Source organism: Antechinus flavipes, chromosome 3 (assembly GCF_016432865.1).
Source record: "Antechinus flavipes isolate AdamAnt ecotype Samford, QLD, Australia chromosome 3, AdamAnt_v2, whole genome shotgun sequence".
In the NCBI taxonomy this organism is placed as follows: Eukaryota; Metazoa; Chordata; class Mammalia; order Dasyuromorphia; family Dasyuridae; genus Antechinus; species Antechinus flavipes.
In genome coordinates this window covers 596,984,977-597,057,065 of record NC_067400.1, presented here as the reverse complement: position 1 = coordinate 597,057,065, position 72,089 = coordinate 596,984,977, and the positions used below count along the sequence as shown (strand labels likewise).

General features: G+C 43.1%; 1 long non-coding RNA gene across 1 annotated transcript; it reads right to left on the bottom strand.

Moving 5' to 3' along the window:
- Nucleotides 1-12,413: 12,413 nt before the first annotated feature.
- Nucleotides 12,414-54,056, bottom strand: LOC127555906 (uncharacterized). The gene is made up of 3 exons (XR_007952306.1): nt 53,856-54,056; nt 42,173-42,405; nt 12,414-12,991 (listed from the first exon to the last, which is right to left on the bottom strand). It is a non-coding gene; the product is annotated as an uncharacterized LOC127555906 (long non-coding RNA).
- Between the last annotated feature and the right edge of the window lie 18,033 nt (nt 54,057-72,089).

The following is a 72,089-nucleotide window of genomic DNA, read 5'->3' as shown; positions in this document are numbered from 1 at the left end:
ATTGAACTTGTGATTTTGTTGGTATATGGAACTCCAGGGTGACAAAAGCCCTTCCATTAATGCAGGTCAGCCCCTACTCTGCAAATTATAGTCTGTGTTGCCTAAAGTGCTGGGAAACTAAGTGTATTCAGAGGGTCACAGCCAGGAGGTGGCGGGAGCCCGTCCTAGTTTCAAGGTTATGTGTCTTTTGAGCATCTCAAGCTGCCTCTTAAAGCACGTCAGTGTTGAATTCACTATATTTGGACGGGCTGTTTTCCACCAGTTCTTAGTCCACATTTATAGCATCAGATAGGAAACGTTTTGTGCATGTGACGTAACAGCCACTAGATGTCACTGTCACCTAGATAACAACAGTATCTTTGGTCTGACAGCCTTAAGAGCACAGATGGAGAACTGAAGTGGGGAGGGGCTCCCGGATTATCCAGAGCAAGGGGCTCACTTAAGGGAGGAGAGAACAGAAAGTCAGAGTTGGGTGATTCCAAAGACTCGGGTCCACCAGACAGGCGGGCAACAAGCCTTTGTAATGCTCTAGGCTCAGACAGCCCCTCTCCTCAAGGCTCTTCCATCCTAAGGCGACAGCAATAGCAGCTGAAGTAGGAGGGGATTTAGTCTGGAAAGTCAGAGAACCAGGACTGAGAAGGAAAACTGGCCAGTCTGGGCCCCTCCCCCCCAAAAGGATGCCCCAGGAGGGGCTTACCTAAAGGAGAAAGGCCTCTCCCTCACATCACAGAGGACAAAGGAAATAAGTATTTATCTAGCACCTACTGTGTACCTAATACTTGCTAAGTCTTGTGATTTGGGGGTCCTCCTGATTCTGGGTCTATTACTCCATCCACTGATCTACCTAAATAGCCCATGTTTAGCCATGTGGGGAATAGCTAAACCAGCTGTGACACATGAATGCAATGGTAAACTGCATTCATTTTCTGTAAGAAATTATGAAAATCACTACTATGGAGAAACCTTGGAATATTTACATGAATCAAAGGGAAATGAACAGAACCAGGAAAACATAATGATTTAATATAAATGGAAAGAACCACTGGAGGCAGTGCCCAAATTGCAGAGAAGATATCTATTTTGACAGAAATTGTCAGAGGATTTGGTTGGTAGATATTGTACCAATCACACAATCAGTGACACAGAGATATGACAAAAACGTATTTATTATGCTCAGAGTTTGACAAGCATTACTGCATACACAAAGCAATGAACCCTGAGCAGCGATTTTAAGCTGCATCATATACATTTTGGTTACATATATAGGAGGGGTACAGTGTGAGCCCAAAGAGTAGCTAAAGAATAATGATTTCTGGACCAATGAACAGATATCAAAAGAGGAAGATTTCTATAAAAGTAAACTAAGAAACTAGCCAGCTATAACACCAAGCTATAGCTGATGTCTCAAGCTGTAAATTTGCAAAAAACTAACCAGTTAACACTAGGACTACAGTTAATCTCTCAGTTTGATTCTGCAGGCTATAGCTAGTTACATTATCTATTCATCTTAAGTAAATGATGATAATCAAGTTGAGCTAGAAACTCTCCTGTCACAATGAGAAGATCCATACCTCTTGAAAAGCTTTGGAGCTATTGGCATGGAACACTTAGTATACTGTCAAGACTTGGTTGATATATTGGTTAGTTTTGTTGAACACTGATCACCTCCCCCCCCCCCCCCTTTTTTTTTTTTTTTTGTTATAAGGGATAGCTCCCTGGGAAAGGGAAAATGTAGGTGATAAAAACAAAAGATAAAAATTTACTTTTTTCAGACTATACCAAGCAGAACACCTCCTGATCTTAGCATTAGTAGAAAAAGTAGAGTTCCTTCTATCAATGAAATTGCACCTGGTCCAAAATCCAAATACTTTATCAGTGTACAAGTTATAGCCCCTTCATATCTGCACCTCCCTCTCCATATAATGTAAACTCCTTGAGGGCTGGAACTAGTAGCTAACATAGGAGGCAAGGGTTGGATCCATTCTTCAGCAAACTAAGAGTTTTTTAGTATCTACCCCTCAGGAACCACACTTACGAGAAAGCAGGGCTTGGTTTATCATTTGGTTGCTTGTCTGGATTTAACTAGGAGTCAATAATAAATGAAAAATTTAAAAATTTGACTAGTAAGTAGCTAATAAGAAATCAATTAATGAAAATAATGGACAATGTTTATATGATGTCCTATCTCCCCCTTCTTGTTAAACATTTATCAATGCCCCCTTTTTGCTCTATAAACATCTTTTGAGTTTAACAGGATTGCTATAATAGAAAGCTCAGGGAATAAAGTTAGCACCAATATGGCATGATACTTGTAGACTAACCACAACAGACATTACGTAGTATTTTAAATTTTGTCAAGGGTTTTGCATCCATCATCTTGTTTCAATTTCATGGCACCCCTCTTTAAGCCCGTATCTCACAAGGTGTTCAGAAAAAGTGACACAAGGACCCTCTAAAGGTCTCTCTTAAGAACTTTAGAATGGATTGTATGATGTGGGAGACACTGGCACAGGATCTCCCACCATGGTATACCTTCGTCAGAGAAAGTGTGTTCTATGAGCAAAGCAGAATTGAAGTAGCTCTGAAAAAACATAAGATGGGCAAAGTTAGAGAAGCCCCCCCAAATGTTCATAGGGACTATTTGTGTCTGACTTGTGGCAGAGCATTCTGAGCTCCTATCGGTCTGATCAGCCATAGTTGGACACGCTAATTTGGCTCTAACATAGTGATGTTGTTTTGTTCTTCTGCGAGAATGAAGGGCAATCCCCAAGCCCATATCCTTTGGGTTGAAGGCCCTCGAAGACAGTTACCTGTTCCCTAAACAACAGACCTTCACTTCTTTATCTGGTGGTCATTTTTGAGCTACCATTCCTCAAATTATTTTTACCTCCTGGCCGTCCATAGGTGACCACCCCCTCCAAGGGAAACATGGGAGCTACTTTGCCCAACAACTGAAGGAAGCTCTATTTGTATACTTTCACAGGCAATCTGCAACCTGGTTAGACTGGAAAGGCTTTGAGGAGAGCTTTCTGAAAACCTGATATGGAAATATCTGGGGTGGGAGGTGGGTGGGGGAAGGGCACCACCCAAACCAGCAGGAGAGTCCAGCCCAGTTCTAGCAAAGGATAATATCAGGGCAGAGTTCCTCTTAGCATAAGCAGAAATCAGAGGAAAACTGCAGATGTGGAGGCCTAGATTTTGCATGAGCCAGAGTCTTGAGGGAGGTCTCTCAAGAAAGAATGATAGCTTTGGTTAAGTCTCCGGACTGGTATTCTTACCAGCTTGTTGGGTGATACCTGATACACTTGAGGGAGCACACTAAGGCCCTCCTTTCTCTTTTAAAAAATTTAAGAAATAAGATATTCTCTCTCTCTCTCTTTTAAATTTTAATAGCCTTTTATTTACAGTTTATATGCATGGGTAACTTTACAGCATTGACAATTGCCAAACCTCTTGTTCCAATTTTTCCCTTCTTTCCCCCATCCCCTCCCCCAGATGGCAGGATGACCAGTAGATGTTAAATATATTAAAATATAAATTAGATACACAATAAGTATACATGACCAAACTGTTATTTTGCTGTACAAAAAGAATCAGACTCTGAAATATTGTTCAATTAGCCTGTGAAGGAACTAAAAAATGCAGGCAGGCAAAAAATAGGGATTGGGAATTCAATGCAATGATTCTTAGTCATCTCCCAGAGTTCTTTCGCTGGGCATAGCTAGTTCAGTTCATTACTAGTCCATTGGAACTGATTTGGTTCATCTCATTGCTGAGGATGGCCACGTCCATCAGAATTGATCATCATATAGTATTGTTGTTGAAGTATATAATGATCTCCTGGCCCTGCTCGTTTCGCTCAGCATCAGTTCATGTAAGTCTCCTCCAGGCCTTTCCGAAATCCTCCTGTTGGTTATTTCTTACCAAACAATAATATTCCATAACATTCATATACCACAATCTTTTCAGCCATTCTCCAATTGATGGGTATCCATTCATTTTTCCAGCTTCTAGCCACTACAAACAGGGCTGCCACAAACATTTTGGCAAATACAGGTCCCTTTTCCTTCTTTAGTATTTCTTTGGGGTATAAGCCCAGTAGTAGCACTGCTGGATCAAAGGGTTGCACAGTTTGATAACTTTTTGAGCATAATTCCAAATCACTCTCCAGAATGGTTGGATGTATTCACAATTCCACCAACAATGTATCAGTGTCCCTGTTTTCCCACATCTCCTCCAACATTCGGCATTATCTTTCCCTGTCATTCTAGCCAATCTGACAGGTGTGTAATGGTATCTCAGAGTTTTCTTAATTTGCATTTCTCTGATTAATAATGACTTGGAGCATCTTTTCATATGGCTAGAGATATTTTCAATTTCTTCATCGGAGAATTGTCTGTTTATATCCTTTGACCATTTATCAATTGGAGAATGGCTTGATTTCTTATAAATTAAGAGTCAATTCTCTATATATTTTGGAAATGAGGCCTTTACCAGAACCTTTGACTGTAAAAATATTTTCCCAGTTTGAAATAAGATATTTTCTAGTCTCAAGTCATTCTCAGACATCAAAATTAGGAAAACTGTATTGGTTTTTACTCATACTTAGAGGAAGGAAATGCTTTATACCAAGCAAATGCTCTGTCCCCCTTTCTAATGAATTCTTTCAATTATTTTCAATAGCTTGTGCCTCAGTTTCTTTACTTGTCACAGGTAAGGGATTAGACTCTGAAGTCCCTTTTAGGTCCTATATGGGAAGCTGCAGGAACACTGCAGGAAAAATATGTACAAACAACTCTAAGGTCTGGGAAATTGGATTAGACTGCTGATCAAACTTACAGGGATAATGTCAACTAATTAAAATCATTGCCTGGTTCTTCCCTGGATTAGTCTGAATGGTTTAGGAAAATGATTCTCTAGGATGATGTTGTTCAGTCATTCTACTGCTTTTTGTGACCTTATTTGGGGTTTTCTTGGCAGATATTGAAGTGGTTTGCCATTTTCTTCTACAGTTCATTTTACAGGTGGGGAAATTAAGCTCACAGGGTGAATCAACTGGCCCAGAATCACACAGCTAGGAAGTGTCTTAAAGCCAGATTTGAATTCAAGTCTTCCTGACTCCAGATCTAGTACTCCATCTATTAGGTAAATTAGTTTCCCTCTCCAGAATAACTGATATTTTAAATGACTACTTCAGAGAAGAATAAAAACTGCTGACTGAACGTAATTTTACCTAAATTCTTTAACTGATTTATTGTATTTTAGATCGTTTGGGAGAATAAGGCACAGAAGAAACCCTGCCTTTTAGGGGGGAGGGGTGATTTCTCTCCCTAGAGGCAGAGATGCTTTGAATGATAATAATTAATTAAGAAAAATATCCTGTGGGTGCATACCCACAATGCAGAGTACATTCATGAGTCTCTTTCAGAGAATGTCAGCTCCTTGAGGGCAGAGGCTGTTGTCTATGAATCCTCAGCTCTCCATGTAGGATCTGAAAGGGACCTCAGAGTCCAATCCCTCACCTGTTACAGATAAAGAAACTGAGGTATAAGCTATTGAAAATAATTGAAAGAATTCATTATATTTGTACCTCAAGCACCTGGCAAAGTGGCTGGTGCGCTTATACATAGTAGGCGCTTGTCTAAATGTGGAACAGACACTATGCTGGGTCTAGGAATCAAGGGCAAAAATTAAATGTTCTCTACCCTCAGAAAGCTTACATTCTTACAGGGAAGACAATATATACATATGAAATATATAATAAATACAGGCAAAATAAAGACTAATTATAGTTTTTTGATGGGAGGCGGAATAAGGAAAAGGCTTGATGTGAAAAGATAAGGCTGGAGCTGAACTTTCAGGGATGGTAAGGTCTCTTAGAAGTAGCACACTAGAATGCTGGGCCAGAAATTAGTAAGACCTGATTTTAAATCCAATCTCAGATACTTCCTAGAAGTGTGACCCTGAGCAAGACACATAATCTGTTTGCCTCAGTTTCCTCACATGTAAAATGATAACACCTCCCTTGCATGGTTGTTGTGAAGATCAGATGAGATAATTATATAACTCAGTGCCTGGTACACTGTAGGCCCTACTTATATTTTGGCCATTATGATTATTTTCTACTTGGTGATCAGTTATAGTCTCGCACACGGGAGATGGAGTGCCAGGTGTGAGGAAATGCAAGAAGGCGGTATCTGGCCAGAGTACAGAGAGAATGAAATCCATCTAATTAGATGCTAAACATATGGATTCTGGCTTTATTGAGAAGTAGCTCAAGACTACCACATGGTGGCAGTCACTTATTTCTGTACTATTTCTATAGGATTGGACTCTATATGGTATGAAAATAGACTTCTCTCTGGCTTATTCTTTGTACTTCATTCAATTCAATTTTTAAAAGCATTAATTAATTGGGAACTGTGTTGGGAGGGGTCATGTACTGTTATTTTTCATTTGATATCAACTCTTTGTGACCCCATTCGGGGTTTTCTTGGCAAAAATACTAGAGTGGCTTGCCATTTCCTTCTCTAGATCATTTGACAGATAAGGAAACTGAGGCAATCAGCATTAAGTAACTTGGCTAGGGTCACACACCTAAAAAGCATCTGAAACCATTTTTAAACTCATGAAGATGAATTTTCCTGACTCTAGGGATGGCGCTCTATCTGCTATACCACCCAGCTGCCCCTCAGGAAAGTATACACCATGATAGCATGAGTTGGGAATCCCCAGTGTAGAAACTCCTTTCACAATACAGACCAGTAGCAGTTCTTCTGTAACTTTTTCTTTGCAGATTATCTTGGGAAACTGAGAGATTATATGGCTCTAAAGCTTTAAAGAAAGGATGAGAATAATTCCTGCCTTCAAAAGAGCTTGCACTCTAAACAGTGGGAAAATGCCCCACTAATGTGGATCCGCCACGGTCCTCATCTGCATTTGGGAGAGATGGGTCAAGGAAAGGGATAATCTAGGACTTGTTTCCTGCTAGTTATTGGACACCATCTGATAATATCAACTCGCATTTCTGCAGGGCTCAAATCTAGACAGGGCTCTCTTCACCTAGACCGTGTGAGAGAAGTAGGATGGAGTACAGTCCATTTTACAGGCAATCAACAAGCACTTATTATTTAACTATCAGAGGCCTAATAGTCCTAGGCACTGAGGATACAAGTGTAGGGAATGAGACAATCTTTGCCTAGATGGAGCTTCTGTTCTTATGGAAGGGTGAAGGAGGAGACCCAACTACATATAAAAATATACAGTATATGTAAAAAGTAAAAAAACAAAAAACAAATAATAGTATATAAAATATACTTTTTGTTTCCTTTTTTAATTCTGTTTTTTTCTGTTTTGATCTGATTTTTCTTGTGCAGCACAATGATATGGAAATATGTTTAGAAGAATTGTACATGTTTAACCTGTATCAGATTGCTTGCTGTCTTGGGGAAGGGGGAGGAAAGGAGAAAGGGAGAAAATTTTGGAACACAAGGTTTTGCAAAGGTCAGTGTTATATCTTTGCATGTATTTGGAAAAATAAAATACTATTAAAAATAATAAGAATATGTGCAACTGTATAAATATGTACACATATATTGTATTTAACATATACTTTAAGATATTTAACATGTATCGGACTACCTGCCATCTAGGGGAGGGGGAGAGGGGGAAGTAGGGAAAAGTTGGAACAGAAGGTTTTGCAAGGGTCAATGTTGAAAAATTATCCGTGCATATATCTTGTATATAAAAAGCTATAATAAAAATAAAAAATATTTAAAAAATAAGAATAGTTAGCATTTATACAACACCTACTACATACTAGGTACTATACTAAGTGCTTAATGATTACTATGTCATTTGATGCTCACAATAACCCAAGGGGGGGTACAATTGTGATCTCCATTTTACAGATGAGCAAGCTGAGGCAAACAGAGAGATTAAGTGATTGGACAAAGGTCACCAGGCTATTAATTATCTGAGGCTGGATTTGAATTTAGGTGTTTCTGCTTCCAGGCTTAGCACTCCATCCAATGTACCACCTGTTTCCTTATCTATAAAATGGGGACTGTAACAATAATAATAATTGTAATGATAACAACAACAATAATAATAATGACAATACCTACCTCATAATGCGATTGTGAGAAACAAACAAGATAAATGTACTTAGAGAGCTTTGTAAATCTTATGGCAGCAACATAACTATTAAAATAGGAAGCTACTCTTCCCCAGCTTGACCCCCTCCTGGTGGCCTTCATGACTGTGGCCTCATGGGTAGGGAGAGTAACTCATCATGCCAGGGTTTCTATTCCAGTCCAGAGGTTTGGAACCTTTTCTCAAGGTCTTTCCTTTCTCCCTTCCAGCTGAAAATTTTGTCTTTAAGGCACTCATCTACATATGTCCTATCCTTTCCAGCTCTGGGCAGAAACACGGTTTAATGAATTCTCCAAATATCTGCCTCCTGCTGACAAAAAGATGGGGAACTCCCAGGACAGAATGCTGCATACCTTATCAAAAAGAATCACTACACTGGTTGTTTTTGTTTTAACTTTTTTTTTGTTCTAAGGGAGTCGTCAATTTTGGGATATATTCAGAAATGACAGATGTAAAAATAAAAGGCATCCAATAAAAATTATTTAAAAATTAAAATATTTTTATTTAAGTAATACTAATAACTTCAGGAGCTAGAAGAGGCATTCATTACAAAACTTTTTTAAAATAGCTTTTTATTTACAAGTTATATGCATGGATAATTTTACAGCACTAATTACCAATCCTTTTGTTCCAATTTTTCCCCTCCTTCTCCCCATCCCCTTCCCTAGATAGCAGGTTGACCAATACACATTACAAAATTAATACCCAAAAAAGACTCATTATTACCAAACTATTCCATTTTTCATCTTTTTAAAAAATAATAGCAGCTTTTTCTTTTCTTTTATTCTTTTTTTCTAAATTTAATAATAACAAAAAGACAGATATAATAGCAGTAACAAATATGTATACAAAAGCAATCTGTAACATTGTTAAAAATAAAACTTGCTTATTTACTTTCTTTTTTTTTTTAAGCTTTTTTTTTTTTCACAACATATGTAGGGATGGTTTGACAACAGTGACCTTTGCATAAGCCTTGTGTTTCAGATTTTCCCCTCCTTCCCCCCAAGATGGCAAGCAATCCAATATATGTTATATCCAATATGTGTAAACATATTTATACAATTCTCTTGCTGCACAAGAAAAATCAGATCAAAAAAAGAAAGTAAATGAGTAAGAAAAAGAAAATGCAAGCGAACAACAACAAAAAGAGTGAGAATGCTACGTTGTGATCCACACTCAGTTCCCATGGTTCTCTCTCTGGGTGTAGAAGGTTTTCTTCATCACAAGCCCATTGGAATCGGCCTGAATCACCTCATTGTACCAAAGTATTCCCAAATCCTCATGACAAACATCACACTCATTTGACAAAGTCCAGTTTTAGTGACTTGCTCCAGGTCACACAGAAAGCAGGATGGAGAAGTCCCATCCCAGCTGACACTCATTCCTCTTCCCAGACAAAGCAGTACGGCCACAACCTCCGGGACACGCAGCCCAAATTCTCTGGGGTCCCCACCGGTGAGTCTACGTCTCTTCAGACTAAGTAAGCAACATTTTTTCAAAGACCTGAGTCAAAGCAGAGGAAGTCTCTTGGCTCGGTCTCCCTGTTACCCAGAAACCCTCCAGGCTCTTTTTGGAGTTTTTTTTGGTTGGCATTCTTGTTACCAAGCTAGGAAAGCAACAGCCTTCTTCTCAGATAGAGAAAAAAACAACATGAAAAGAGACCGGGATGGGGGGAGCAGAAATAGGTTATTTGCAAACCTTTTGACCTGAATTCCAATCAGCCGGGCCTGTTACTATAGAAAGCCTGTGGCCCCTTGCATGTGGCGGTGGCAGGCGGGCAGAAGGCAGGCGTGTGGTGGGGACTGACATTCCTTAGCCCTATTTAAAACTGGGAAAAATGCAGAGAGCTCCATCCGCAGCGATCCCGAGATGCTGCGGCGGCGGCGGCGGCGGCGGGGGCTGGAGTGGAGCCTGTCCCAGCAGCCCACATTCTGGGCATTCCATCCAGTCCGTGACAGCCCACGCCCACCTCCAGCCGACTGCAGGCTCCGGGACACGGGGCTGGGGGGCTCGCCGCTGTGGGGAAAGGCATGCGCTTTGCGGAGGGGAATTCCATCTCTGCGTCGCCCTGGGCTCCAGGCTCTCGGGGTAAACAGAACAGCTCCGGAAGGGCCCTGACTTGGCCAAACACGGTATCCACGCCCCCGCTCCATCCTCCTTCACACTCCGGTGATACAGAGGAAGTTACTGATTGACTTGGAGGGCTATGTCCCTCTTTGGGGACGGGAGGGGGGTGTAGTCTCCTGGAAAGAAGGCTCGAGTTCAAATTCTGAATTTAACACTTCTGATTCATGGGACTCTGAATAAGTCGTGTCAGCTCTCTCTTTTTCTGTAAAAAAGGAAAGAAGCAGACTAGGAAACTTCTTGAAGTCTTTTTCAAGTCAATGGCCTTGAATTTCATTCAACTAGGAAGAGAATCCAAGTGTGTGATCTCCTGATGTCTTCAGGTGGGAGAGCCCAGGAAGGTTTCTCCAGTATTGGCTCAGAGGATGGGGACTCAGCACCTGCACCAGAGTAGGGGTTCACCAGGGATTCTGGATGGAGAAAGGGACTGGGAGAGAGTGGAAAAAGCTGTGGCCTCAGAATCAGATCTGGATTCAAATCCTGCTTCTCAGACTCTGTTGAATGTGAAAAATGAGGGCGTTGAGTTCTGTTCCAGCTCTGTGATGCTGTGACCCCTCAGGTTTTCATTTAAAAACTGAAGGCATTGAAGGAGAAGGTTGCTGAGCCTGCTTTCTCCTCTGGATCTAGGATCCTCAGTTTGAATCCTGGCTCTCTCTGCTGCATGACTTTGGGTCAGTCATTGTTTATCTTTGAGTTTCAATCTCCTCTTCCAGAAAATGAGTGGATTGGACTGAATGGCCTCATTATAGAAATGTGTGTTCTCATTTTCCTCGTCATCATCCCAGGATGTGGCTGTGATGGGATGGAGGAAGAATACAAAAAGTTTGAACAGGAACCAATGGCAAAGAGCCCCGAGTCCGGATCACAGGCCGGATGGGTGTGGTCTGGGAGCTGGTTCTGCCAGGGACTTGGAGCTGAAGGAGATCCGGAACCAGCATCCCAGCCGTGCCTCCCCAGGGACCCTCGGAGGGGTTTTGGCTGCCAGAGTTCATGAGACACACAGCACGGGCGCTCGGCTTTTGCAACGATTCCCATGGGGTGCGATACAAAAGGAGCAGGAGGAGGAGGAGAAGGATGGGATGGCAACGTCCACGGGGGGGCTACATCCCCACCAGAGAGACCTCCCATCTCCGGGGTGGCTTGTGACCCCCGACTCTGAAGCAGCTCCCCAGATGCCCCCAGATGGCTCTGGGCTCTCAGGCTCCATCCTGGTCGTCACAGCCTTGGAACTCAACTGACCCCCGCAAACGGAGAAGGAAGCAGAGGCTGGAGTCCCAGGGCGGCGCGGGCTGACCCTGCTGAGGAAGGCCTGAGAGGGCCTATCCCACGGAGGGTCACTGGGGCAGAGAATAATGCTCGCTTCTCTTCAGTCACAGGCCCGGGGCCTGGCTTGGAGTTAATGAGAAAAAAACCTTATGATGCTTCTCCCAACACCCACGTAGGAATTACTATTTTCCTGCCTTACTAGCCTCGATTGGAATGTGTCCTGTGGGAAATAAAGCTGTGTGTGTGTGTGTGTGTGTGTGTGTGTGCCCCAGATTATGTCCACTCCAAACACATGCTTATATGTACCTTCACTACAGTCACCGTAACAACATCTATTATATGATCAAAATTACCCAGTATTTCTTTTACACGTATCTATGTACATATTTCCCTGGTCGAATGTAAGCTCCTTAAGGGACTGTTTCACTTTCATTAGCCCTTTGGTAGCCCTTATTAGCATAGTGCTGGGTATACAGTAGATACTTAATATGTGCCTGTTAATTGGTTGACTCATTGAGCTTTAGAGCTAAAAGGGACCTCAGAAGGCATCCAGTCCAACCCCCTCATTTTATAGATAAAGAAATTGAGGAACACAAAGGGAAAAGGATAATTCAGCATGAGAGAGGCAGGGTCTGAACCCAGGGCCTTTCACTGCAGAGCCAGCATTGTTTGCACTGTCCCACACATATAAGCAAACTGCATTAAAATCTCATTCAGCTGGTTCTATTTGTATACCCTGTGCATAACATGGTGATTTTCACAAAATAAGAACTTAATAAATGGTTTCTTCCCTCCTTCCTTCTTTCCCTTCCTCTCCCTCATTTCCTCTCTTCTTTTCCTTCTTTCTTCCTTTACTTTCTTTCCTCCTCCCTTTTTTTCCCTTTCTCCCTCCCTCCCTCTTTCCTTCCTTCCTTGTCCCTTTTATTTCTATGACTGACACTTTCAGCACCACAGGATTCAGAGCTAGAAGGAACATTGATACCATTTGGTCCCTGCTCATTTTACACACCAGAAAACAAAAGTCTGGGACAGAAACAACTTACTCAAACAAGTCATACAACTGGTAAGTCCCCAGGAGAGGATTCGAACTCATGTCCTCTGTGTCCTCAAGTCCAGCGTTCTTTCCACATTCTTCTAGCTGAATGAGACCTCTCCGGAGAGCGCCCACATCCGCCGCCTTCCTCACTCTTCACCAGGAAGCACTTACCTAAGGGACCTGAACGGTTCCTTCTTGAGCTCAGGCTGCGGGGTCCAGGTCTCCGACGATGGGGTCCCAGGCTGGCCCCGTCCATCCTCACAGGCCTAACAACGTGTAGCACTTCTAGGGCAGTATACTTGCTGATTGCTTCCTCATCTATTACTCACAACAACCAGCTAAGACACTGCCAAAGAAACACTCACAGCTGGCCGGCCAGCCTCCCCACGCCGCCTTCTTGTGCTCTGGGATCTAAACCGAGGAGAAAATCAAGGGAGAATGTAGGGGCTGAAGAGGAATGATGAGAAGGGCAGGTGGAGACGGGTAGATGTTGGGGAAGAGTCCAAAACACACAGGGGAGAAAGCAGAGTCATTCAATGAACAGATTCAGAAGACATCCGAGGGAGAGAGATGACCAAATTGGGCAGCACTCTGATTAGAAAGTGAGCTCTCTGAGGGCAGGGATTTCCAGTTTTGTCTTTTTACCCCAGCTCCTGGCACACTATATTCCAGGTTTTAGATTCCTTCCCAAACTGGTCCCTACTTATCTCTCCAGTCTTTCCTCTCCTTCTTCTCTGGATAGTCTCCAAACCAGTGACATCAGTCTCCTTGCTGTTTCCCCAACAAGACACTCCATCTCTCGACTCTGGGCATTTCCCCTGGCTATCCCTTGTACCTGCAATTCTCAACCTCCTCATCTCTTACCTCCTGCCTTCCTTCGGCTAACATCCCATCTTCTGCAGAAGGCTTTCTTCTTTTCATGCAAGTGCCTTCCTTCTGAGAGGACCCTTTATTTATCCCAGCTATATTTCCTTTGTACCCAGGTACTTGCCTGCTGATTTCCCCATTTGGAACATTAGCTCCTTGGGGGCAGGGATTATTTTATATTTTTGTCTTTTGCAGAGAGTGATGTATACATTAGGTGCTTAATACATGTTTACTGGTTTTGTGAATTCCCTTTGCACTAACAAACTCTCTGAGTGTCAGGGCTATAAGGAAACCCACAGCCCAACCACTCTTTTCCACATTAAATGAGAATCTTCTCCACCACATAACCATAGTCTTCATTCCCCTACACAGCTTTGAAAATATATATTTTTAAAATTCCAGTCTTTTATAGTAGTGATGAAGCAATCCTGCTGCTAAGGTACTGTTTAGACTCCAGCTTCTTAAATTGTGGTTCATGACCCTATATGGGGGTCTCAAACTAAAGTAGAAGTCACAAAATTATGATTTATTATCAGAAAATATTTGATTTGTATACCTGTCTTATATAACTATATATCTGGAGTTATATAAAAATTTCTCTGGCAGAAAAGGGTCACAAGTGGACAAAGGAAGCCCTAATCTAGCCATGATGGTAAATAAATAAGTAATAATAAGCAATGATGGTAAAAATAAATAATAATAAAAAACCAGTGGCTGTGACCCCAGACATGTTTAACTACAAGTCAACATTCTAAGTTAGAAAAGATGTACTGATCTCTTTTGAGAGGAAGTTTCCCTATTCAGAGTTCCTTCCACCAGTGAAATCACAGATTGGGTTAAAAAAATAAAACACTAAAATAACCCTCTCCAGGGCTTTACAATTTACCAAAAACTTATACTGAACAGTATAAATATGATGGGTACCATTTTACAAATGGGGAAGTCACAGCTGAGCCAGACTTGTTCATGCTACCAAATAGAATAGGGATGTGGAACAAGGTTCTCCTGGAGTGAGAGGTCTTGAGTTCCAGACCCCAAATCTTAGCCTACTATCTTCTCCTCCCTGGATCCCCAAATGATAACAACACTTGGCAATTATATAATACGTAAACTTAATTTGGCATTTATATAATATTTTGAGGGACATAAAGCTTTTTCCAATTATTGTCTCAGTTGACCTTCATGGCAGCCCTGTGAGGTGGGTATACTTATTCCCTTCCCCTCAAGAGATTTATCAGTCAGACACTTAGAGGCAGGATCCTCCGTTTGTGGGTGACAAGGGGGACCCAGCAGAGAAGTAGAAGGAGACATATTCAGTCTACCAAGAGGTCCCAGAAATCTCAATTTTAGGCTGGAATGCACAGTTCAAGGGAGGGCCAATCTGAGAGCAAGTAGGAGGAGGTCCATTTTCAGGGCCCTAGCATCTACCTAGAAAAGACCTGTGTTAATGTTTACCAACAATCTAGAAATCCTCTGGCCCTACTCCTATTATTGTTGGGGAAGAGGAAGGAATTCTGGCGTGTCTACAAAAATTCAGCAGCATCCTTTCCCCCTCTCATCTCATCTCTGCTCCCTCAACAGAGAAGCTGTGCCTGGGACCCAGATAAACTATAGAAGTTCTAAACATGACTGAAATAGCGAACTTTACTAAACTTGATTGAAGAAGGGAACTTGGATACTCTTGACTAAAACAAGGAATTGGGTTAAACTTGACTAAAGCAGGGAACTTTGTTGCACTTGACTAAAATGGCAAACTTTACTAAATTTAACTAAAATAGGGAAATTGGCTAAACTTGATTAAAATAGGGAATTTTGTTAAACTTGACTAAAGTGGCGAACTTAACTAAACTTGTCTAAAATAGCAAACTTTATTCAAGTTGACTTAAAGTAGTGAAATTTGCTAAACTTTATCAAAGTGATAAACTACTAAACTTGACTAAAGTGGCGAACTTAAGTAAATGACTAAAATAGCAAACTTTACTAAAGTTAACAAAGTTGTGAAATTTGCTAAATTTTATCAAAGTGGTAAACTTTACTAAACTTTTTAAAAGTTCAAAAGAGCCAACATTTCAATACTAAGTTTCTGGACAGAAAGGGAAAAAAAACAAACTAGCCAATCACTAGCAGAAAATTCTTCAGAAATGGTAAGCCTTGGACGGCATAAGATCACACATACACAAGCAGCTTCCCCTATTTTAACTGGGCATGAAAACAAGAAGGCAAGCCTCCCCAAAGCTTGTCCCTAACTTCCCAATAACACCCAATAGAACTGGGGAAGGTGGGGTTCCAAACTAATGGAGACCCAGGAAGTTAAATCCATTTGTGATTCGGAATGTAAGCTCTTTAAGGCCAAGGGCAGGTAATTTTTTTCTTTTTTCTATTTTCTCTTTGTATTTCTAGCATCTTACACAGATTTCATTGGTATAACTTCCCAAGTTGGGAACTTGTTATTACTAACGCGGATTGCTACTCCTGAAGCTTAGAGACTTATAGAGATACCTAGAATACCTGTATAGTATATATGCACATATATATAATAGTTACACAGAATTTTAAAATTTGCAAAATGCTTCACTCATGTGAACCAACAAAGCAAGGTAGATGCCGCAGGACTTATCTCCATTTACACAGGAATTGCAAATTTTAAGAGTTTCCAGTCTAACTCATCCCCAAAAGCAATTCATGTGTTTTGGGGATGACTTATTCAGGAAATCATCCAGTCCCTCCTTGAAGACAACCAGCATGACGTGGACCCATAGGCCAAGGCAGCCAATTCTATTCTTGAATAGCTCTAATTATTAAGAATTTTTACTGCTATCAAGCCTAAACAGGCAAAGCAAATCTCAAAGAGTTTAAGTAATGCATCTAGAGTCACACAGCTTGCTAGTACTAGGAGTTAGGATTTGAACCCAGGTCTGCAGAATTCATTTCTATCCACTGTGCCTTTGTTGCCTTTTAGTATAAATATCTTTCCAGCAGGAGGGGATATAGAAAGGTTGGGACACTATTGGTGGAATTGGTCCAAACATTCTGAAGGGCAATTTGATAGGGTCATAAAACTGTCCGTATCCTTTAACCAAGCAATATTACCATTGGTCTGTATCCCAAAAAGAACAAGGAAAAAGGAACAAATCGTAACAAAAATACTTATAGCAACTCTTTTTTGTGGTGGCAAAGAAATTGATGCTCATGAATTTGGAAATGGCTGAACCTATGAAGTTGCCAGATTGTGATGGAATACTTTAAGAAATGATAAGCAGGTGGATTTCAGAAAAACCTAAAAAGATTTACATGAACTGATGTAGAGTGAAATGAGCAGAATCAGATCATCGTATATATGACAACAGCAGCATTATAAGGTTGAGACACTGTGAATGACTTAGCTATTCTGATCAAGACAATGATCCAAACTATTCCCAAGGATTCATGATGAAAAACTCACTCATCGAGAGTGAGATCTGATGAACTCTGAGTACAGATCGAAACATACTCTTTTCAATTTATTTTTCTTGGGGATTTTTTGTGTGTTTTCTTTTGAAAAATGGCTAATAGGTAAATGTCTCTCATGACTTTCGCATGTATAATTGATATCATATTTCTTGTCTTCTCAAGGAGTGAAAGAGTTTAGAGCTCAAAATTAAAAAAAAAGAATGTTGATTTTTAAAAAATTAATCAAGAAATATTTAGTAAAATAAATAAAAACATATTAGGAAAAATAGATGAATATATTTCCAAGTCAAGCCCTTCTGCTCATCTATAAGATGATAAGAGGAGGAGAGCAGATCTTGTATTATGTGTCATTAACAATCACAATGCTGATATAGGGATTAATGCTAACTAACCTTTACATAACTTTTACATTCGACAGAGCTCTTCACATGCCTTATCTCCCTGGAGCCGCCACCACCCCTCACAAAGAATGTTACCTTGCAGGTGTGAGGACCATACATTCCATTCCCAGGGTCAAGGATCTCAGAGTTTGGTGGCAAATCTGTGCTAGATTTCCACTGGCTCTGCCTCTGGGCAAGCCCTGAGATAAGGGAATGGAAAGAAGATTCAAGGAAAGAAGAAATCTCCTAATCAGTCCAGATCAAGGAGAGAAAAGAGAAAAATGAGTGGAGGTTAAGGGTGGGAGAGAGTGAGAAGAGGAGAGAAAATTCAATCTAAACCAAATGATCTGCATCCTGGCAGGAAGATTCAGGGAAAGAAGAAGTCTGGCATCCAAAGGAAGATAAAAAAGAGGATCAGTCCAGATCAAGAAGAGAAAAGAGAAAAGTTATAGGAAAAGAGTGGAGGTTAGGGGTGGGGGAAGAGTGAGAAGAGGAGAGAAAATTCAGTCTAAACCAAATTAGCTACATCCTTCCCTATGAGGTTGCCAGAAATAGCAGTTACTAGTCGGAGCTTCTGTGTACAGTGGAAAGAACAATGGACTGGTAGACCATGGTTTTGGCACCCAGCTCCCTCACTAGCTATGCAACTCTAACTCCCTTTCTATGGGTCTCACCTCCCTCATTTATCAAAAGACAGGACTGCATTAAGCCCCCTCTAAAGTCTCATCCCACTCTAAATCTGACCCCACAACCCAGATATTTCCATCTGGACCTCCACATTTTGAAATTAATTCAGCAGTAAGTGAAAAACAGGACTAAGCAGTAAATATGATCACTTCCCACAAAGTATCAGACATAAAAACTTGGGAGGGTGTTAATGGTCTCAAGAGTCAGGAAGACACAAGTTAAAATCTCGGCTCCATCATTTACTCAGCTGAGTGAACTTAGATTGGTTCCTTAGCCTCTCTGAAGCTCAATTTCCTCATCTGTAAAAAGGGAATATCTAACTGCTTGCATTTATGTTTTTCCTCCCGGGTTATTTATACCTTCTGAATTCAATTCTCCCTGTGCAACAAGAAAACTGTTTGGTTCTGCACACATATATTGTATCTAGGATATACTGCAACCCATTCAACATGTAAAGGACTCTTGCCATCTGGGGGGAAGGGGTGGAGGGAGGGAGGGGAAAAATCGGAACAGAAATGAATGCAAGGGATAATGCTGTAAAAAATTACCCTGGCATGCGTTCTATCAATAAAAAATTATTTAAAAAAAAAAGGGAATATTTGCATTGCTACCTCACAAGATGATTATCAGAAGAGCATCTGAGAAAAACCCCAAAGAGATAAGAGATGGGTGCTGCTATTATTGCTGGCAAGGGCTAAAAACTTAGTCCCGGTAAAGTTTAGATGTTGTTCCAGCGCCGTGATAGTGGCTTTTTGCCATAATTATGAAACTTGTGCCTTAGTGCAAAGTAAATATCCATGAGTCTTCAAGCAGAAGATAATCTCTTTAAGTCTACCGTAAAGGAAGAGGTGAGGAGGAAGTTCATTCCAAGCATGGGAGATGGGTGTGAAGAACAGAGAGAAGACCAGTGTGACTAAATCAGAGACTGGGAGGGGGTATGATGTACAACGGAGATGGAAAGATAGGGTGAGGCTTGAAGAGTTAGTCAGACAAATTTACATTTTATTCTAAAAGCAACAGAAAGTCAGGGCATTTGATTGAGTAGAGAACTCATTCAGATTCATACTTGGAGAGCCAGTCTCCCTCACTATATTGATCAGGAAATGGCTCCCAGATGTGTTAAATGAGTTAAATGACCATAATGGAGATAGGATTTGAACCCAGTTCTCTGATTTCAAAGCAGAATTCTTTTCACTCTTACTACACCACAAAACTTCCCAAAATCTGGTTCTTTTGCCCCAGGGCCTTTCAGAAGTCTGCTGCCTGAGGGTCAGGTCCCAAGGTGATGACATCACAATCTCCAAAATCCTACTATACACTAACCATTCTTGGTGGGGGTTGGGACAGGGATACCTCTCATCACTATCTCTCAGATATTTGGTCCAGAGGTCCCGATGTCCAGGCTGCCCACCGGCCCGAGGAAGCCTCCTCTCAGGAGGCTGCTGACTCTCAACAACCCTCTGGAATAGTCTTTCTTCCCTTCTAACCAGCACTATGGTTTTCTCATATTTTCTTTTGGTTCTTTTAATGTTTTCTTTCCCATTCCAATGGGAGCTCTGTGAAGACAGGGGCTTTTCTTTCCATCCCTAGTACTTACCAGAGCCTGGTACAGGCATCTTGTCTTGACCAGCCAGCGCCAAACACACCCTCAAGTCAATTTTGTAATGTAAATGAGATTGAAAAATCAACAAAGAAATAATGAAGACAAATGCACTTGAGTGGAAGGGAAAACTAGTCATTACAGTGACTTACGGGAAATGAAGAGCTAAGCCAGATGAAATCATGACATTAATATGAATTAATTTGGGGGAGCTGTCCAGACCTATAATTTTACCAGTGTGGGGAACTCCTAGGATGAAAATTCCAATCCAAATTTGCAACTCATCTGTAAAAAGTAGTCTTAGAGATATTTGAAGCCCTTGACAGGCCACTGTGTTCAAGATGCAGAACTTGGACTCAAGGGAGCCTAATCTAAGACTACCTCTCTCCCCTAACCACCAGGCCTCTTTTCTCATGAATTATGTATGCAGATTAGGGGTAAAGGGGAAAAACAAGTCTTTCAATTACAGGATTCAAAATATTACTGTCAGAGAGTGAAGTGACAGACACTTCTATCACAAAGATCTTGGGGGAGTTAATCAGTAAAGGCCTTCCAAGGTCAGATGGTCCACACTCTACACCATGGACCTTCAGACCCAGGAAGAAAATCCTAAACCATTTTTTCACCAGTGTAGATTGAAGATAAAGGTGAACTTTACCTTAAAGAGTAGGTGGAAAAGAGAGCTGCTAAAGGAAACAGGAACATTCCCTATTTATTTGGGGACACTAAAATTTACAAGGGAATCTCTCAGAACACCTGCTAGCTGATCAACCCAACTTTCTCATTTCTGTCCAAGGCATCACCATCTGTCCTCCAACCTTAGTATCATCTTCGACTCCTCACTCTACACATGCCATCTGTTGTCAGATCTCATTCTCTCTCTCTCTCTCTGTCTGTTTCACTGTCTCAGTCTGTCTCTTTCTCTCTCTCTCTTTTTCTGTCTCTGTCTCTCTCTCTCTCTCTCTTTTTCTCTGTCTCTGTCTCTCTCTCTCTCTCACACACACACACCCTTCTCTCCATTCATATGTGTTGTTGTTCAGTCGTTTCAGGCACTCTGTTGCCCCATTTGGGGTTTTCTTCTCCAAGATACTGGAGCAGTTCACCATTTCCCTCTCTAGTTCGTTTTACAGAAGAGGAAATTGAGACAACAGGATGAAAAGACTTGCCCAGGATCACACACCTAGGAAGTATCTGAGGCTGGATTTGAACTCAAGAAGATTCCAAGCCCCACAGTCTATGCATTATGCACTACTGACCACCACTCATATAGCTACTCAGAGGGTCGGGAAGAACTGGGTTCAAATTCTGCCTCAAACACTTATTGGCTATGTGATTCTGGGCAAGTCATTTAACCTGTTAGTCTAAGTATCCCTATGGGTAAAAGGAGAATAATAATAATAGCACCTACTTCCCAGGATTGTTGTGAACTTAAAACTAGCACAGTATAAATGCTAGCTGCTAAAAACAAGTACGAACCAGTCCCCGTCCTCAAGGAGCCTAGAATCTCCTGCTTTTGTGTTCCACAAAGCATTCAGCACAGTCCTAAGTACATAATGTAGGAAATACTCAATAGTTTCAACAATAAAGGGAATGTGATCTCCAAATGTTGATAACTTAAATGAGATTGCAGAAAGTGCAATCTTATGTGGGAGAAAAGGCAAATTCACCCGGTGTGCTTGATATAAAAGCACACAGGATAACAACGAGGCTTGGTTAGGGTCACTTTGGCTTTGGAGCATCTCCATCTTTAAGGATCTGAGAGGATTTTTAACCCAAAAAATAAAGAAATAAGAGCCCAGCTCCATTCTGCTTGTCCCTAAAGAACAGAACCAGGCACTCTGGGTAGAAGGTAGAGGGAGGAACATTTAGGCTTCCTAGCAGGAAAAACCTGCTGAACGATTACAGGAATGCAGAGCAGAATAGGTTACTTTCGGAGTCTTTTGAGGTCTGCCCTCCTTTGCAGGCTTTGGGCAGAGGCCGGCTAACCACTGGTCAGGTTCTATAACTCTCAGGATTCTTTCTCAGGGATGGGTTGGACTAGAAGCCACTGCAGTCGCTTCCATTGAAGAGATTTCACGATTTATGATTTAATGATGACTAAGAGACAGGAAACCAGGGTGGCCGTGTGGTATGCGGTGGAGAAGGCGGAATTTAGAGCCACATAACCTGAGTTCTAATCCCAGCTCTGCCTCTTTCATTTAATCTCGGATGAGTTTTTGTGCCTTGGTTTTCTCATCTGTAAAATGGACTGGATGGACTAGAACTCCCCTAGCTCAAAATATATGATCTTAAGAAACTACTTTTTTTATTTTTATTTTTATATCTCTGGTACAGTTCCTGGCATAAAGGGAGAAGAACTGGGCCTGTGTTCTCGGTGAGGCTCTTTTTCTACCAGTCAAGGTTGGTGCCTTCTGCAATTTACAGCCTTAGGAATTTTCTGAAAAAACCAAGAGGGTAAGTGAAATGATTTGCAAAGAGTCATGACCCTCCCCAAGGCAGGTCCTTCCTGGCCCTGAGGTTCCATGCTGCCTCTCCTACTCCCCATTGTTATGTAGTTGTCTTCACCCCATTTAAGGTTTTCTTTTTTTATTATTAAAACTTTTTATTTTTCAAAACATATGCGTGGATAATTATTTGACATTAACCCTTGCAAAAACTTGTGTTCCAAATCCCCCCCTTTCTCCCACCCCCTTCCCTAGATGGCAAGGAATACTGGAGTGGTTTTCCATTTCCTTCTCCTTTTTTTTTAATAGATGAGGAAACTGAGGCAAACTGGATTAAATGACTTGCCCAGGATCACACATCTAAAAAGTGTTAAAGTGTCTGAGGGTAGATTTAAACTCAGATTCTCCTGACTCCCGCTCTATCCACTGTGCCACCTATCCCATGCACTTAGAGAAGTCAGCTTTGTTGCTCATTTCATTTTTTAAAAAGCCATTTTCCTGAAGGAAACGAAGGAAATTTAAAATTTTAAATGTTCAGTTTTTCAATTTTCATTTTAAAAGTCTCCAAACATCTAACTGGTCTCACTCTATTGGGAAGTTTAACAGTTCTCTCTGAGCATTTTGGTACCACAATGAACTGTTCTTTACACTAATGCTGGGGGGTGGATGGCGGGGGCAGAGTCTAGGGAACAGGGGGAATGAGTGTTTCTGTCTTTCACGCACTCAATCTCATCTCTCTGAAAGGAAACATCTGATGCCTTTAATCCCAGTTGACAGTGTTCCTTTTAAGTTTCAAAATGACATTTGAAAGAGTGAATAGCTTATTTTTTTTTCTTTGAGCCTGCATCCATTTCATCCAATGAACAGGTCTAGATGCAGGCAAGGAGGTAAGGGCTGCGATGATGAAAAGAACCACTCGAGATCTGAAGAGGAATTACTGTTTCGTTTAAAGGCTGCGGCAGTGGAGGATTATGCCAGAGAGGAAGAAAAGAGGTTTTCCTTCGGAGGGGCTGAGAAACCTGCGTTTTGGAGAACGGCTGGCAGTGGCGTGCCCAGAATGATAGGCTCTCTTGTCAACAAACCAGAAATAGTTGGAACTCGAGTCTAGTTTGAGTTTTTATATTTCAATTTGACTGTTTTTGCTGATAATTCAGTATTTTTTATTTTTTACCATTATATCAAAAGTAGTAAGAAAGTAGGATTTGAAACTGGTCCTGCATTTGGCTGCTACTTAACATAACCTGGGAGAGCTGGACATCAGTTTCCACATCTGTAATAGGAGAATCGGACTAGATAATATCTAAGGGACTATCAAAATTTAAGTATTTTACAGGACCATAGCCCTGTAAAATAATATATCATACAAATATACATCATAGATATATTCTGTCTCTGTTATTTTTACTTAACTGTTGGGGTTTTTTTTGTTATTGTTATAAAGTAAAATCTAATTCCTGAAAAGAGAAGGAAGGATTTCTTAAGCAAATACTATGTGCTAAGTGCTTTACAAATATTATCTCATTTGATCCTTGCAACCAATCTATTTTACAATTGAGAAAACTAAGGCAGGCAGAAAACTAAGTAATTTCTCCAATCACACAGCAAGTAAGTGTCTAAGGCCAGCTGTGAACTCATGATTTCTGATTTCCAGGCTCAGAGCTCTATCTATTATACCACTTATACTCTACAAGTTGGGGGTGGAAGTATAAAGTATAGAAATAGAAATAAATGACATAAAAACTAAAGTGATCAATAAAACTTATAGTAATAAGTTTAAAAAAAACTATAGTCTTGTGATTTGATCTTGTGTAGAGAACACCATTAAGTACTTATTGGCTCACACATTTATTTTATTGTGGTTTGCATTCAATATTTTTTAATGAGGGTTTTTTCCTAGAAAAAGAAGCATTTTAGTGATATTCTCAGTGTTTTTGCTTCAGAAAGTCTGGAAAATGGGGAGAGCCAGTAGTACTTGACTATACAGGATTTGCTTGGCTGGGGAGCTGTCAAGCTGGTCTGATACGAAGAATATCTGGGGGCTCAGAGCTTTTATGAATGTTACTAATAGTACATTTTTTTGGAAAGGACTCAAGAACCTGCTCTAGACTAAAACACTTCAACAGCTAATCTTGATCTGTACCTCCCCTAAGAGGGAGAGGACTAATGGCCCATAGGCCTGGGGTTCCTGGCAGGAGAATCTCTTTGACCTCAGAATTTCCCGTACCCTTTCGGTTCTCACAGGAGTGTTGAGCTGGTAAACCAAAGGGTGCTGTTTACTCCCTTTAGTAGCTTATCTCGATCTCCAGCAGACAGGTTTTTCCAAACAAGGGCCCTTTGGATTCTTTCCACCCCCAGATGTTAGCACAGAGGAAAGATAGAGGCAGAGTCCTCAAAGAAAGGTCACAATCTGAACCAGCCCAAGTGGGAGGACACCGGGCTGGCCAGGGAGAAGCAGTCCTACCTCCTTGCCCGTTCCTCAGCTACCCCTTCCTGCTGACTGCAATAGCAGAGGCTCTAAGCTCCAACTTTTATAAGCTCCCAGATATTTCCGCAGCCTTGCCTTTATCCCAAAGTCCCTAATGGATTAAGAGCACTCGAGGCCCTATCGATTCAGTTCAATTTAATTAATTACATTTATCAATTATGCAATTAATCCATGCATTTATCAAGTGACTATCCACAAGCAGCTTCTGATCTACTAGTTCAGAAGGAACAAAGTCATAGGTAAAAATTTAGCCAACCACTAATTATCTTCAGTGTCTCAGGGGTCCTCAAACTTTTTAAATAGGGGGCCAGTGAACTGTAAGTAAGACTATAGTAAAAACAAAAACTTTGTTTTGTGGGCCTTTAAATAAAGAAACTTCATAGCCCTGGGTGAGGGGATAATCATCCTCAGCTGCTGCATCTGGCCCGTGGGCCGTAGTTTGAGGACCCCTGGACTCTAAATCAACACAAAAAAACCATTTATCAAGCATCTATCGGGTCCATGGCGTGAGGCAGCATACCATTTGGTAGAGAGCTAGTTTCAAATAGGGAAGACCTGAATTCAAATGTCACCTCTTGAACTGGATGTGTCATCCTGGTCAAATCAGCTAAACTTTTAGCATTCCAGGCAACCAACTCTGTGCAATCTCCTAGCTTCCAAGACTCGCCTGTCTTGAGACTCTATGTTGTAAAGCAGGAAGCCACCAGCAGATGCTATAAGACATTTTCACTTTATATGCAGGAAAACACACAGATTGAAAGGCTTAGGCCCGAAATGGGTATAGGAGATGATACTTAGTTCTGATTCTATGCAGAGGTGGGGCTACTCCAAGAGGGAAGTTATCCAGAACGTCAACATTGTGTGTTAAGTTGGTAAGTTTTGTGAAATAATTTGTCTTTTTTTCTTTAAATTATTTGTTATAAGGAATGGCTCCCTGGGAGGGGAAGGAAAAACAAAAATAGGAAATGTAGTTGATATAAAAATGAAAAATGTCAATATACATTAATTTTTTTAAAGTAAAAAAAAAAGTCAGAAGGGAGAAACAATCATAGTCTACTCCAAAACAACGTGCCAGCTGCTGGAGATGCAAAGGCAAAAAGGAAATCAGTCCTTCCCTTCTTAGAGCTCACATTTTCCTGTTCCAGATTCCTTGCAGGAAGAGTGTAGATGGCACACTGATCTGGGGTCCCAGCTAGAGGATCCTTTTGATCTAAATACCTCTCTCCCTGTGGACAACTGCATAAAGTGCCAAGCCTGGAGCCAGGAAAACTCAATTTCCTAAATTCAAATCTGGCCCCAGCCTTTTCCTAACTGTGTGACCCTGGGCAAGTCACTTCACCCTGTTTGCCTCAGTTTCCTCATCTGTAAATTGAGCTAGAGAAGGAAATGGCCAACCACTCCAGGATCTTTGCCAAGAAAACCCCAAAATGGGACCACAAAGAGTCTGACGTGATTGAAAAGTGACTAAACAATTTCTTCCTGCCTTGAGACAGGTAAACCAAAGGCAAAGAGTGTTTATTCTGAAACTTTTCCTGTCCAAGTTCTCAGAGAAACCTAGCTTAACCAACTCCCTGATTCAGCCGGTTAATCAAGTTTTAAGGAGCTTAAAAAATCCAATTATCTAAGTCATCTGTGCACTAGAGATGGGAGCTCACTGTAAAGTGAAATAACTTTCAAGTAATTATGCTGATCATAAAAAATCATAAAAAATAGCTAGCTATTCATGGCCGACCTCAGAAAGAGGAAGGAAGATCTCCGTTTGAGTCCACATGCGTGCCGACTGTATGACCCTGAACAAGTCATTTAATTTAGTGCACCAAGAATAACAAAGTAGATGCTGACTTGCATTGGTAGGGACAGCTTCCTCACTGGGAATTTCCCTAGGTCAGCAAAATCGCAAGGCAGGTCAACAATATAGAAGTAAGTCGTCCCCAACACTTAGAACTTGCAATAAGCCTATGAATGGGCTTAAACATCAGGTCTCAAGGAGCAGCTCTGGGCGTGGACAAGTTCACTTATCCTATTTCCTCATCTGTAAAATGGGGATCATAATAGCACCTTCCTTGTGAAGACTTAGTGAGATTTTATCTGTAAAGTACTTTGTAGACCTTAAAGTGCTATGTAAGTGAGAACTGTTGTTAATAGAAGATCAAGGGTTCTTACCCTTTTTGGGGGGTCATAGACCCCAGTGGCAGCCCGGAGAAGCCACATACTCCTTCTCATGACAATGTGTAGGGTTTGTTTTTTTTTTAAATTCTTAATTGAAAGAGATGTTAACTTTCAGTTTGAGATTAGTGAAATCAATGGGCAAAATTTTTCCCATGCAAATTCACAGTCTGTGATCATCAAGAACCCCTAGTTTGAAGTTTCCTCCAAATCTGGAATCCCAGGACATCCTGCTGCCTGAGGGCAGTTTGTCCTGCTGGATCCCAGAGGGTGGAAGATGTAGCGATAAGGTTGACTCGATGCAAAAGAAAACTTTCCAACAATTACGAGTGTCCCAGGGTGAACTGGGAGGTCCTGGGTTCCCCAGTACTGGGAATGGCAGCTGTTCAGGATGCAGATGACGGGGGCCCTGCTTAAGTGTGGATGGTACTAGAAGGTCTTTGAGGGCTTCTCCAAGGCAGAAATACTAGAATCCCCAAATACTCTGTTCTCCTAAATGGAAAGGGCAGGTAAACCAAATGGAGAGAACAGGCTTCAGACAGGGGAGTCCAGGGTTCAAATCCCACCTTTTGTCACATCCTAGCCAAGCCACTTACACCTGCGCTTCCCAACTTAGACTATTTGGAGATTATAATACTCTTGAGATTGGCCTGAGGAAATCTCGCAAAATCAAGGAATATAGTACCCTACACTAAATATCCCCCAAATGCGGTCTTCAAGTTTACTGAGTCATAGCACAGCGAAAGTTTCATGAACACAGACAGATGTAAGGGAACAAATAATGTTGGAGATAAGAGAGCGAAGGCAAATGACTGTTTTACGCTTTTTTCTATGTCCTAGACCCAGTGGTTACGTCAAATCTAGAGCAGACAGTTTTTTCTTATCTTGTTGAAATCTATGGGACTTTCCTTACATGGGCGTGGGGGGGGGGGCAGAGAGAGAGAGAGAGAAAGAGAGGGGGGGGGGGGAGAGAGAGAGAGAGAGAGAGAGAGAGAGAGAGAGAAAAGAGACAGAGAGACAAATATGGAGAGGAGAAGAAAAAGAGGGGGGAGGAAAGGAAGGAGGAAGGAAGGGAGAGAGAGAGAGAAAGAAGAGAGAGACATAGACAAACAGAGAGAAAGAAGTGACAAAGAGATACAGAGACAGAGAGATAGAGAGAAAGACAGGGAGGGTGGAAAAGAGACAAAGAGAGAGACAGAGAGATCTGGGGACAGAGAAAATCAAAGAATTGTGACAGAGAGATACATAAAGACAGACATAGATATACAGAGCTAGAAAGAAGACAAACTCTGTGTGAGGGTGGTAAAGAAGGCAGAAGAACAGGTTTCCCCCAAATCTCACCCACCCCACAGGAGATGCCTTTTCACAGGGAGTGGGGCAGAGAGAGAAGCACTGAGAACAGTTTGCTGGAAAAGTAGAAAACTGGAAAGTCTGCCGGCCTTTCCAGAAGCCTGTTTCCCTCAGGAGAGCAGCCACCACACTCTCAAGATCCCCCACTGCCCAGATGCTAAACAATGCCCCCTTCTCTTCCCCTCACTCCCTTTTCTGCTCCTCCACCCCCACAGCCTTTTCTTTCAAAGGGAACAGAACCCAGCCAGACCCAGCCAGACAGCTCTTGAATTAGTTTTCTGATAGTTTTTATCTTCAAGGGGTTAAAAAAAAGATCTCCTGGTGACAGGATTTGGACCAAATGGCCACCACTAAGGAATCAGGTCCAGGAATAAACCCTCGCTCTTCTTAAAGCCTTGGAAGCACAGAAGCGCCTTTCTCATCCCAATTTTCTCGCCCCAGCAGTCAAATTCCCTGCAAAGTCTGCTCTTTCCTTCCTTTTCCCACCTTCTCCTTCTTTTTCTTCCTTCCTTCCCAGAAAATTGTTTCCCACCCCACCCCCCAATCTTGAAGAAAAGCTCTCTCAAGAGAGGGGGGGAGGCAAGAAAAGAGGGAGGGAAGGAGAGGGGGAAAGAGAGAAAGAAAGAGGGGGATTAAAAGAGAGAAACAGAGACAGAGAGAGAGAAGCAGAAACAGAGACAGAGACAGCCAAAGAGCAACAGACACAGCAAGGGAGACAAATAGACAGACAAAGAGACAGAGACAGAGAAACAGAGAGACAAAAAATAGAGACAGACATAGAGGCAGAGATAGAGGCAGCCAAAGAGAGAAAGAAACACAGTAACAGAGAAAAAGAGAGACAGAAAGAAGAGACAGACAGCCAAAGAGAAACAGAGATAAAGCAAAAGAAAGAAACAAAGACAGAAAGACAGAAACACAGACAGAAAGAAAAGACAGACAGAGATAGTGGCAGCCAAAGGGAGAGACAGAGAGAGGCTTTTACCTGCACTTCAGCTGAGGTCCTCAGCCGGGAGCCAGGAGCAGACAGTCCGCTCCCACCTCTCTGACCTGTTGGACTCATTCACCTGCCTCTGAGACTGGTGGAGCTGCCAAGCGCCAAGCCGAGTGCCAGCACCGGCCGCCGGCCTCCCTCCCAGCCGGGAGCCAGACAACAAAAGACACCTGCTTGCTCAGTGCTCAGGTGGACCCACCCTCCAGGCAGCCCCCACACCTGCGGGCCCTGACCAATGAGCCAGAGACATCTTTCCTATGAGTCACTTGGTTTCAAAAAAAACCGAAAGCTGATGAAGACAAAGGAGGAGAGAAAAAGCCAGGGGTGGAGAAGGATATCGGGTTAAGAGCTGCAAAGGACCGTGGAGATTAGCTAGTCCGACACCTTAATTTTACAGAAGGGGAAATTGAGTCCCAGAAAAAGGAAATGATTTGGCTAAAGTCCTACAGCCAGTAAGTGACAAAGCCAGACTTGAACCCACGATTTCTTTCTAGCAGCTTTCCTCCCCACTCCACCACCAGAGAACCAAGAATTTACTGCTATTTGGGAGAGATCAGACAAGAGCATGGGAACCGTAGGCCCAAGCAGATACAGATGGATGCAGAGGCCAGGATGCCTCAGCTTCGAGTCCTGCCTCAGCTCCCCCTTTCTGGGTACCAGTTGTCCTGAGGGGATCGGATTACATAACCTAAAGCCCTTTCCAGCTTTAAATCTAGAATTCTGTGATCTCTTTGGATATTAAAATTAAATTAAATTTCTCTGGAGTCCATGAAGATGAAGAAACACACATCCCTCTTTTCTATATTTGGGGGACTATATGCACAGAATGGTTTCTACAATATCAGAAGAGACAGAGACAGAGAAACAGAGACACAAAAAGAAGAGACAGAGACATAGAGACAGAGATAGAGACAGTCAAAGAGAGACAGAAACACAGTAACAGAAAGAGAGAGACAGAGAGAAAGAAAGAGACAGACAGTGTTCGTTGGATTTGCTTAACTTTAGCTCTCTGATGCTCCAAGGCATTTCATATCTCTAGGTCACAGTTTCTTCATCGGTAAAATGGGGAAGTAAGTCCTTTCCTACTCTCAGTCTTTGATTCTTATCAGGGATCTGTTTCAGTTATCCCTGGTACCCGGAACACCCTCCTTCCTCATCTCTGTCTCTTGGAATTCCCACTCCTTTTGAGGAGCCCCCTCTTACAAGAAGTCTTTCAAGCCCCCCTTTGCCCTCCCCCAAACTGCTCTGTGTCGACTCAGGCTCTAGTCCGTATGTTTGATGTTGTCTCTCCCAGAGGCATAAGCTCCTTGAAGTCCAGACCTCGTCGCCCTTGTCTTTGTACCTCTAGAACTCAGCAGTGTTGAGAGGCAGGAATAAATAAACGCTTTTCGATCGTATCTGCTTGATCGGTTCCAGGCTCCCTGTAGCCCCTCCAGATCTGCTCCTGGGAGTCTAGGAGCCAGGCTAAAGAGAGAGGCCGTAGCACTAGTGAGCCACAGAGCGAACAGGGTCAAATTCCAGAGCTGTCAGCTGGTGTCTCCCCGTGGGTGGCTATTTAGGGAAGGGAGCTTCATTCCCGAAGCAGACAGACTGGCTGTCACTGACAGATGAATCCAGGAAAGAGGCAGCCCAGGGCCAAAGCCAGCACAGGTAGCCAGGCTGGAGAAGAGGCCCAACGGAAGCACAAGGCCAGCCGAGGCTGCTCCCAGCTTCCCCCGTATCCTGTTCCTCACATACAGACCGAAGGGTCGCCAAGCAGGACCCTGCCTCTCTCTCGGGCATATCCCCACCTCCTCCACCTCCCATCACCAAGGATCACTGACTAAGCAGGGCACTGTTTGTTCTCAGCAGAGGACTCGGCCTGAATTATGGCCCTGGGTGCCGGCTGGTACAGCTGATGGGGCGGCCGGCGCTAAATCTTGCAGCATTACCCAGCTGTTGCCCTGCCATCCCAGGCTTTAGCTTTCTCCTTTTCCTTTTCATTCTCCAGCCTCAACTTTGCAGGGACCCTGCAGTCTCTGGGGGTGTTACTATCTGCTCCAAATACTGTGCTTTATGCAGAGAGAATCCCAAGTGGGACACTGAAAAGCTAAAATTCCCAGCCTTCAGTTGGCCAATACAGAAAATATGCACCTTTGGGGGTGGGGGGGTGTCAGCCTAAGGGAGGTTTATCACTGTTGTCATTTGTCCTTCATACTCCAACAGGACCATGGCGTGTGAGTGAGCTGGATCTGAGCGAGGGAGGGCTGGGCAAGGTCACCTGCCTCAGTTCCCCTGCCAGAGCCATCTGGGTCCAGTCGTCAAGACATAGATCAAGACAATTAGAGATGGCCCCCCAAAAATGGGAGACCTTACTTTGTTAAGCTGAGGTCTTCAACAGGTCTCAGTTTGACTGAGGCAACACCCATTCAGTGGTTAAGGCTAGGGAGCAAAGAATCTCTTCATTCACCTAGTCCAAAAAAAAAAAAATCTAAGTAAATAAAAAAATGAATAATGAATCTGAGAGGGAAAGATGCTCAGGGTCAAAGAAGAAATAATTGTCACTTACATTCAATCCTTAGAATCAATTTAGTCAATATGAACAGGATCTGAGAATTATTAAATTGCAGAAGTGGGGAGAAAACCCAAAAAATAGAAGAAGAAAAATAACTTACTTCTTTCTGTACAAGTGGGGGACTGCAGGTGTGGAATGCTGCATACACTGTTACATATATTCACTGGGTTGATTGGTATTGCTAGACTTTTTTTTTGTTGGAGAGGAGGGCTCGCTGAGGGTATGTATGGATAATTTCCTTCTTTATATAGAGGTGGGGGCCTACAGATAAGGAATGCCGCATACACTATTAGATATATTCACTGGATTGATTGATATCGTTGAACTGGTTTTCTTTGTTAGAGAGGAGACCTCATTGATGGTATGGGCATGTTTTAAAAAATCAATAAAACTTATTAATTAAAAATTTATAAAATGAATTTCCTGGCGGACCCTACAAAATCAAGACAATTAAGTCACAAACAGGATAAATGGCGGTGAGCTGCCCAGAAGATTGTGGCTTTAGGCTTTTGCATATTCAGCAAAGCATCTCCTCCTCCTAGAGCAGAACTCATTGTGCACATGGGGAAGGGAAGAGAGAGAAAAGGCAGTCTGCTTAGCCAGAGCTCCAAATGGAGCCCACTTTGGGTGGAAGGGTTGAATCTCAGAGTTCTGCCCATTGGGCATGGGTGGGCAGATCTGCCTCGGTTGCCAGGCGTTGTCTAGCAAGTTGTGAACAACATAATCCAGGTGCTCATCTTTGCTCTTAGTGCAACAGCATGCCCTCCTTCTAGAGATCTCCAGCCCTCGCCAAACTGCTACGGAACGCTCCATTGCCCGAGCAGCTCCCGAGGAGCTCATCTTCAACTCCCGGGAGAGAAGCCCCTGCCTGGATGCTCCTGATATACAAGGGAGCGACATGACTGGGACCTCAGTGTGCCCAATGTTCCAGTTAAGAGCCTATTCTTTCAGTCAATGCCCTTAATTAGAAAACCATCCAGTACTCTCCTCCCCATTAGTCACCGAAGGAAACTTTCCAAGCGTTACCTTGACCCAAATGTTTCTCCACACTACCTTCTATTCACAGAGGCCCAAACGACTCGCCCTCTAGGGGGAACGGCTCACTTTCAGAAGCCTGGCATCCATGATCATCAATGTGATCAATGGACAGAGGAGCGGGGGGCTAGGGTCACAAGCCTGGCTTCAAATCCTGCCCCGACACAGCAGATGGGTGACCTCTTGGAGCCACCGGCAGCTCAGAGACTTTTTAACTCTGTTACTGACGGCTTGCCAACTTGGAACACTTTGACATTTTAAGAAGCATAGACGGAACAAAAGTGTTCAATTTTTAAAGAACAAAAAAAAGTTGTTTTCTACTTTTAAGCGATTCTAAAATAGACTAAAATAAGAGTCTAGTTATTTCTTTCTCCAGTTTCTTTTAAAAATATTCTCTTCATAAATAAGGAAAAAAACCCCTATCCCCATACCAGTATTAGAGGTGGGGGATTAGGGATGTGGAACATTGCATATGCTGTCAGACTCAAGGTAATGGTTAGTTTGGCTACACTGCCTCCTTCCCCTCCCCAACACACATACACTTCTGTTCATTGGGCAGGGCATTGGGGGAGGAATATATTCAGGACTGAAGATGATATAAAAAGAAGAGTTGGGAATAAATATTTTAAATTTAGAAAGAAAAGAAATCCCTAGTTAATATATAATCATACGACAAACCACTGGAAACGGCCAGAGGTAGAGAGTGAACGACGGCATAAATCCTGTGAAAAGCCCAGAAGGTGAGCATCGGCAAGGCCCCAGCCGCTAGCCAGGCCAATCATATCCAAAAAGAAGCCCCGCTCTTAACATCTGGGACAAGGGGGACGTCAATTATTTCAGAACCAAAGTGGGAAAAAGATCGAAGCATTACAGATTTCGAGCTGTAAGGGACCTTAAAGACCATTCATTTAACAGAGAGGGAAACTGAGGCTCAAAGTGGCGAAGTGACCTCTGCATGAAGTCTTTCCCAGCCACATATAAAGAGAGATCAAATCAGAGATAGAGAGATGGAGACAGACGGATAAAGGGGAGACGCAAAGGCAGGCAGGCAGGCAGAGAACACCAAGCCCGACAGAGAGCACATGCTGAACTTTTCTACGCAAGGAGACACTGTTGCCAGCGGGCCAGGACAAAAGGGAGTTTTAAAGCAGAGACAATCTGGAACCAGAGAGGACGCAATTTATGAACATTCCAAGGTCAGATAAGAGAGATAGAGATTGTGTGTGTGTGTGTGAGAGAGAGAGAGAGAGAGAGAGAGAGAGAGAGAGAGAGAGAGAGTGTGTGTGTGTGTGTGTGTGTGTGTGTGTGTGTGTGTGTGTGTGTATGTGTCTATGTGACCCGATTGTCCCTTCAGTTTTACTAACAGCTCCCAAAAGCTGCTGGGACAGTTCCTTCTCCCTCTCATCTCAAACCCCTCCACTCCAGTGAGTGACTACCCACCCAGTCTCCCCAGGCGCTACCCATCTCAGGTCTGACTCAATCAGCAGCTGTCCTGTCAGGGGAGATGAGCTATTCTCTCTCCCCTCCGGGCAGCCACTGCAGATCAGATTACCAGAGCCCTGGGTTCTGCGGAGACTGGGGTGCTTGGAACAATCAAGACACCACGGAGCCTTGTCCCTCCCTTCCTCTGAATTCTGGGTTTGGGTCTTGAGGCTCTATAGTGGGCAGAAGCAGAGCACCCATCTGATGTAACGCTTTCCTTTTAGAGAGGAAGAAACAAGAAGGATTTACCCAAGATCCTACAGGTAGAGAGGGTGGCTGAGCAGGGCTGGAATTCCTAGATCTCAATGTTCCTTTCACCACAGCACCGGGTGCATGGCCCAAGAGAGCCCTTAGTCGCCAAAAATAATCCGAGACAAGTTGGGTCTGCACACGCTGTCCTCTGCCAGGCCTCCCTGTATCTCTGCACAACTCCACTCCCGTTTCCCTATGCTGGACATTTCCCTGACCTTCTTCTTGCTGTAATGCTCCCCTTCCTCATCCTCAAGTCCCAACTAAAATCCCACAGTCCAGAAGAAGCCTTTCCCAGTCTCCTGTTAACGCCACCGCCTTCCCTCTGTTAATTCCCTCCCATTTCTCCTGTGTCTTGTTTGAATACAACACTTTGCATATCGTCTCCATTAGACTGTAAGCTCCTCAAGGAGAGGGACTATTTTTTGCCTCTGTATCCCCGAACTTGGCCCAGTGTTTGGCACACAGTAGACACTTAATTGAACATTTGTTGGCTCACTGATTGCATGTGTCCACAGACAATGGACATGTCACATACCCTCTCTCCTAGAGCCTCCTTCTAAAGACTAGGCACCCAGGACAATGAGGAAAACAAGACTGGAAACAGACAAAGGAAAGGGAGAGGCTGGGTCTTCAAGGAGGACATAATGGGGTGGTTACAGCGCTGGGCCCGAAGTCAGGAAGGCTTGGCTTTGCATCCCGTCTTGGACGCTTCTAACTAGTGTCACCCTGGACAAGTCACTTAACCTGCCTGCCTCGGTTTCTCTCAGAGCTGTTGTGAAATCAAATGAGATACATGTAAAACACTTCACTAATCTTCTATAAATGGGTACTATCATCTCTATCCCTAAGTATTTGAGCATCTGTTGCCCGAAAGAGGGATTAGCTTTGTTCTGCTTGGCCCCATAACAGAGAACCGGGAGCATGGGAGAAAAATTGCAGAGGCAAAATTTTGGCTTGAGATGGAATCAGACTTCCTGACTGTGAGTGTTGCCCAAAGATGGAGTGGCTTCCTGGGGTTATGGCAGCCCCATGCCTTAGCTATTCCATCAGAGACTGGATCCCACTGGGGGAGGGTTAAAGGAGATTCTTGGCCTCTGAGCCATGGGCCAAATCTGGGGTCGTGGCCAGATTCAGGGGCTGCATTTCCTCTGTGCGCAGCACGGCACTGTACCCCACCCTGGTACAGTGGGGAGAGGTCTAGAAGTATCTAACAAGGACAGGGAGAGGGAAAGAAGGGGAAAGGGAAGGTGGGAAAGAGGGAGAGAGAAAGAGAGAAAGAAGGAGGGAAGGAAAAATGGAGGGGGGAAGAAAGTAGGAAAAAGGGAAGATAGATGAAATGAAAGGAGGGAGAGAGAGAAAAGGGAGAAGAAGAGGGAAAGAAGGGAAAAGGGAAAATGGGAAAGAGGGAAAGAGAATGAAAAAGGAGAAGGGAAGGAAAAATGGAGGGGGGAAGAAAGTAGGAAAAGGGGAAGATAGAGGAAAACAAAGAGAGAGAGAGAGGAAAAGGAGAGAGGAAGGGGAGGGAGAGAAAGAGGGAAGGAAGGAGAGGAAGAGAAGGAGAGAGGGAGATTGGGAGGGAAAGAAAGGCAAGAAAAAGCAAGAGGATGGAAAACAGGAAGGAAGGGTAAGAAAGAGGAAGGGAGAAGAAAGGTAGAAAAGAAGGAGGGAAGAGGCAGAGGAGAGGAGGGAGGTGGAAGAGAAGGGGAAGGAGGGAGAGAGAAGACAAAGAGACAGAGACAGAGAGCCCCCACACAGGACAGGAAGCAGCGAGAAGCTGCACAGCTTCACTACCCACAGCCTTGCATGGCTCCCACCCACTCCCCATGCTGAGTCACCCTGCCTTTGTGGCTGAGGTCCCTCAGTAGACAATAGCACAGGATATCAGCCTTGAGGCCCAGCCCCGAAAGCCCCCAAACTGGACTATCCAGGATGGGCACAACCCGTCAGTGTGGGCCACGCTAGCAGCCTGCTCCGGAGGGGGAGGGGACGAGCCCAGACAGAAAGCCCAGCCGTGTCGGGATCGCAGACTGCCTTCAGGCCTTGGCGCCTCCGCCAGTGGATCCCAACAGAACCCACGTGAAGCCTAAAATAGGCGCCCGGGGAGCGGGGAGGTGGAAGCGGCCAGACACGGCTGCAGTTATTCTCACCGAATCTGCCAATGCAGCCCATCCCTGCCTTAGGAAACGGGGCCGGCCCAGCCCGGAGGCTTAGAGGACCGGGATAAATCCCAGACTCAGCCCCCAAGAACAGGATCTGAGATCACCGGATGACTGTGCCCTGAAAACAGAGATCCAGCACTCACACATACGGATCCTTATTGGATGTAAAGTAACTGGGTATCCCAGAGGCTTCTCAAACTCAGCATTCTGAAAGGCGGCTCATTATTTGGGGGGCTCAGTGGGTAGAGCACTCTGTCTGTGAATTCAAAGCCATCCGTAGACACTTAATAGTTGTGTGATGCTAGGCAAGTGCCCTATCTCTGCTGTCTCAGTTTCCTCAACTATAAAATGAAGGTAATAACAGGATCTTCCTCTCAGGGTCAATGTGAAAATCAAATGAGATTTTTCTTTTTTTCTTTCTTTCTTTCTTTCTTTTTTTTTTTTTGCTGAGGCAGTTGAGATTAAGTGACTTGCCCAGGGTCACATAGCCAGGAAGTGTTAAGTGTCTGAGACCTGATTTGAACTCAGGTCCTTGAATTCAGGGCTGGAGCTCTATCCCCTGCACCAGCTGCCCCTAAAATGAGATATTTGTAAAGCCTGTGATACATAGCAGGCACCATAGAGTACAGCCAGGTGGCGCCATCGTGCAGAGGACCACATCTTTCTGATTTCAAAAATAGCCTTTAACTCATCCTAGGTGTGTGATCCTGGGCAAGTCACTTCACTTTATTTGCCTCAGTTTCCTCATCTGTAAAATGAGCTGGAGAAGCAAATGGCAAACCATTCCAGTGCCTCTGCCAAGAAAGCTCCAAATGGGGTAAAGAGTTGGACATAACTTAAAGGATGAAATACCACAACAAAGAAACTACAGAAATACCTGTTCTTGTCTCTTCTTAAATTCTATATTGATGTCCAGGACACACTTCACACTCCAAAACATTCTCCACATGGCTGTCAAGTGACATTCCTGCAGATGTCACCCCCTGCTCACTAAACTCCATGGCTCCCTATTACTTCTATCATCAAGACAAATTTCCCCATTTGGCGTTGAGTTCTTCAGAGCCTTCCCAGCCTTCCTTCCAGCCTCATTATACATTTGAGGCTCTATGGTTCTGCCAAACAGCATTTCTTGCTGTTCTCCAGGCAGGACACTCCACCTGCCACCTCACCTTTTGGAAAACCCCCACTTTCCAGTAAAGCTCATCTCTTCCATGAGAACCTTTCAGATTCCCCTGCGGTGACTTCCTCCCAAATTACCTTGCATGTGCACGAGTGCGTATGTCTGCTTGTACCCCATCATGTTCTGTGTATCTGTGTGTCTATCTCTCTGTCTCTGTATCTCTCTCTCAATCTCTGTCTCTTCTCTTTCTCTGTGTGTCTCTGTTTCTTTGTCTCTCTGTGTGTATCTGTCTCTCCCTCTTTCTCTCTGTATGTCTCTATTTCTTTGTCTCTCTGTGTGTGTCTGTATCTGTCTGTCTGTTCCTGTCTGTCTGTCTGTCTGTCTCTGTCTCTCTCTCTCTCTCTCTCTCACACACACACACACACACACACACACACACACTCACACAAAACCTCATTAGAATACAGACTCCTGGAGGGGAGGGACCATTTCCTTAATTGTACCCTTAGCATCCTGCCTGGCATATAAAAGCCACTTAATAAATGCTTGTTAGTTGACTAACATCATGCTTTAAAATGTTTAAATTGTTTTCCATACAACTCTGTCTTTTGAGCATCATAGTAGTTCCAGAAGTAGACCTTATAGTTAGTATTATCCTCCTTCCATAGATGAAGAAATTGAGGTTGAGAAAAGGTAGGTCACTTGTCTGTGGTCATCAACCCCTTTTAAGTATTAGAATTGAGATCTGAAGCCAGTTCTTCCCATCTCTCAAATCACTGCTCCACCCTCGTCTCACTAATGTCTTTTAGTTGCTTCTAAACTCTTTTTTTTTTCCCCATGACCAAACTCTGAGACCAAGCTATCTTCCCTTCCCAGTCATCTACACCCTTCTTAGCTCCATCAATCTGGTCTTCACCCTCATCACTCTGTTGAAATTGCATTTACTAAGTTCTCAAAGACCGGCTTGTTAAGATCCTCCACACCTAATTTGTGACCAAATAATTGGAGCTCATTATTGAACACAAAATGGATAATTTTGATTATATTAAGTTAAAAGGTTTTCGTACAAACAAAACTAATGCAGACAATATTAGAAGGGAAGCAATAAATTGGGAAACCATTTTTACAGTCAAGCATTCTGATAAAGGTTTCATTTCTAAAATATAAAGAGAATTGACTCAAATTTATAAGAATTTGAGTCATTCTCCAGTTGATAAATGGTCAAAGGATATGAACAATTTTCAGATGAAGAAATTGAAACCATTTCTAATCCTATGAAAAGATGCTCTAAATCGCTATTGATCGGATAAATGCAAATTAAGATAACTCTGAGGTACCACTATACACCTCTCAGATTGGCTATGACAGGAAAAGATAATGATGAATATTGGAGGGGATGTGGGAAAACTGAGACATTGATACATTGTTGGTGGAATTGCGAAGTGATCCAACCATTCTGGAGAGAAATTTGGAACTATGCTCAAAGAATTATCAAATTGTCCATTCCCTTTGACCCAACAGTGTTTCTTAAAGGAGATCTCTTAAAGGGGACCTCATGTGCAAAAAAATTTGTGGCAGGTCTTTTAATAGTGGCAAGAAACTAGAGACTGAGTGGATGTCCATCAGTTGGGGAATGGCTAAATAAGTTATGGTATATGAATATCATGGAATATTATTGTTCTGTAAGAAATGATAAGCAGGATAATTTCAGAGAGAGGCTTGGAGGGACTGACATGAATTGATGCTAATGAAATGAACAGAACCAGGAGATCATTGGACATAGTAATAGCAAAATTATACAATGATCATTTCTGACAGACATGGCTCTCTCATCGACAATGAGATGATTCAGGCCAGTTCCAATGATCTTATGATGAAGACAGAGAGAGGACTGTGGGAACTGAGTGTGGACCACTACATGGTGTTTTCACCAATTTTGTTGTTGTTTGCTTGAATTTCATTTTCTTTCTCATTTTTTTCCTTTTTGATCTGATTTTTCTTGCGCAGCAAAATAATGCATGCGCATGCTGGTTTTAACATATATTTTTGCCATGTTTAACATATATTGGATTACCTGTCATCTAGGGGAGGGAGTGGGGGGAAGAGGAGGAAAAATTGGAATCCAAGATTTTGCAAGGGTCAGTGTTGAAAAATTATCCTTGCATATGTTTGGAAAATAAAAACTTCAATTAAAAAAAGACACACCTCCCTGATTCAAACATACACACACACACATACACACACACACACACACACTCCACAACCTATCTCTTTCCAGTTCAAACTCTAGGTCCCTTTTTTTGATTACTCTTCTTCCTCCTCATTAGTGGGGAGGAGGCCAGGGAAAGGATTAACTCTACAACTGTCCTTTTGGGTCTTTCACTTTTCTCCATTCTCTCATCTAGGTCACCCAGTGGATAATCTCATCTCAGACACTCACTGAGTGACTCTGAGAAAATCACTGTACTTCTGTCTGCCTCAGTTTCCCTAACTAGAAAATGGGGATAACAACAGCCCCATCTTTCAGGGATCTTGGGAGGAGGTCAATGTCTGGATTTTGTCTTACAAATTTATTACAAGTTGGGCAACATGGTCTGAGCTGAGTGTCGGTAAGATTATTTGGGGACTTTTGAGGGAAGGGATGGATTGGAGAAAGGAAGAGCTAGAACACTGGGATACCATGTGGAAGACTACGTTGGCCATTCAGGTAAACAGAGATAATAAAAATCGATGCTCCTTTTCCTAGTAATCCTGCCAGAGATGGGGCTCGTAATCCCAATAAAATTGTGTAAGGGCACAGAGAGACCCACATCAAAGCCTTTCCGAGTCAGTCATTAAGCTCTTGCCCGAGTTATCAATTAAACGCAAAGCCAAGCCTTCCAGAGCAAAGACCTGGAACTGGCTGAAGTCATACTGGCTTATTCCCCAGTGCAGGAGGAAAAAGCCTTCGTCTGTATTGGCTAAAAATCAATGCAGATCAATGCTGAAAAATTACCCGTGCATATATCTTGTAAATAAAAAGCTATAATTTAAAAAAATAATAAAAATTGACTCAGAAAGAGATTAAGTGACTTGTCCAGAGTGACGCAGCTAGTAGGTGACTGGAGTTGGATTGGAACTCAGATAGAGCCAGCCATCTAATAATAATTTGCTAATAAAACATTACCCAAGAGAAGCCCTTAGGGTTGAACAGTTAAGTTTATTTCTAATGAACATGTCATATGAGCTTTAAAAGGAGTCAGGAAGCAGTATGACTTTGAGGAAAGAACACCGGATCATGAATCAGAGGACCTGAGTTCACGTTTCTGCCACCTGCCACCATTATGATCTTGTGCCTCAGTTTCCTCATCTATGAAATTCGGGGGAAGGACTAATTGGCTTCCGAGTCTAAAACTATGATCCTACCAAACATTAAGTTCTCTTAAATCCTACTTCTAAAAGTTGGGCTCTGTGTGACCCTGGGCAGGATACTTAACCCCAATGAGCCTGTTTTCCCATTTCTAAAATGGGGATGATAAGAGCTATAGTACTTCCCTTACTCTCTCATAGGCTCAAAAGAAATCAATATTAAACACTTGATAACCTCCACATGCTATGGAAATGCCAGCCATTGTGGTCATGTTTCATTTTTTCATTCTTACTCACATTGGAAGCATCTAGATGGGAAAGTAGATAGGGTTCTGTGCTTGGAATTCCAACATTCCCTCAGACCTGAGTTCAAATTTCCCCTCAGAAATGTACTAGCTATGTGAACCTGGACAAGTCACTTAATCTCTCTGCCTCAGTTTCCTCACCTATAAAATGGGCATTAATAACAGCCACCTATTTTGTAGGTGCACTTACTTTGTAAAGATCAAATAAGATGTTTGTAAAGCATTTCATAAATCTGAAAGCACTCTATAAATGCTGGTGGTTGTCGTTAGTAGTATCTGTTACTCTATTTTCATGGAAAGAGCAATGATAGATCAGAAGTCAGAGGATCTGGACTCAAATTCTAATTCTTATACCTTCTTCCATAGCCACTTCTCCTGTGGGGCTCAGTTTCTTTTTCTAGTATCTAAGGTCTCTCCCAGCTCTAAAACAATGATTTCATGATCCTGTGATTTCCCTGGGCCTAGTTTCCTTATCTATAAAGTTACTAGACTAGATGGTCCCAGAAGTCTCTTTGAAGTACTGATCTATGATCCCATGACCTCTCTTTTTCCTACTCTGTGAAACAAGTAGGGATCAACTAATTGGTTTAAAAGTCCTTTCCAGCTCTGATTCTATGACTTCAGGATGTTAATTGAATGAATGATAGACTTAAGCATTTTAAACATTACTTGAATCATTTGTTTTCTAAATATATATACATATATGTATATGTGTGTATGTATATGGATTTCTTCCCCTCTTTAGCCCAGCCCTTGAAAATGAATTCAAAGTCCTCGAGTTAAGAATTTGAGTCCTTTTTAAGTCCTTCTGAAAACCAGACCTGAAAGTATCATTTCCCAGCTAGATGAGAAGGTCTGGGTTAATAAGGAATTCAGCCAATTTTCTATCCTCCTGGCTTAGTCACTTATACACTCACCTTCTGTAAGAGCCTAGCGATTAGCAGAAGGTGGAAACCGAGTCCATGAAGGGTAGCCGGTCAGATGTCTTTCCTTCGAATGCCCACAATGAGTCGAGCCCCTCTGGGTCAGCAGCTGGCCTCTTCTCTCTGGTGCCCGTTAGATCTGGGCCCCTTCCCATCTCTCCTCTCCAACTGGAAGGCATCCTCCTTTCCTTTGCCAGGGGCTGGAAGGCGATGTTCTCTCTGGAGACCTAGCAGGGAAAATTAATAGTTAAAAACCCAGAAGATGGGAACGAAGAAGGAAGAAAGAAGAGGAGGAGGTCTTTGTGGTGGAAAGAGAATCAGGGCACCCCACTGGCCCCACAATCTTGAAGAAATTATATGTCAATTGAAATATCTGCAAACTCCAAGAGTCAGTGGATTTCCTTGGCTTCCGCCCCATTCCCTTTGTTTAGCCTCCCTTATCCCCAAGCCTACAGGAAAGCCAAGTACCAGGGTAGGAAGGGCTGGATGCCATAGCTGTCCAGAATCCCCTCCCTGAGACTTGAATTTGATGCAGAGTAAAGTCAGCAGAACCCCCAAAACAATAGGCACAAGGCTTTCCACAGAGTAAATGAAAAAGATTGGGAAAAGAAAGTTATGGAAAATAATGGAAAACCAAATAAGGTTCCCAGACAATAGATCTGGGAAGCCATTTCCCTCTTCTTGGCAGAGATATGTATGCGTGTGTGTGTGTGTGTGTGTGTGTGTGTGTGACTACTGAGGCAGAATACTGAACTGTCTGATATTGTTACTTTAGTGGGTATTAATGTTGATAGCTTCTCTCCATTACAACAACGTCCAATTTCCCCATATTTCCAGATATGACTGACCAGTTCTTAGCTAGCACAGTACCTGGTACATAAGAAATGCTTATTCCTTTCCCCCATTCTGAAAGCTAAATGTGCCAGGAAGAGGTGAAGGGCATGGGGCAGAAAGGTGGAAACTCCTATGGAAGTCCAAATTCTTCCAAACTCTATTTTTGAAGCCTCTTTATTTTTTTGTATGTGTACACACACACACATACACACACACACACACACACACACACACACACACAAAACACACACACACATACTATTTATTTTGTAAAGCAAATTTTTACATTTGTTTTTAAAACTTCGAGTTCCAGATTCTCTCCCTTCTCTCCCCTTTCCAATTAAGAAGGCACATGTGAAGTCATACAAAACTTTTTTTCCCCTCTGGGGAGAGCAACTGGGGGTAAGTGACTTTTTTTCCCCTCTGGGGAGAGCAACTGGGGGTAAGTGACTTGCCCAGGGTCACACAGCTAGAAAGTGCTAAATGTCTGAGGCCATATTTGAACTCAGGTCCTCCTGACAACAGGGGTGCCATCTGGCTGCCCCTAAAACATTTCCATAAAAGCCATATTGCCAAAGATAATATAGATCTCCTCCTTTCCCCACAAATGAGACTTCTTTAGCAGACTTTGGCTAAGATTTCTTTAAGCTGGAAGATGTTTCTGCAGACACTTGTCCCTTCTCATCCTTAAACATCCCTGATCCAATTGAATGTAAACCCCTTGAGGACTGGAGCTCTTTTTCATTGTGCTTCCTCAGCCGGGTACTTAGTGGGAGTTTAACAAATACTTATTCAGTTTGATAGGATTGAAATCACAGTCATCTAGGAGGTAAGATTTGCAAATTTTTCATTTATTCCTCAAACAATCTGGGGATCTGTTATTTGCATTTCTCAGAAGAGGAAATTGGGGTTCAAAAAGATTAATTCAATTAATAATCATTAAGCACCTATTAGGCCTGGCATTTGGCTAAGGCTGGAGATACAAATAGAGGCAACAGACAACCTCTGCTCTTTCTCAACAAGAAGGAGTTGACAATCTAACAGGGGAGACAATATGTAAAGAAATACACACAAAGCAAAGGCAAGGTTAAATGGGAGATAACTAAACAAGGGAAGGAATTAAGGGATCTTGAGTAATTTGCTTGGGAATCACAGTGCTGGGAACTTTGAGAGTCAGGAATTAAAAACAGGTCTCAAGGGTGGATGCAGTGGATAGAGTACTGGGGTTGGTAAGACCCGAGTTCAAATCTCCACACTTAACCCTTATTAACTGTGTGACCCTGGGCAAATCACTTAACCCTAATTGCCTTACTAAAAAAACAAAACAGATCTCTGAGAAGCCCTGGACTTTGTCCACTTGCTCACATCTACATGGGTGTGGATAGAACCTGGTTATCGGTTATCTCATTCTTATCTAGCCCTTGAGCATTGAATGGGCAAAGATAAACTGAGATCTGGGAAAGATCTTAATCCCAAAAAGCCAAAGACACCACATCCTGGGCCATCCTCAATCACTCTGCCTTTTTGTCTTGCTGCTGGACTTCTCTGAAGGAAAGGACGAGGCTGACAACTTTGCACAGCTCTGTCTCATTTCAATCTAATTCATACTCAAGTCAAGACCTGATTCTTGTGTGTCATTGGTCCTCAAGAACAAAGAATGAACAATGACAACAACAATGATAATAGAGTCTCAGACACTTACTAGCTGTGTGACCCTGGGCAAATCACTTAAGCCTGTTTTGCCTCAGTTTCTTTACCTGTCAAATGAGCTGGAGGAGGAGATGACGAACCACTTCAGTATGTTTGCCAAGAAAAACACAAATGGGATCAACAAAAGTCAGATATTTCTAAAATGACTCAGCAGTGATAATATTCCTTCCAAGGTTGTTAATCAATCAATATTTATTAAGTACCCACTATATAACAGTTGTTATTCAGACATTTTGGCCATACTGGAATGGTTTGCCATCTCCTTTTCCAGTTCATTTTACAGATGAGGAAACTGAGGTAACACAGCTAGGACATTTGACACCAGATTGGAATCTTCCTAACTCTATCCACTGAGTCACCTAGTTGCCACTATGTAGAAGTAAAAGCCCCTGCTTTCAATGAGCGTACAATCCAATGGGGGGAAAACTGTCTAAAAACACACACACACACACACACACACGCACGCACAATAAGACAATATATGAAAAGCACTCTACAATTACTAGTTGTATTATTTGATCAAATGAGAAGTTTAAGAATAGGCCAAAACATTATTTTTAAGACCAGCAGCTCATCTAAAACATTCGTTCCGAGATCAACTCTGTAGTAAGGAATTCTTTCACTTGGGGCAAAATAGTTGTTGAGGGGAAGGCACCTCATTCCCCAAAGACTCCTGGAGTTCATAATCTTGTGGGGATCACAGGAAGCCTGACTATGATGAGGGATCCCTGGGAGAGGAGTTAGGCAAGGGAGGAGGGGAGACAGGCAGGAATCATGGAGGATGTGAACTCTGATATAGCAGAAATTTTCTCCTGAGAAAGAAGTGCACTCCTAATTGTTGGCAACTTGGGACAAAGTCCCAGTGCCCTACCCTCATAATGGCTTATCTATCCTAAATACAAAGTATAACAGATTCCACCGATCACTGAAGTGAAACAAAGCAAAAAGACCCTTAGCTGGATCTAGGATAAGGAGACAAAAAGTCTATTCCTAGCCTTGCCTAATCATCTTCTAAAAGGAGACGTCACATGCCCAGTCTTGAGCCTTACTTTCCCCAAATGAAAAATGAAGAGAAGAATCCCCTTTCTTTTCTCTTACTTCATAGGAATGTTATGAGACTAAATCAGGCCTTCTGTCTGCGGTGTTAGAAATTCCAGGCATCCTTATTATTATTCTCTTGGCCCCGGGCCTGTATGCCTCAAATTTGGGGTGAAGTCATCTGCTAAGAGCCCAACAGAGAAAAAAAAAATCAAGACGGCTTAGTCCATTCTGGGATATCTCCCTTATCTACCCTCCTCCCTATCTCAAAATAGTCTCTCTGGCCTTTCCTCTGATCTAAGAGTAAGAAAAAATCTCCTCTTTCTTCCAAGGGCTCCATCTGGGCCCTGAAATGTGAGTATCATGTTCCCAAGTTTTGGTCCCTCTGCACTCTGCTTTTCTCAGAAAGTAGCGGCCAGACGACAGACCAGGAGTCATAGGATGGTAGATACTTGGAGGCCTTCTGAGTCTTACGCCATCTTTTCAGGTGAGGAAACTGAGGCTAAAGAAGATGAATCAAAGGTCACCTAAGAAATAAGTGGCAAGCCTCAATTTGAACCTAAGGCTTCTAACTCCAAATCCAACATGCTTTCCAACCTCCTTTCATTTGGTAGATGAGAGAACAAAAGCCTGGAAAGTTGACAGAGATTAGAAAAAAAGGCAGACACTAGATTAAAAACCCCAGGCCCCTGATGCTAAATTATTGTTTGCATATATAATCCACTTCCTTAGGGAGCAATGAGGAAATATATATATATATATATATATAAAACCAAATACATCTAATAGTAAAAACAAAAATATGCAAAAAAAAAAAAAAGTATTTTAAGAAAACATATAATGAAGGAAGATTGGACCAGGAGATGGTAAAGAACCAGCAAAGAAACGAGATCAGTTATTAAAAATGAGTTCAGCTTTGATTCTCTAATGCCTTAGAGGGCAGGAGCTGTTTTTTATGTATTTATTTGAGCCCAAGAATCAATTAGTTAACAAGCTTTGATTAAACCCCCACTGGGTGCCAAGCTGGAGGCAGTATGTCACTGGGGATAGAGATCCAACTTTGGTGTCTAGAGAGACCCCAGTTCAAGGGCTGGTTCTGATACACTGTATGACCCAGTGTCAGTTCCCAGTGGGAAAAGACCTAGCTCAGCATGTGAAGTTCCAGGTCCAAATCCTATTGCTACTCCTGTGCATCTGTGTGAGTCTGGGCCTCCTCTAGTAGCCTAGAAACTTGACCTTTCAATGGCCCCGGCAGAGATAGAAGTATCTCCAGGGGAAGAAATGGAAATGATCTGCATTGGAGTTTCCCTGTACCTATGAAATCACAGCTCTACCTTCCCATCCCAATGGTGTCAAGAACTGTACTAGGATTTGAAAATGCAGAGGCAAAAAAGAAAAGCTCCGCCTTTCTTATAATAGCTTGCGTTCTATCAGAAAAGCATATGGGTAAATTCAAATAAAATAAAATAATAATAATAGCTGACATTTATAGCACACTTCCAACATTTGCAAAATCTGTACGTGTCGTCTCATTTGCAATTACAAAGAGATTTCCAGGGACACTAACAGTTGGGGGAATCAGAGATCACGGAGAAGGTGTTAGAAAGCTCGTCTCTGTGAGGGGGGACTGACCCCTTTGCATTCGCCACATGCAGCCTAGTTCTTCGAGATCATAGATGCCAATCTGAAAGAGACCTCGAGGTCAGTGAATGCTCACCTTTTAGAGATGAAGAAACTAAGAGAAGAGTCTCGGATCGTCCTGATTATCATATATTGCGCCACCTAGTTGTGACTCAGTGTCACAGATCTAGATGCAGTAAATTCAGCTCCAGGTCTTAGAATTAAGGATTCAATCAAATTTAACAAGCATTTCCACATGACAGACTCTGTGCTAAGTATCAGGAAGACTTGAGGTTTGAATTCTGCCTCAAACGCTTACTAGTCATGTGACCCTGAACAAATGGCACAACCTCTCTGTCAGACTTGGTTTCCTCAACTGTGAAAATAATAACACTCCCTACCTCCAAGAATTGATGCAAAGATAAAATGTATAAAGGAATTTGCAAAGCTTAACATACCATACCACAGCACGCGATACTATATACATGCTATATCATATAAAATGTGCACTGTATATACTATAAGATAGCATATGGTACTATGTAAATATATATAATGATATCAGCTATATCCACTATGTTATAGATACAATATTACATATATCACATATAGCCTCTGACGACAGAGTAACTAAGAGGAGACATTAGAGACTCTTCATTGGCAGAGGGAGTTACTAAAAGAAACAATCGGCAAACATCAGTTACAGTGTGTCAGGCACTGTGCTAAATATCTTGTGCTACAAAGAAAAGCAAACCACATAGTCCCTGTAATCAAAGAGCTCATAGTCCAATGTGGTAGATGATATGCAAACAAAAAGAAACAAATCAGATCTGCAGATACTCCGTTGTTGTTATACAGTTCCCTTCATGATCGATTCTTCATGACCCCCTTTGAGGTCTTCTTGGCAGAGGCACTGGAGTGGTTTGCCATCTCCTTATTCAGGTCATTTTACAGATGAAGAAGCTGAGGCAAACAGAGTGAAGTGACTTGCCCAGATCACACAGCTAGTGACTGAGACTGGATTAGAATTCAGACAGATAACACCAAGCTCAGGGCTCTATTCCCTGTGCCACGTGAGCATTCTACACAAATGTTATCACATTTTCCAAATCCTGATCATTGTAAGGCACACAGTCCCTACCCTCAGACAACTAATGTTTTAATGTAAACAAGTATTCCTGAGCCTCAAAAACATACACACAAGGACAACAAATATACAGAGCACACATTTGTAAGGAAATATGGAAAAGCTTATACAAAGAAATGCCAAGTGACATCACTTAGTACACGTAGAGCAAATTTTGTACTCCCTGTGGAGTTTGGAACATTGAGACACAGAGCTCGTGTCCTAACTCCAAATGTGACCTCAGAATCAGTACTACTGAACCTTGGGCAAGACACTTAACCACCAGCTTCCTCAGTTTCCTCATCTGTAAAATAAGGATAATAATAGTACCTACCTCTCAAGTTGTTATGAGGCTTATAAAATGTCTTTCAAACTTAAAGTACTGTGTATATGCTAGCTATCACGATCAGTGTCACGGATTTAAAAGTTAGATGGATGGGACCAAGGGACAGATGCTCAGAGATCCTTGATTTTATTGGAAATCAAAAAAGACAGGTGAAGACTTGCTCAGGATCACAAAGCATATAAGTGATAGAGCTGGAATGAGGAGACAATTAGCTCCTACCTTATTTCATCTTTCTCTGTCTCCCCAGTACTTACAGCTAACTTCTTCCCTGAGTCTTCCTAATTCTAATGCCTACTCTCTATTGATTATCCTGTCTATATCTTATTTGTACATAGTTATTTGTATATTGTCCCTGGCCCCTTTAAGCAGAGAGCCCTTTGAAAGTAGGGACTATCTTTTGCCTTTCTCTGTATCCCTAGTACTTATTACAGTGCCCGACACACAGCAGGTGCTTAATAAATGTTCTTAACTTTTTTGACTGAGCTTAGTGCTTGGTACCCAATAGGTGTTTAATAAATATTTATTGACTTTTTTGATCCAGTTCAATGTCTGGCAAATAGTAGGTGCTTAAAGAATGTTTATTAACTTTTTGACTGAGTTTAGTGCTTGATATCTAATAGGTGCCTAATAACTGTTTTATTGAGTGATAAGAAATCCATTAGTCTTATATTGCACCACTTGTGTATCTGCTTTTGTTTTTATAGTTCAGTTTAAGAGAGGCTTGGAGAGACTTACATGAACTGATGCTAAGTGAAATGAGCAGAACCAGGAGATCATTATACACTGCAGCAACGATACTGTATTCTGATGGAAGTGGATCTCTTCGACAAAGAGAACTTCTGATTCAGTTCCAATTGATCAAAGATGGGCAGAAGCAGCCATACCCAAAGAAAGAACACTGGGAAATGAATGTAAACTGTTTGCATTTTGGTTTTTCTTCTCAGGTTATTTTTACCTTCTGAATCCAATTCTCCCTGTGCAACAAGAGAACTGTTCGGTTCTGCACACATATATTGTATCTAGGATATACCGTAACCTATTTAACATGTATAGGACTGCTTGCCATCTGGGGAAGGGGGTGGAGGGAGGGAGGGGAAAAGTTGGAACAGAAGTGAGTGCAAGGGATAATGTTGTTAAAAATTACCCAGGCATGGGTTCTGTCAATAAAAAGTTATAATTATTAAAATAATAATAATAATAAATAAAAATTCAAAAAAAAGTTCAGTTTATAACTTAAACAACATTTTAAAAGAGAGATAATTGGACTATCATTAATGCTGGATGAAGTGTCAGTGTCACTCTTTTAAAAATACAATTAAAAATGAATTCTCCCTATTTTGTCCTGGCCACTCACGGGCCAGATCCTACTTTATGCAGCAAACAGAGAGCTTACATTTCTTTCATTTCTAACCAGGATCAGCTTCCCCGCCTCCTCAGATAATCCAGTGGTCCCCTGATTCTTCTTTAAAGTTATTTTTAATTGTTTTCTATTCTGTTTGAGAAAAGCAAATTACTCCTTCCCCATTCCTTCTTTGGCACACTGCAGGCCACTTCTTAGGGCGGCAGCAGAGAGTCACCAACTGTGGCTGCCATTCTAATCTAGTAAAAAGATCAGACAGGGCACAATTCTCCCATCGATTGCCTCCTGGCTTCCCAGCAAGGGTCCAGAGTGTCCTCTGCCAGGGCGCCCAGGGCCGGCCCAGTTCCACTCAAAGCCACAGCCTCCCTCCCTTCAGATCCTCCTGCCAAGGCCTGGATGAAAACGGCAGAGTTTCTAAACCTCCCTGTTCAGTATTCATCCTGAAGGCAGGAGGCACATTTCTCAGCTACCTACTGTTCCCTTACAACCCCCTCTCCTTTTATTTGCCACAAAACACCAAGTAGACAGAACATTGTGCCATAGGATGGAATTTAGAAAAAAAATAACAAACTGGGCAAAACTAAAAATAAAACCCAGGAAGATCCCATGTCCTGAGAGATTGTTCGATAAAAGAACATTAGGGCTAGGAATTATTCCTATAGCTCTCAGGCTATGTAACCTTCGGCAGATATTTAGGGTACGCCACCATATTGGTGTATGGAAATCCCAGAAAAGAAACTCTCTTCACCTTGATCTGCAACTTCAGATCACAGATTTAGAAGGAGAAGAGACCTGTAGGATCATACACCCCATCTCCCCATATTACAGATGGGGAAACTGAGGCTCAGAGAGATGAAATGACCTCTTCTCCAAGGTCACAGAGGCAGGGCTACTAAGTCTAACTCTTCTATTGTCCTCAAGCCAGGGCTTTTTCCATTGTGATACACTGCCTCTGCAGTCTTAGAAATTTGGTTTCAGTAGAAACGGAAGGTCAAGTGATTTACCTGTAATCACAAAGTTACTCTCATGTTCCTCATCTGTAAAATGGGGAATAATAACACCTACTTCCCAGGGTTGTTCTGAGGATCAAATGAATGAATATACAAAAAGTCCTTTGCAAGCCTTTGCTGCAGGAAAATGGTAGTTATTTCTCCATGTTAAAAAGAGGCTAAATAATCTGCCTCTGATGCTCAGAGAAGTAGGAGGCAGAATTTGAATTGAGCAGGAAGGAAAATGAGAATTCTCTTCTCATCCAATCTCTTCATTTTATAGATGAGGACAAGGAAACCCAGAGAGTCAGAACACTTGCCCAAGGTTACAGAGGTAGAAAGGAATAGAGTCTGAACTTGGGGTTTCTAGAAGAAGACTTTTGGAGTTAAATGACTTACCTGGGTCACACCACTACAGAGTGTCTGTGGTCAAATTTGAACTCTGGTCTTCCCTGTCTGCAGGGCCAATGTTCCATCCACCTAGGTGCTCCTGAGAACTGGAATCTGAATTTCTTTCTTCAAATCCAACACCTTTCCTAGTGTATCATTCTTTCTGCTTCAATTCCTGACTTCAAGGCTGGTATCCCCTCCCTTCTCTCAGAAGAGCCTTCTAAAATTTGCCTCATTCTCACAAAAACCCCACTCCGGGTAACTGCTAAAGATTTCATCCCCATTCTACAGATGAAGGTAAGTGACTTATCCAGCATCACACAACCAGCACAAGTCAGAGCCATTATTCTGAATCCCAAACTCCCTAATTCTGAGTCCCTGAAGTCCCGAGGCTTCAGCTAATTTTTGTAGCCTGATTAAACCTGCTGGTTTACCAAAGAGAGACAAACACACAAAAAGTCTTTATCTCGGTTTCCTTGCATTGGATACTTTGTAAATTGACTGGTAGCCTCTGGCTTTCTCTCTCCCCCGCCCACCCCCGTCCCAGCCAGACACCCCGGGCCTCGGGGCCTAGGCAACAAAGCCTTTCGGTTCCCTCCCCTGAAGATCCACCCAGGTCTGCCCAGTCCCTGGGAGAGGCCTCGACAAGCCCAGGCAAGCCCAGACACGGCCTCCGAAATCAGATTTCCTTTCCCATTTCCCAGGCCCGGGTGCTGAGGCGGGGAAGGGGGGAGGAGGGGAGAGACCTCCCGCCTGTTGTCTGGAGGCCAGGGAAATTCAGACCGTGGTTTGCCCCGGCCCCTCGATGGAAGGAGTGGCGGCTGGCTGCAGCTTCCTTGAACCCACTAAGGAAAGCAGCAGCGGGGGTGGGGGTGGGGGGGATGGATTGGAGGAGGGGACTGGGGCTGGTGCTGAAAGTGGAAGAAGGAGGCAGGGATTCCTGAGCCCGGGTCACTGGCGCAGCCAGGCAACCCGCAACTCGGGAGTGATTGGAAAAAGCAAAGCTGGCGAGCGCGAGGAATACTGCAGCAATTACATCACGAAACCACCAGCCCCGAGAACCCGAGCTTCAGGCACAAGCCATTGATCTGGCCGGGCCCGGCTGAGCCCACTCACGGCTGCTGGCCCGGGCCCAGCCCCCTCCAGCCTCCACAGCTTCCTTGCCTCGGTCCCGGCGGTTTGGCGGCCCGCAGAGGGCAAGCTGGAGGCGGCCGGTGGGCGCCCGGCTCCTCGAGCTGCCTGCTCCTGCTCTCCTCGCACCTGGACTCCCGGGCCAGCCCGCGCGCCCGTCCCCCCCACCTCCCCTCCTTCACGCTCCCGCAGCTCCCCGGCCCGGACCCAATTCGGCCAATCGATCCCTTGGCCCGCGGCCCCAGACACCCCGGCTGCCAGCTTCCCCTAATCCCCCATCACACCGGGAGCTTTGCGCAGCCACGGCCGCAAGAGGGGAAACAAGATTCTCATAGAGAAAAAACCCTGAAGTTTTCCAAAAGTGCTCCACCGCTTTCCTTTTTTTTACCCACTAAGAAAAGGGGGGAGAGAAAAGAATCCTCAAGTTTTCCCTTTAAAAACCAGCTTTCCCTATTTATTTTCCCAATAGTCTGGAAGGGAAAGGGCTAAAGAATTAGGTTCCGTAAAGAGCTTTGCAAACCTTAATGTGCAACATTATTCGCATCTAGTAGTAGTAATAGTAGTAGTGACCGGAGGAGGATAGCTCAGATCTGTCGTGCACACGTTTAATGGACGCACCGGAAAGGAAGAAAATTGATTCCAAGGCCAGCTTTGGAATCCCCAGCACAGTTTCGGGCATACAAAAGGTGCTTAATAAATGCTTGTTTCTCTCTCCGACTTGAGTCAAAGAAAAGAAAAAGTAAGAACGTAAGGCACTGAACAGAAAGGGGCCGCAAAGGTTAAGTCCCCAGCCCCGTGCTTTTAAGGGAGGGGGGAGGTCTCGAGAGATTAATGAGTGGCCCGAGTTCACCCGCCTCGGGTTTGAACCCGGCGTCCCGGAGAGTTGTCCACCTCCGGCCAGCCCGGCTTCACCGCCCCGGTTCCGAACGAAGCCTAGCCCAGGGAAGTTCGGAGCCAGGGAAGGAGGAGGGGGTTCGGGGAGAGGCCCGGGCCCCGGCTGCGGCAGGATGCCTCGCTCCCTCCTCCCCCAGGTGAGAGCTCCCGAGGGAGCGGGGGGCCGGAGGGGGCTTGGCCATGCCGGCCAGCCGGCCGCTGCCCACCACCCCGCCGCGGTTGGGGACCCGGCAGCTTACCCGAGCGGGCGCGCTGAGCTTCGGGGCGCGCGGGGCTTCCTCCGGGGCCGGGGTCTCTCGGCCGCGGGCGGGAGGTGGAGGGGGCGAGCGGCAAAGTTGAGCGGCTGGTGCAGTGGCCGCCCGCCGCCCGCACACAATGACACGCTCGGGCAGCTCGGGCTGCGCGAACTGCCCAGCTCAGCAGAGTTCCCGAGTGCCGCAGCCCAGCCTGCAGGAGCGCCGCATCTTAGCATGTGCTGGGACTTTTAAAGGGGAACGCCACCTCTGGGGTGGGGGAAGGGGGAGGACGGAGCTGGCGAGCGAGGGGGGAGGGACGGGGGGGGGGGGAGGGGAAGGGGTAGCTGCGGCCCAAACGGCATTACTGAATCTCAAGGGCAGGAGGAGAAGAACCTCAAGGTTAGGGCCCCTGCTCCCTCCAGGCGCCGTGGCGAGGATCTGGGTTCAAATGTGACTCGATGGCTAACTGCCAGCGGGACCTTAGGCGGTGACTCAACCTCTCGGAGCCGCTTTTCGCAAAAGGGTGGGGGAGGGGAGAGATTGGAGGACTAGCTCTAAATTCTCTTTAAAATTAAAATTTTTAATTTAAAATTTCTTAGGCGCTCCCAATCTTTCAGGCTCCTAGTCACCCCACCCCTTTTCACCAGTCCCCAGAGGGGAGCTGAGAAGAGGAACTAGACCCGAGTGAAATTCACCAATTCCGTTCCGGGAAACTTAAAAGGGAGCCGAGCCTTTTGCCCAAGGCTAGGAGAGAAAACTCAGGTCCCTTGCCTCCAGGGCATCGACAGTCTAGTAGGGGGCCACGAACACGGATTTCCTTGCCAACTGCTGGCGCATTTAGCCTTCTCTGAGCTCGCTGACTTGCTCTTCATTTATTCTGTAAAAATATTCTGATTCTCTCTAATCTGTTCTTCATTTATTCTGTAAAAATATTCTGATTCTCTCTGATTTGTTCTTCATTTATTCTGTAAAAATATTCTGGCAAATGAAACTCCTAGAGAAGCTGAAGCTCTCTACCTGCATTCCCAGTGTCCAGTGCAGTGCCTGGTACACAGTAGGTGCTCAATCAATGCGTGTTGATTGGGCGGGTTGAACCATATGTAATGTAGTCCTATTCTGGAGGCCACCCGCAGCAGGGGAAGAAAGAATGCTGAGTACTGGAGTCGGGGAGGGCTGGTCTTTCCAACCGTGGTGACCTTGACCAAATTACTTCAATTCTTTTCTTAAAAGGGGGGGGGTTAATTAAATGTTCCCTAAGAGCCTTTAAGCTCTAGACACGACAATCTATATCGAGACCCCAGCCCTGGAGAAAACAGGTCTTGACCCTTCCTAATTGTGTGACTTTGGACAAGTCAGGTGAAAAGAGGGTTAATAATGCTTATGTTGCCTGCCCTACAGGATTGTTGTGAGGGTTTGGTAGAAAGGACTGCAGAAATGGGAAATCTTATTAATAATTCAGTTCAGAGTGAGCATCTGCTAAGTCATGCCCTTATGAAAGGTGTCAGGGATACAAACAGAACAGGTCCTGCCCTCCGTGCACTTCAATTCTACTGAGGGAAAAGTCCAATATGTATAAAAAGAATTAAATAGAAAGTATATAGAAACAAACGCAGTCATGTCAAGAGAAAGTGTTTGTAACTGGATGAATTAAGAACAGCTTTCTGTTGGAAATGGTTCCTAGAGGAAGGGAATTGGGGGAGAGGGAGACATGGGGGGGGGGGCTTCAAGGCATTTCCTGGAGGGAGAGGAATTCAACAGCAATTCCATCTCCTATATAAGGAGCCCTCTCCTCATCAACCAGAAGCTAATGCCGGCCCAATACTCGATGCTTATTTCATACTTACTTACGTTTGTTTGTACTGTCTCTGCCAACCGAATGTATGCTTGTTGAGGTCAGAGATTGTTTCATTTTTGCCTTTGGAGCCCCAGGGAGGTGCAAGTAAATACGTAACAACTAATTAGTTTAATATACATTTTCCTCATCACTTTTCTTGAGGCAGCTAGGGGACCTGCATAGAGTGTTGGGCCTGGAGTCAGGAAGACTCCATTTCTTGCATTCAAATCTAGTCTCAGACATTTACTAGTTTTGCCTCAGTTTCCTCATCTGTAAAATGAGTTGAAATGACAAACTACTCCAGTATCTTTGCTAGGAAAACTCCTAAATGGCATCCCAATGAGTTGGACCTGCCTGAACAACAATTGCCATCCCCTTCTTTAGTCTAGATCAGGGGTCCTCAAACTACGGCCCATGGACCAGATGCAGCAGCTGAGGACGTTTATCCCCCTCACCCAGGGCTATGAAGTTTCTTTATTTAAAGGCCCACAAAACAAAGTTTTTGTTTTTATTATAGTCCGGCCCTCCAACAATCTGAGGGACAGTGAACTGGTCCCCTATTTAAAACCCCTGGTAGATAATCAACGATCAATCAAGCCCTGATTTTGTATCCTATGCTAATATCCAAAGATTTGCTCACACCCAAAATTTAAGTTTGCCCAGCTGGAACTATTTTTAGCACATCCCTCATTTAACGAGTCCATCCAAACCTCATCTATACATGTGTGCTACCTCAAGCACCTTGCAACCTGGTATCTGGTACATGGCAAGTATTTTAGAAATGTTTCTCGGATAATTAAGCGAGCCAAATCAGAAAGGGAAGCGAATGAAACTCTTGTTTTATTTTATTTGGAAATATCTAAGTGTGATGTTGAGTATTTGTCCCTGACCCTAAATATGGGCAGACTGGCTGGGCACACTCATAGGACAGAAATAACAGACTCCCTGGGGTCAGCTGATAGGGGAGGAAAGATGGCTCTCACCTCATTTAACCAGCCCATCCAAACTTCAACCGTGTATGTGGACTACTCAGGCACGCTACTCTACCATGTGGGTACCCAGAACCCCCTCAGAATCAAGGCCCTCTGTGGGTATATTTACACTGAAAGCAAGAGTTCATGAGCCCCCACCCACTGCGTTCTAATCAGCTGGAGAACACCATTCATTCAAAGGAAAGGCATTTAATGAAATAGCACAGTTAAGATTTTCAATAAAATATTTCTTCCACCCACACAAACCTCAGGCAAATATGTCATCAACAATCTTGACTTGAAATTTATCATAGAAGCTAAAGCTCAGAAGAGGTAATCTGGCCTGAATGTTATTTTTAAAGGATTATTCACACATACCACACACAAACACACACACACACACACACACACACACACACACACATACATGTACCTACATATATAAGATATATAAACAAGTATAGGTAGAATGTGTGTATATAGAAATACATACATACATACATATATAATTATAAAGTACTTAGCATAGTGCTTAGCACATAACACATATTATATAAATGTTTTAACGTCTATAAATGTTATAATATATAGATGTTAATTGTTATTTTTTAAAAAATGGAAGCCCAGAGAGGCCAAATAATACACCCATAGCCACAAAGGAGCAGTACCAGTAGTCAAGTAGTAGAGTCTGCATGTGAATCCTGTTCTAACTCCAAATCCTCCCCTCTTTCCCCTATAGTGCCCTATTTCTCTACATTAACTGATAGGGACCCCCTAATCTAAATGACTGAATGGGCATCCCAACATGGAAATCAAAATGTACCTTCTAACAAGAACAACAGCTTCTGCTCATCTTCTTCCCCTTTCCCTTTGACACAAAGAGACCTGAAATAAACCTTTGCTGCCTCCTCCTCCTCTTTCTCCTATTCATTTTCCTCTCCCTCCTCTCCTCTTTCTCCTCTTGATGCAGTTTTACCTCTTCTTTCTCATCTAATTCTTTCCTCTCTTCTTTCCTCTGTCCTCCACTCATTCTTCCTTATCTTCTTCCTCCTCTATTCCCTTCTTTTCTTCTTTCTCATTCCTTCCTTTTTTCTTTACCTCCTTCTCCCTCTCTCCACCCTAAATTTATTTTTTCTCCAAGCATTCTTGCAAAATAAACTTTTTTTCACCAAGAGCTAACCCTGTCTCCTTCCCCTAAAAATGCCAAGAAAGAGAAAAAGAAAAGAAGACAAAGAAAACTGCACACGTGACTATGGAAGACCATGGAAGCTTTGGTTATTGGCTTAGTCCCTTGGCCTAGTGGGATAGAGGTCCAGGCCATGGACTAAACTAATTGCAATCCCAGATCCATAGGAAAGGCCCAGAAAAGGAAAGAGATTTAAGGGAAACAGAGGCAAGATAATAGGAAAAAGGCAGGTAGGTGGGGGAAGAGTAGGGCAAGGAGATTCTCTGAAGACAGCACCTCAAGACTAGATGGGACCTCCAACCCAGACTCAAAACAAGTAAAGACTCTCTCCCAGTCTCGGGAGACAATGGAATAAGTTAAGACTCTTATAAGGTGCTAAGACAATGGAATTGATAGAGACAATAGTTATTTAATTTAGCATGGTTCAGTATGATTGATCTGAGCCTACAAGGAAATGTTATGGGCCAGAACTTGAAACAAGGTACTATGGAATTGAGGAGACAATGATTTAATCCTATAACAAATAATGGTTTCCCAGTGATATAATGATTGGTGTATCCTCAATGTACAGGATATAAGCAAGAAGTCTCAAGGCCAGACACACAAGCCCACTCTCGGAGGCGGAGTCAGATTCATTCCATATTCCACCTTTGTGCTGGCTGGAGATTCGGAGGGAGCTAGAGGCTGAAGCCGGCAAAGGCAAAGGACTAGTGGCAGGAAAGCTAACCGGACTATTTTGAAGGAAACAATAAAGAACTGGACTTTAACTCCTGGCTACATTTGGGGTTATCATTTTGAACTGAAACTAAGGCTGCCTCCAGAAGCCCCCAAAGAAACCTGTTCCCAGAGAATATTATATTTTAGAGAAGAGAATATTACAATAAGTAACCATCTGGTCCAACTCTCTTCCTTTAAAGAGGGAGAGACTGCGGTTTGATGCAAAGAATGATAAAACTTGTTGTCAAGAGGTCTAGGATAAAGCTCTGGCTCCCAGAGGCAATGGTACAGTGAAAGCTGTGCTGGGAGTAAAAGGACCTGAATTCAAAATCTGCCCTTAGAGCTTCCTACCTGGATGGCCTTGAAAAAGTCACTGTATCTCTCCCCTTCTCTGTAAAAGGTGGCAATATAATAGTAATAGCATTTAAAAGTGCTTTGTGGAGATTATTTCAATGTCCTCATAAAGATCATAAGAGAAATCAAGTGATTTGCCTAGAGTCATACAATTAGTAAGTTTCTGGGGTCAGATTTGAACTCAGATCTTCCCAGCTCTGTGCCGCCTAGATATTATTATCAATTAATAATAACAATAATGATGTTGTTGTTCAACCACCCCCTTGCTTTTCAATATCTCTGATCATTTTGCAACAGTCTGGGGGGAGACAGGACAGGAACGATCATCCCTATCTGATAAATGAAAAAACTGAGTCATGGAAGGCTGAAATTGTTTTTAAGTGATAGGGGTAGGACCCCAGCCTCCTGAATCCTAGACCAGCTCCTTTTCCACCAGATAATGTTTTCAGAAAAATCATGGATCAAAGATTGAGAGCTGAAAGGCATCTCCAGGCTGTCGTTTAACTTCTCTTTACAAGTGAGAAATCCCTGTGCAGAGTAAAGTGACTTGTCCAGGGTCACACAGCTATTACATCTCTGAGACAGGATTTAAACTCGGGAAGATGAGTCTTCCTGACTCTAGGCCAAGTACTCTATCCACTGTGCCCATTTCTGCCCCAAGGAGCTCACATTCTAATGGATAAAACAAATAAATAAGTGTGTGCATACAGGATATATAGTAAGCACTTAATAAATACTCATTGATCGATGAGATAGCAGCAGGTATAGATCCTCATTAGAAAAACAAGTTAAAATACTATATGATGATCAATTCTGATGGACGTGGCCCTCTTCAACAATGAGATGAACCAAATCAGTTCCACTGGAGCAGTCATGAACAGAATCAACTACACCCAGTGAAAGAACTCTAGGAGATGATTATGAACCATTACATAGAATTCCCAATCCCTCTATTTTTGTCCGCCTGAATTTTTGATTTCTTTCACAGGCTAACAGTATGCTATTTCAGAGTCTGATTCTTTTTGTACAGCAAAATAACTGTTTGGACATGTATACATATATTGTATTTAATGTATACTTTAACATATTTAACATGTATTGGTCAACCTGCCATCTGGAGGAGGGCTTGGGGGGAAGGAGAGGAAAAGTTGGAACAAAAGGTCTGCAATTGGCAATGCTGAAAAATTACCTATGCATATATTTGTAAATAAAAAGCTATTAAAAAAAAAAACAAAAAGAAAAACAAGTTAAGGAATAAAGGGGCAGCCAATCAAGACAGGGTATCTTTGGGCATGAGGAGAGAATCTTGGGACCATCCTTGGCTACTGGAACCCTCCGCCTTCCCTAGATGGGATTGGTTCTTGCAGTTGGGTGGCAGGTTTCCTTTTGAGAGCCCTCAACACCTGGCTGCAGTTAACATTTGACTCATCACAATTCTGGGGAAACACAGAATGATGGGAAGTCTATTTGCAGATCTCCAATTTTGACCCATTTCTTATCAAGAGAGGACAACGTATTGTTGGTTTTTTTTTTTTTTTAATGTGTTTTATTGATGCTTTCTGGCTTTCCAGAACTGGCATTTCTGGGAACATTTTCCTCCACCCTCTTCTAAATAAATACAAATAAATATAATTAAGCCCAAACCCCTGATCTAGTGACAGGGAGTGTGCTATTTTGCTCTAGCACAGACTCAGCTTTCCTGCCATGAGGAAGGAGTTAGGCTTGATTATCTGCTCTCCCAAATCATCATTTGCTTCCATAGTTACCCAGGGGTCATCTGACTTTTAGACATCATTTCCTTTCTATCTTTGTACTCGTCGTGAACATAATTCCCCTATTTCTGCTTGTTTATTTCTGTATCAGTTCACACAAAGCTTCCCATATTCTTCTAAATTCCCCCATTGGTCATTTTTCACTGAATAGTGACTATTCTGTGACCTCCACACACTAGAGTTTGTTCAGTCATTTCTTAATTGAAAGCACCCATGTCGTTTTCTAGTCTTTGCTCTCAGAACGCTGGGATTTATTTGGGGAGCCAAATCATTCTATGAACTTTGTCGTTTAATGAGCCAGAAACTGTGCTGGGGATTGGCCATAGGAAGAGAAAAACAAATTTTTTTTTTCCCCTCAAGGAGCATACAGTCTACTGGGGAGAAGTCCAAGGTGACTCTGAAAACAGCTCCCTTTTAAAAGGTCAGTCATGAATTTTAAATGAGGTCTGTGTGAAATGTGCTCACTTTCTCATCTCCTCCCTTTCTCCTTCTCCCCCTTCCCCTTAAAAGTTTTTGTGGTGAGTCATTGACTATGAAGCCACATGAGGACACCTTCCCTTTGCTTTTGGACATCTGGGCTCCACCTCAGGTTTTTCCTCTGTAAAATTTATTCAATACTTTTGAAGGTTCCTCCCTTCTGACATCCTGTGTTCTAGTGACCCTCCCAGCTCTGGCATTCTGTGTTCTAAGGGCCCTCCCAGCTCTGATGTTTTATATTCTAAAGGCTCTCCCAGCTCTAACATTCTGGGTTCTAAGGGCCCTCCTAGCTCTGACATCCTGGGTTCTAAGAGCCCTTCCAGCTCTGACCTCCTGGATTCTAAGAGCCCTCCCAGCTCTGACCTCCTGGGTTCTAAGGGTCCTCCCAGCTCTGACATCCTGTGTTCTAGCGACCCTCCCAGCTCTGGCATTCTGAGGGTCCTTCCAGTTCTGACACCCTGTGTTCAGGGCCCTCCCAGCTCTGACATCTGTGTTCTAAGGGCCTTCTCAGTTCTGACATTTTTGAATTCTATAGTCTTTAATTTCCAGCCTACACTAACATGTCCTGTACTTCTAACTTATCTTCTGCTTGCCAGGTCAGTCTCTGCCTTTGCTGCTAAGTTAAGCCTTTCAGCTAGCATGAGCTTCCCATCCTCCCTCCTTAAAGGTCTTGTGCTTCTTCCTCTAGCCCTCCTGACAGCCCCCCAACACCCACAGAGATGTTGAGGGTCTGGTGAGCTCACAGCTGGCACTCACCCATTTGGGAGCCCAGGAAGTCTGGGGTTTAAACCACCAGAATCCAAGGAGTAGCAGGGTTATTGGCAGCTCCCATGACTGAGTTCTCAGAATGTGTTGCAAATGTTCTTCATTATGCCTCACCCCTGAAGGGCGAGGGAAATTAGCTTTGGGTTACAGATGAGAAAACTTAGAGGTAGTCTGGGAAAGGACTGAGAAGTCCTGACCTCTCCGCCTGTGTGGAGATCCAGCTATTCTAAAACAAGGCATTTGGTGCAGCTTTAATAAAAATTATTGTTGCTAAGAAGAAGCAGATCTCCAGCCCTCCAAGTCTTAAACAAACCAAAAAAAATGTGAAAATGCTTTTCAAAAGACGGATCAATTCAGCAATAATCAGTCACCATTTGTGAAGGAAAAGCATGGAATAGTAGAATGTGCCAATGCTCAGTGTCATCAAAAGCTGTCTCTACTTACCCCTTGTGTGACTCTGGAAAACACCTGCTTTCTCTTTCCTCTGTGAAAAGAGGTGTTTGGATCATTAGATGATTGCCAAGGTCTTTTTTGGCATTAAATCCCACACAATCATCTCTGTACATAGATGGGGACTTCAGGTGAAAGGCTCTAGATCCTCCCTAAGCTTGAGGGAGAGAAAGATGAGGCAGCAGAGTCTGGCGCCAAGGAGAAAGAATGCTGGGATTGGAGTCAGAGGCCGTGAGTTCAAAACTCATCTCTTGTCACTCACTCTCAAGATAAGATCAGCCAAGTCCCATGACCTGTGTCAGCCTCAGTTTTCTCATCTGTAAAATCAGGTTGGGCTTTGTAATAATTCTATCTCTATACTGGAGATCTAACACTCCTACCCATTAGATGAGGGAAAGGAAAAGCCATGAGCACTGAGCATCATGGGAGGCAACATAGTAGAACAGAGAGAATCACGTCAAAGAAGGGGAAATCTCCATTTCAAGCCTTAGCTCTGCCCCTTATGTACTACAGGCTAGTGAAGCCAAGAAATTTAACTGCCCTGGTTCCTTGTCTCCACACCTGTAAAATGAAGGGATCCTTGAGGTCTCTTCCAGCTCTAAAGCTCCATTCAGTTCTCCAGACTCAGTTTCCTTTTTTGAAAGAATTCTGAGGTTGGAGATGATCACCAAAAACCTTTGCAGTTACAGTGCCTGGTACATGGACAATTTTGAAAATGTATGCTGGGGTATGTAATTATTATTATTATTATTTGTTAACAGCTTCTGTTTTTATATTTTTTGTTTCTAAATATATCCCTCCTCCCTTCCTTATGCTATAACAAAGACTAAAAAAAAAAGAAAGGAAAAAAAGAAATCCAAGCCATATGATTATAAGAATAAAGTTTGCCTTCCTCCCCATAGAGAAGAGAAAACATACCCCCCTCTTCAAAAAAAAAAGGCCCTTTTCTTGACAGAGGTGGGGGCCTATGGATATGGAGCAGACTCAATTGGTTATTTTTCTGAACTGTTTTGTCCTCTTCTCTCTCTTATTCTTTCTTATCTAATCAACCAAATGAGATAATATTTAGTAATACATGTTTTTATTGAAGCTTTTGATTTTCAAAGCAAATGCAAGGATAATTTTTCACCATTGATCCTCAAAAAACCTTGTATTTTTCCTTCCCTCTTCCCTCCAGCCCCTTTACATATATATAATAAAATAGATATGTAAAACCAATATAGGCATACATATTTATATAGTTATCTTGCAGCACAAGAAAAATTAGATCAAAAAGGAAAAAAAAATGAGAAAGAAAATAAAGAGATAATATTTATTAAACAAAGGCTTAGCCCAGTGACTGGCACATAGTAGGTGCTCTGGGGAAAAAAAAAAACTCTTAGTCTTTCTTATTCTTTGTTCTCTAAACAAACAAATGAGATAATATTTTAAAGCACTTAGCACAGTGCTTGGCACATAGTAGGTGCTACAAAAATGCTCATTTCTTTTCCTTCCTTGACTTATTATAAAAAGCAACTCTCTGGGTAGGAGAATGAGAAAGAAATACTCCAAAATGAAGATGATGTAAAAGCCAAAGCAATCATTAAAAAAGAAAAAGAAAAAAATCCTCTGTTTGTTGAATCAAACCCAATCAAACTGAGCTTTGTGATAAAAGATCCAAATCGAGTGAGGGTAAAGAGAAAGCTCTAGACAGAAACTCTTTAAGGAAATCCAAGCGAGACGAGATTTCTGTTTATCAGAAAACTCCAGTCTCTCTTTACAAACTCCTATTTACACAGTTTGGGGTATCGGAAACTTGAGATTAGGTTGGAGGAGGCTGCACCGAGATCAGCCATTTTCACCATTCAAGCCTGTTCCCTGCAGGGAGACCTGGCTCAGAGCCATCAAGGAGGGCGGCCATCCCTGGGGAACTTGACTCTGGGCCAAGAAACAGACAGGTAATGCCCCCTCCGAGGCTGTCCGGGCAGGAATGTTGGAAGTTCCATCTCCCTGGGAGCACGGGGCCCAGACGGAGGCCCACAGGAGAAAGGCGAGCTCTTGGAATATTTTAAAGCTAGAGATTTTGTGGTTCAAATGTGTGTTTGGGGTTTTCTTGGAGTGATTTGCCATTTCCTTCCCCAGCTCATTTTACAGATGAGGAAACTGACACAAACAGGGTTAACAGACTTGCCCAGCATCACACAGCTGGCTGAAACTGGATTTGAACTTTAATTTTCTTGATTCCAAGAATAGTACTCTACCTACTGCGCCACCTAGGGGCCTGGAAGACATTGTAGAAGTCATTTAGTCCCATTGCCTCAGTCTAGTTCAATCTCCTCATTTATAGATGAGGATTTAGGGGGCCTTCAGAGGTGGCTGAAGTTAGCAGAGGGAGGAGGAGCCCGTCTTTACATCCCAAATCTCTGAAGATTCTCCCCCAGCCTGCCTCTGTCTTTTCTATTTCAGCTCAATTCAACAAGCTTCTAATTAAGCACCTGCTGGTGTAAGAAAGAGAAAAATCAATAAATATGATTTTCAAAAATTAAGCCCCTAGACATTGGACCTCATCAGGGATTTGTTTTATTCGATACTGAGCCTTCTCTGCCCCAGGCGACTGGCACTGTGCCCTGTGCTGCAAGGCCAAGGCTAACCTGCAACAGTAGCTGACCTCGGGGAGCTTACGTCCCTATGGTGGACATAGCCGAGAACCTACAAGTAGGGAGAGGGTCCAGGCCTTCTCTTAGGGAAATCCCTACACTGATACTGATTGGCTCCTTCACTTAGCTGCCTAGAGGCCCAAGAGATTTATGAGCTGCCCAATGTCAGAAGAAGGCTTGAACCACGAAGTACAAGACCCAGGGCTCAGTGCTGGGAAAAAGGCTCTTGAGAGTTTTACACTATAACTTTTTTACTGTAACAGGGAGCCAGACATCTATTTATCAACCAGACTTTCTGAAATAGGCATCTCAAGGGGCAGCTAGGTGGTGCAGTGGAGAGAGCAGCAGCCCTGAAGTCAGGAGGACCAGAGTTCAAATCTGCCCTTAGACACTTAACACTTCCTAGCTGTGTGAGCCTGAACAAGTCACTTAACCCCAATTGCCTCAGCAAAAAAAAAAAAAAAAAAAAAAAAAAAAGAAAAAAAAAAAAAGAAATAAGCATGGCTGTGCCAGTCATCATACCAGGAATGGAGGAAATGGAGACTAAATTTTAAAAGTACTTGTCTTCAAGGAGGTTGCATTCTAATAGGAAATAAATAAATATATAAGTGAACGAATGAATGACAGCAGCTCGCATTTCTTTCTTTTTTTCTTCAGTATTGATATGTTAAAAAAAAAAAAAAACCAAACGGGGTCCCAAAGAGCCAGATATGACTGAATAACCACAAATGTATTTCATACTGCTTGTGCCTCCTCTTGTCCTGGAGATAAAAAGTTCTAGTGCCAGCCCTGGGAACACACAGTACCTCGGTTTGCTGGCACACAGGGTGCCTAAGGGAGAAAGAGGTGAAACAAAGATAGAAAGGGAGGAGGGAGGGTCTTAAGTATCATTTTTGTGTTTTATTCCACGGGCCACTCACTGGTTGATTCTTTGACCCCCACTTCTGCAGGCAGAACTTCTTGTTCTTGTCCTTCGTTTTCAAAGAGGGCCAAGGTGACATCACTGTGTTATAACCGAGGTACAGTGTGTCCCACTGTGGCTGATCAGACCCAGCTTGAAACGCTCTGTTACGGGTTGGACACAATAGCCCATATAAACAGTCGGGCTGGCTTCTCTAATTTGGGGTACTTTGCCTTTCCTTTGGGTTAATTCATTCCATTTTTGCTCATAGAGAACAGCAGCTTCTCTGACTGTGCACTTAAGTGCAATTGTGCCTTCACAATTAAGTCACTTAACCCTGATTACCTCAGTTTCCTCATCTGTCCTGTGCCCGTGTCTCCCATGTCATATAACTGACTCTGAAGTTCCTAAGAGGGACCTTGAGAATGTCCTTATGCCACTTTTTGTGACCACCTCATGAGCACTCGCCCTGTGTGGGTTCTCCGTAAAATAACATTTTTGGAGAGCATTTGTTTGAACACTGTGGCCAAGCCAATGGAGTTGCAGCCTCTGTAGCAACAGTAGTTTGGTTCGAGAAAGGAGCTCAGGGTCCGGTACCTGATCCTGCCAGGTGAGCTTCACAATCTCCCTGAGACAATTCAGATGGAAGCGATTCAGTTTCCTGACACAACACCAGTACGCTGTCCAAAGTTCACAGGCGTACAACAATGAGGTCAGTCAGCACGATGGCTCCGTAGGCCTTCAGTTTGTTAGTCAGTCTAATATCTCTCCTCTCCTACATTTTCCTTCAGAGCCTCCCAAACACTGAGCTAACTGTGGCAATGAGTGCGTCCACCTCATTGTCAATGTTTACATCCCTGGAAAGTGTCCTGCCAAAGTAAGAGAACTTTTTCACAGCATCCAGAACTTCACCATTTACTGTGACTGGTGCTTCCGCCTATGGACGGTGTGGTTCTGGCTGATGGAGGCCCTGTGCTTTCTTGGTGTTAACTGTCAGGCCAGAATTAGCACAATCAATCCCTACTTTGTTGCATCTCACCTTGGAGGCTGCACTGAGTGCGCAATCATCTGCAAACAAAAAATCACGCACCAACACTCCCTCTACTTTAGTTTTGGCTTGTAGCCTTTTCAAGTGAAAGAATTTACCACCAAAAGGCAGCTAGACGGCGCAGTGGATAGAGCACCAGCCCTGAAGTCAGGAGGACTTGAGTTCAAATTTGATCTCAGACACTTAATACTTCCTGGCTGTGTGACCCTGGACAAGTCACTTAACCCCAATTGTCTCAAGGGAAAAAAAAAATTTACCAAGAGTGCTGTAGCTGACTGACTCCATGTTTGTTCTGTAGAACTAAGGCCAGAGGAAGACACATATAGATGAGGCTTGTGGGAGAAGGGAGCCACTGAAGGTCTTTGAGCAGGAGAGGGATATGGTCAGAGCGTAATGTACTGAAGGAAAACTTAGCAGTCTTCCAGTCCGACCACCTTCACTTACAGAAAAGGAAGAGGAGGCTCTGAGAGGGACTAGTCATCAAGTATCTTCTCCCTGTAACCCCACTAGTCTTTCCACCATCACGATGTCCATCGGCCAATTAGAAATGAAGCACAAAGGCAGGTGGAACAAATGGGAGAAGTTGGAATTAACTCTAGATTGAATGAGTTGTCCGTGGCATAAGTGACAATGCCAAAGGAGGTCTCTGAACTGAGAGAGAGGCTACATAGACTAAGCCATTCATTTTACAGCTGAGGAAACTGATTCCCAATGACTTATCCAGGGTCTCACAGCTCATAAAGGACCCAAGGTGGGATTTGAATCTAGTTCTTCTTCTTTTTTTTTTTTTTTTGGAAACAACTATTAGTAAGTGTCTGAGGCTAAATTTGAACTCGGATCCTCCTGACTCCAGGATGCTGCTCTATTCACTGAGCCACCTACCTGCCCCCAACTCAGTCCTTCTTAAACCCAAGTTCAGCGCCACAGGATACCGCATTGCCTCTCATTAGAACAGATTTCTCTTTGAACAGAATAATGAGGTCCAGTTCAGACTAGTGACTGACTGTCCCAAAAGAAAGCCCTTATAGAACATACCTGGAGGCAACCACACACTTCAACAACTAATCCTGACTGGCCAAATGCTAGAAAAGGGGGGCAAAACTGTCACTTGCCTTGGCATCCTTGGGGATGTGCAGTGGGAGAAGATTGGGGCCTCAGTGGCCCTGGTTTTATATTTTCTTTCTTTGTTTTCTTTGCTTTCTTTCCTTTTCTTTCCTTTTTTTTTGGGGGGAGGGGCAAAGCAATTGGGATTAAGTGACTTGCCCAGGGTCTCACAGCTAGGAAGTGTTAAGTGTCTGAGGCTGAATTTAACAGATCCTTCTGACTCCAGGGCCAGTGCTCTATCTACTATGCCATACAGCTGCCCCAGTGGCCTTGATTTTAAATCCCTTCTCTGGCACCAGTTCTATGACCATGAGATCCTTTCCTCATTTGAAACTCGATTTTCTCATCTGTCAAATGGGAACAGACAGACTCATTCACACTGCCTGCCTCCAAGGATATTAGTTGTCGAGTGCTTTGAAGCTCTAACATGCTATTGAAATGTGAATTCTCTTAACTCCTGGCCAGCCACTGCTTTCTGATTACTTAAAGGGCTCTTCACATATCCATAGCATGGTGAAGGGGGAAGTAAGGAGGGGGTAGCCATGGACTGCCCAATTGGAGAATGTCTAGAGGAGACCAATCAAGATGGTTAGCAGACATTTATGATGTACCTACTATGTGCCAGGCATCATGCTAAATGCTGGAAATCCAAAGAGAGGCAAAACAAACCAAAACAAAACCCAAAACCCTAGCATCTGTTCTTGAGAAGCTCATATTTTAATGGAAGAAAAAAAAAAAACAAGAAAATAAGCATTTATTAAGCACCTACTGTATGCTAGGCATTGTACTAAGTGCTGAAAATACAAAGAAAGGCAAAGCAAAAACACAATCCAAACCAAAAAACCAAACCAAACCCAGTCCCTGTTCTTGAGATTAAGCACCTACTATGTGCAAGGAAATACGTGTTAAATGCTACAAATACAAAAAAAAAAGTAAACAAACAAACAAAAAATAGTCACTACTCTCCAAGGATCTCTTAGTCTAGTCAGGGAGATATTTGTGTATAAAAGATATGTTCCAGGGGAAAATGGAGAGGATGGTGAAGGGGTGTCCCATGAGGACAGCCGTGGGTGTTTGCCCGATGGAGAGAAGGCTCAGATGTGGACAAGGCCCTAAATTTCTCATCTGAAAAATGGTGGCAGGGGTTTGATTAGAGGCCCTCAGAGACTCAGGAGTTCTGAGTCACCTAGCTGCCCCCTGAGGACAAAATTAAGGGACATAGAAAAAACAGAGGAATTATGTCTAATATCTCTTGCCAGTCAAAATTAAAGTCTCGAGGGCAGGGCCTGGTATTTTATGTTTCCTCCGGCACTGTGAGCAATCTGAAAATTAAGGATCCCAAGCTGAAAGTCCCTCAGAGGCCAATGAGTCTAATCCCCCTCATTTTGCAAATGTGGACACTGAGGCACAGAGATACTTAGATGCGGAAACTGAGGCACAGAGATATTTAGAATGGCACTCAAAGTCACAAGGTAGTAAATAGAAGAGTCAGATTATCCCATCTTCTTCAGTTATCACATCTATACAATTTACAAGCAAGGGAGCTGGATTAGAACCCTAGCTTTGTTCTTTACTTTTTGTAGCTCTTAGAGTTATCACTTCTCCTCCTTGAGGCCCATATCCCTTCCCTCTACCAGGAGATTGTTGGACTGGGCCCTCTAACTTTTATAAAAGTACCTGCAATGCAGTAGAAGGAACTCTGGGCTTGGAGCTAGAGGGCCTGGGTTCAAATCAGGTTCAAATTCTATCACCTACTAATCATGTCATTTAACTTCTCTGGGCCTCAGTTTCCTGTTCTATAAAATGAGGAGATTAAACATAAATTCTAAGTTCCTAAACCCTATAAATTTGTCTGATGAAATTAAATCTCCTTCCTTTCAGACCAACCACAATCCATAACTACAAGGGACTTTTATACTTTGTAAATCACTTTACGTAGTGACTCAGTTTCTTCTTCTGTGAAATGGAGATAATAATAACCCCTCCTGCCTAGGGGTTATGAAGCTTAAATGAGATAACACATGTATGATACTTTACAAGTCTTAAAGTAGTTATTATTTTAAAATAATAATAATTATTAAATGCTAGTTATTATTATTATCTCATTGCAGCAATCCTGGGAGGGAGGTGCTATAATTATACCCATTTTACAGCTGGGGAAATTGAGACTCAGAAACTCTCAGAGAGATGCCGAGAATCACATGACTAGTAAATCTCTAGGAGTGAAATTTGACCCTCAGACTAGGGACAAGTTCCTTCAATGCTCAATTTCTCACTTTCTTTTTCTGGAAAAGAGGGTTTTGACTAAGTGGCCTCAAAGGTCCCTAGCAATTCACGATGCAATGATTTTTTTGGTTCTGAGTCCACCTTTTCAGCATCAATCTATGCTGATGATGCAATAACTATCCATAATAATAATTATAGCTAACTCTTATATAAACTTATTAAACGCCAGGCACTCTGCTCAGCATTTTATAATTGTTATCTCATTTGATTCTTACAACAATCTTACAAGTAGGTGTCATTACTATACCCATTCCGCAGTTGAGGTAACTGAGGCAAACAGAACTTAAGTGACTCTCCCAGGATCACCATATTTGAATTCAGGTCTTCCTGATTCCATGTCCAGGAGCTCTATCCACTATGGGCTTTGCACAAATGAAATACCAGCCAAACAACACCAAAAAGCACTTATTAAGCACTTACTGTATACAAAGTATACAAAATGTACAAAGAAAGGCAAAAAGATAGCTCCTGCCCTCCAGGAGCCAACAATCTAAATAGAGGGAGATAATATACAAATAAATGTGCAAGATGAAGTGCAATAGAAGGTAATCTGAAAAGGGGGAAGGGTCAATCAGTCTTCACTCATGTTCACACCCTAGTTTCTACTAAAGCTTCCTAACCAGCAGGGAAACAAAATTTCCAGCTTAATGAGGATGTAAATATAGCATGAGGTCTGCAAACCATATTTGACCATCGTGCAGAGAGAAGATCCTCTGAGCTGGAATGGAAATGGCCAAGCTCTCCTAATTACAGTAATTTATTCCCATTCACCAAGGAGTAATTAAAGCTCATTAATATGCAAATGCTCATCTTCCAGGGTATTCAGATTGGGCCTCAAGGACTTCCTCATTAGGAAAGGGGACACCTCTGGGATGCACAAGTTGGTTGGTGATATTCTTGGGGAGGGCGGGAGGATGCAGGGGGCGGTCCCCAATGGCCCAAGGCCTGATGGTCTCCGTTTTCTTAGCGACACACAGGAGGGAAACTCAGATTGTGCGCAGGGTGCTGGCAAAGCCATCAGAATGACCATCAAAAAAAGACTTTGGTTCTCAACGCTGAGGGACGATTTCTCTGGTTTCCTACTGGGGACAAGTCATAGGCAGCGTGGTGCAATGGCTGGTGAGACAGCCAGGAGACAGGGGGAACTGCCATCTGTGTGATCCTGGGCAAGTCACTTAGACCTCTCAGGTCCTCCAGAAACTCAGTTTGGAGAATATGTTGGTAGATGAGCTTCCTCACTAGGAGCTCCCTAGATGAGGAATATAAGTTTATTAAGCACCCACTACGATATTGTTCTAAGCGCATTTGATCTTTCCAACAACTCTGGGAGGTGGATGCTAATCATCCCTGTTTTACAAATGAGGAAATTGAGGTAAACAGGTTAAGTGACTTATCCAAAGTCATACAGCTAACGTCTAGGGCTAGATTTGAACTCGGGTCTCCCTGATTCTGGGGTAGCTAGATGGCTCAGTGGATAGAGCCCTGGGCCCTGAGTCAGGAAGACCTGAATTCAAGTCCAGCCTCAGATACTTCCCAGCTGTGTGATTCTGAGCAAGCCACCTAACCTCTGCCTTAAAACAGTGACAAACCACTCCAGTATATTTGCCAAGAAGACCCCCACGGCCAGTGTTTGTGTCCAGTGGTCTATGGGAATCACAGAGTCAGAAATGATAGGAAAACTAAACAATTTCCTGATACTGGTGCTCGCTCTACAGCGCCATCTAGCTGTCTGATGG